General features: G+C 42.6%; 1 protein-coding gene and 1 long non-coding RNA gene across 2 annotated transcripts; one reads left to right on the top strand and one right to left on the bottom strand.

Moving 5' to 3' along the window:
* Positions 1 to 36,786: 36,786 nt before the first annotated feature.
* On the top strand, positions 36,787 to 50,251 carry LOC308475969. Its single transcript, XR_013985594.1, has 3 exons — positions 36,787 to 37,613; positions 37,886 to 38,027; positions 50,175 to 50,251. It is a non-coding gene; the product is annotated as an uncharacterized lncRNA (long non-coding RNA).
* Positions 50,252 to 59,672: 9,421 nt separating this feature from the next.
* Positions 59,673 to 66,444, bottom strand: PCDH20 (protocadherin 20). Its single transcript, XM_081003673.1, has 2 exons — positions 66,258 to 66,444; positions 59,673 to 64,430 (listed from the first exon to the last, which is right to left on the bottom strand). Exons 1-2 carry the CDS (start codon positions 66,417 to 66,419, stop codon positions 61,701 to 61,703), a joined length of 2,892 nt encoding a protein of 963 aa, XP_080859799.1. The 5' UTR covers positions 66,420 to 66,444; the 3' UTR covers positions 59,673 to 61,700.
* Between the last annotated feature and the right edge of the window lie 5,645 nt (positions 66,445 to 72,089).

The following is a 72,089-nucleotide window of genomic DNA, read 5'->3' as shown; positions in this document are numbered from 1 at the left end:
CAAAAATCCTGAGGATCCATGTGGATCCGTGCTTTGTAACCACATTTTTGCACCATTGCGGCCCCACACAACAGTGGGTGCATGCTTTTTTTGGTGCAGGCTGTAGCCATGAACATGCTATGTGATCTGATGGTGAATTTGGGGTGACCCAATGCAAAAATCCTGAGGATCCATGGGCTTTTACCTCCCCCCTCCCACACAGCCTCCTTTATCTCCCTCCCGATGGCTTACCGATCAGCTGTTTCCTTTCAACACTCCCTTCCCTCTTGTTTGCCTTAGTGTCTTTTCCTTAGCTCCTCCTTTTCTTCTAATTTATCTCCTCATTGCTGTAGTCTCCTCTCCTTGCAAGTTCGCTGTCTTTACCTCCCCCCTCCCAAGCAGCCTTCTTTATTGCTCCCTCCCGATCGCTTGCCGATCAGTGGCTTTGTTTCAAAACACACTTCCCTCTTTTCTTTTCTTTTTTTAAAAAAGAATGATCTGCTTTTCGCCCCTGTGCAATTCGGCTCCAGGGACCATGCATTCGCTCCATAAGACGCACAGACATTTCCCCTTACTTTTTAGGAAGAAAAAAGTGCATCTTATGGAGCGAAAAATACGGTATATGTTTTCTTTACACGTGTATATAACCTGAGCCTACAACAGAGGAGCACCCAGCATTAACCATTCCAAACTCACAACAATACTTAGTGGTCTCTAAGAGTTGTATGCTTGCTAGCACCAATGAATGATCAAGTGCAATAGATGTTAAATTCTTAGTAATGAGTTATCTGGACAAAGCAGGACAATAATTCATGTGAATGGGACACATTTTAAAATTTCTTTCCTCTTGGCTAGTTTTTACATTTTGGCTATGGTGAAAAAAATCCTTCTAATTTTAAAAGTAAATATGGATTTTAAAAACATGTATGCAAAAGAAATATGAGTTTATCATAATTAAAATGCTTTTCAAAACAAAAACAGTTTGATGTTGGACTGGATAGAACAAGATGTTTCTTCAGAGCTACTGTTTGCAGCAGCAGCAGCAGCATGTTTGGGGTAGTTTATGAACATTCCACAGAGTTATTTTGTGATTTAGATGAGGTTATAAATAAATGCACGCTGCACTCAAACTCTGTGTACTCCCCCCTCTCCCAACTGAGAGGCTTGTGGCAAAAATAACTTCTGAAATCCCTCTTTCTCATCTGTCTCATGTTAAGTGTCTTCTTACTTTCCACATTAGGAGATTATTTCTCTCTGCATTTATTGATAAGAGCTCATCAATTTTTTTTTTAAAAAAGTTCACATATGGCTGAATGCAGACAAATGGCTACTAACATTTGCATCTCATGCGCTAATAAAGAATACTGAGGGCAGTGGCAAGAGCGGAAGCTATTCAGAATGACAATTTGGCAAGGTTGAGTTTTTGCTTCTTGGTAATTCTCTTCTCAGTTTTGCTTGTTATTTACGTACAATCCTAACCATGGATGCCTCCAGGCTGTCAGTGTTTTGTGGAAGGGAATGAAGCCACAAATCCTAGTGCCAAGAAATACACTGGTGGGGGAGAGGGGAAGACTCTGGGTTTTTTGAGGTTCGGAAAGTGACAGGAGAAATCCATTGGAAAGTGTAGAATGAATGATCTATGGGAGTACTTATAAGTACCCCACAAGCAAATCAGGATGACTGCTCATTGTCATAGAACTGCCTTATAAACAAATCTGAATCGTATAAACAAATCTGGTAACAACCAGACACCACATAAACTTTGTGCAAGTGAATAAGGATTCACACAGAATAAATCCCAGAAGTCCTTTCAAATTCCATGGGGCTTACATTCAAGTAAGTGAGTTAGAACTGCAGTCGTGAAAAAGGGGGAAGATGGGCCTTATTGTTGCAGCTGCTATTATGCTTTCCTAGGCTCTACAAGACCTACTCTAATCTTTAGGAGCCAGGCTGCTGTTTTGCAGCTAGTATGTTCAGATGCCAGGCCTCTGGCATGAGGATGCTTCACAGGCGCTTTATTCTCTTCACCTTCATGGCAGCTTGTCAGAAGAGGGAGCTGCTGATGTATGAGCTTCACTGAGAGGAATTGTAGCTTTCAGCTGAGCTGGATGACACCAGGAGCCAAGACAGCCCCACCTGGTTCTATAAAGCTGCTGATTCCTCAGTCTGAGCAACAGGTTTCTCAGAACAGATGGAGGTCTTGAGCACTCTCTGTCTCTCTTGCCTGTTATCCACCTTGTCTCCATACCAACAGCCTTAACACACCACTAGACTATCCATGCTGCTCCCTCTTTTAGACTGTCACATGAAAAGAAAGCTAGTCTTTGTCATGTAAAAAGTAAACAATATTTGTAAATGATGTGGAGATATATAGAGGCACTGCAGGGTTTTCCTTATTCAGCAAATCCTTATTGATGGAGAATATACTTTTCCAGGATCTAAGTCAGCACTTCAGGAAGTGCAGTCCAATATGTTTTTATCAGTTTGATATACTATACATCCTCAAAGTTTGCCTTGAATCAAAGTGGTGTCATCTTTTTTCCCTGTAAATGGGACACCATTATCTGATAAAATGTTTCTAAGGGTATTGAGGATTTAATCTCTGATAGATCCCCTTTCCAGGGCACACTAAGTAAAGAACCTGGCATATGGTAAATCACATAGATGGATCAGCCTTGTTTATCTGGTTTGTAGTATTTTAATCATGCATTTACTTGCTAGTTATGCAGACAGATTTGTATGCCTGGACATACATTTACGAAAGATGTTTCTGCAACTATTATGGGAAAATCTAGATGAAAATCTTCTTGCTTACTAGCCAGTTAAGCATTTCCTTGGAAATTCAGAAGGCTTGGGGGAATTTCTTGAATGAAACTCCCCTATACCATCACCAAATAGCATTTTAAAAAATCCTGCTGTTCTGCTACAAACGATGTATATCATAGGAGACAAAGCTGGGCAGGAGAAGGGAAGCTTTTATGTGGTCATCAACAGACAAATGAAGCTTAAAAGTGCTTGCTTCAAAGCAAATATTAGTCTATGACTAAACGGCTCAATTAGCACATAATGCTAAGCCAAACCACGGCTTTCTGGAGAGGAGCTTGCAGACACTTTGCTCATTCTCTGGCTAGGCTGCTGCTGTGAGCCAAGCTTGACTAAATAGGACTATGATTATGCTTAAATTTATTTACCTGCACTAAATAAGACACAAGGGTAGGTGTGTCTTGGTATGTTGTTTATCTTCTTTAGGCAAACCAAGAACAATCCTTGACTACAGCTCTTAGTTTGTCTGGAACAAGCCAAACCACAGATCTGCGTTTTGATGACATACTAAGCTAAACCCTGGCTTAGCTGAATGGAGTGCAAAAGCAGAAGGACCAGGAGAAAAACAAGCTCTTCTCTGTGAACTAGAAGTTATTGGGGGGTTACTGGCTTGTTGTTTTTATTTTGATAATATATTTTGTAGCTTTACATTTTGATTTTGTTCTATGAAACGCCCTGAGAACTCCAGGTATAGGGCCGTATATAAATTCAATAAATAATAATAATAGCCACACACTTGTGCCTGAAAGATTTGTTTGTATCCACATGGCTTCTCATTTATAGAAGGAGACTTTCTGGGAATGAAAGGCATTTGATATAGTGGAGACTTCCGTTAATACAGTGGTACCTCATGTTAAGAACTGAATTCATTCTAGAGGTCTGTTCTTAACCTGAAACTGTTCTTAACCTGAAGCACCGCTTTAGCTAATGGGGCCTCCTGCTGCCGCCGCACTGCGGCTGCACGATTTCTGTTCTCATCCTGAAGCAAAGTTCTTAACCTGAGGTACTATTTCTGGGTTAGTGGAGTCTGTAACCTGAAGCGTATGTAACCTGAAGCGTCTGTAACCTGAGGTACCACTGTATAAACATGATGGATGTAAATTTCACTGATTTCCCCCTTTCTCCACACTACTAAGCTCTCTGGAGCAGATTTGAGGGGACACCAGGGAAGGACTCAGGAGCCCTGGATAAAGTTTTGCTGCCTCTGGACCCATCACCAGGTAGCTCTGAAGGGGAAGAAAGGGTGGTGAAAATGGAACTCTGAGAATTAATGTGGATTGGTGGGGGAGGGGCATGAATGGAAATAGTTTCAAATTTGTGATGGCATCATCAGACACGTGACAGGATTTTTGACTTTAGAGAATCTATATTCCCTCTTTACAAAAAAAAGAAGAAGCTTGGTTTGCTGTTTGCTCCAATTTGAAGCCTGCAGGAGTTAGTTCACCCATCACCATTTTTAACTGACGTTGGCCCAAGCTGAAGCTGCTTTGAGGTTTTTGAGTTAACTGGTGAGTTAATGATGTTTTGGATAAATTCCATTTAAAGACCCTTCCCCTCAAAATGAAGATCTATACGCATATTGCATCACAAGGCTTATGATACGATTCATGCCTGCATGAACTCAAACTATAGCAAGCAGTGTGGTGAGGTGGCATGCTCACCAGATCTGTGGTCTGTCATGTCACTGCTGCTTTTTGGGAAAAGACTGAAAAGGCTGGGAGCTTGAGGTAAGCAGCTGGGATGTGACTAACCAGAGATGTGGTGAGCTCCACTGCCCCACCCCAACTTCCTCTACGTGACTGAACGTATGCCTTAAGAACACATCACAACTTGCCTGCAACTCTAGAATGAAGGGGAAAGCATTAGAGCAATGATGGCCAAACTTGGCCCTCCAGCTGTTTTGGGACTACAATTCCCATCATTCCTGACCACTGGTCCTGTTAGCTATGGGATGATGGGAGTTGTAGTCCCAAAACAGCTGGAGGGCCAAGTTTGGCCATCACTGCATTAGAGGATAAGCTGGTCTTTGGGAAAGGTAGTCTAAAAATCTGAAAATCTTCCAAGGTGCCCAGTCTTCTCAAGGGCACTATTTGAAAATTACTCTTTTGTCATATGAAGTGTATACAAATTACTCTTTTGTCATATGAAGGTATACAAATTTAACAAATTAAATAAAAAGTAGAAGAATTAGTGTTCTTACACTGCATTCGTCTGACCCTGAAAAATGTATTGAATTATTCTCTTCCCCCACCTTGGTTCTTCATCAAGTGAAACTCAGTAGCCAAAAATGTTTGACAGTGAGACAGTTAATCAAGTGAAAAAATGAAAATACATAATGCTTTAGCCTTCAAAAATAAGAAAAGAAAAAAGAATGAACATTCAAGGAAAGGTAAACACTGTATTTCACACAGAAGGAGAAAATGAAATGAAAAGTATACTGTAAACATCTAATAAATTTTGCTTTTTGAGTTTTTGCTTTCTCTGAGTCAATAAATAATCTAGGACTAAGATCCAAAGAGCTACTTTGAGTGATCCCTAGTGAGTGATCATATATACCTGGGGGAATCCTGAACTTCTCTGTCATGTTCCTTGTCATGGTATGACAACATTCATAATGTTTTAAACAAATAAATTCCTCAGCTTTCAAAAATAGGACAACCATGCATGACTGGCAGTTCATAGAACTGTAGAGCTGGAAGGGACCCTGAGGACCATCTAGTCCAACCCCCTGAAATTCAGGAATCTCAAGTAAAGCATCCATGACAGAGGGCCATCTAACCTCGGCTTAAAAACCTGTATGAGAGTCCACAACCTCCCAAGGGAGACTGTTCCATCGTTGAACAGCTCTTATGGTCAGAAAGTTCAAGAAATTTAAGTCCAAAATGTGAATCAGCCATGATTTTTATCCTCGTACAGTATGGTAAAGGGAGGGGGTTGTAATGGTAAGGGGGGGGGGGCTTATCCACACTAACCTTTTGCCCTGTTCCTTCCTGCTCTTTCCTCTCCTTAAAACTGAATTGGAGCAGTGCTTGGGTTTTCTGCAGATTGCTCCAATTCAGCTTTCCAGGGGAAAGCTCTGCAACAAAAAGGGGGGGGGCACTTGGACATGGAGCTTTTAAGCATGGACCTTTGTCTGGAAAGAGAGGAGGAAAGGTCAGTGTGAATGCCTGACCAGCTTCCAGGTGGGGATTTTTCCTCTATTGAACTGAATACAGATTGGTAGCGTGTCAGGGACTGGGCAGATGAAGAGCAGGATCCCCCCCCCCCCGAGCCTTCCAGAGGGGAGGAAGAGGGAGAGAGTATGGACCCAGGATAGTGGTGGCTTGAGACAGGACACACTCAATGCCAGATTTACCTATAAGCTGTTATGTACTGAGTTGAATAGGATCCAAAATGCAGCAGTCTGATTGGTCCACAGGAGCCACCCAATCCAGCTCCAGGTGGAAGTGAATCTGCAACCTGATTGGCCAACAGGAGAATCCTGGAATTAGCCAATCACGTGGGACCCACTGTGTAAATAATGTATATAAAGCAGACATTTTGGGGGAACTTCCATTCCTCCTCACCACTATGAGCTGAATAAAGAGCATGAAATCCACTCTCGACTCTGAGTATATTTTATAAGCTAAACAAGCTATAGCTTAGGGCCCCACTCTCTTGGGGCCCCCAAAAAATGTAAAGGAAAAATAATGGATGTACATTTCCAAAATATAAGATAAAAAACAAATAAAGTAAAACTTACATACATCAACAGTGGCAAATGACTTTAGATACCTATTGGGTCCATAAATTACCATATGGCTTATATTCAACACAAGAAACAGGGACAATTTGTTGTTGACATAGGACAGCTGGACATATAAAGGGCCCCATTACCTTCAGTAGCTTAGGGCCCCGTCAAACCTAAATCCAGCCCTGGACACACCCCAGAAAAAGAAAGGAGTTGGGAAATAATGGGTGCTGAAGAACAGGAGCAAGACAGCAGGTGCACCAGCCCTGAACAGAGACAGGAATCAGATAGTTGGGAACAGTTAGGAACAGTGCAGCGGCCAAGTGACACAGTGTCTCTGGAGAGTATGCTAGAGCCCCCTCCTTCCCCGAAAACCAGATGCACCCTTTGTGTCTCAGAGCAGAAAGTCAAACAGAGACAGGGGGATTTCCTTAGCAGTCACCATAAACAGTAGGAGGGGTCTGAGGGCTAGGAAGTACCTGCCAGGGGGTGGAGCGGCAGCGTAGGCTCAAGCGTGAGGGTGTACATTCCATGTCTCCCTGTGTTTCGGTGGATTAAATTAAAAGAACTGAATATGCTCTCTCTGCATCTCTGATTTCACTAGGCAGATAGCTGTTGATGGCAGCTCCTGACACAGACACATTACAGCTTTTTGCTGTAAATTCCCTTCCTGCTACCCTCAATAGTTAAAACTGCCACCATTTGCCTAGAATAGTTATTATTTTCTGGTATCTGTAGGGTTGCCATATTTCAAACAGTTTTTGAGCTTTTTTCGGTTTTGCCCAAACTTCTTGTGCATTTGGGCAAGACCGCTTTTTAAAATGCCATTTTTAAATTGAAAAATGGCAAAAACGGTTGAAATGGGCATCCAGATTTCCCCAGGCATTTTCCCGATTTCTGCCCGGACACTGCTGTCCACCACAGTGTTCTGGATATGTCCGGACATATGGTAACCCTAGATCCGTCCCTATTTTATCCTTTTCCCCCGTAAGTTGCTAGGGCTCTCCAGGTCCTCCCTCCCCGCCAAGTGGAAGTTTTATAAAAGTTAAATCTCTGGGGAACACAATGCACCTTGCATCTAGTGTCCACAAGATTTCCACACTTCTTCAAACGTTGGGATTAAATTTCAGAAGTTTAAACATATCAAATATGCATTCAAACTGTATTGTAATAGAACACGGACATCAAATAAATGTATTGTCATTTAAATCATGTAAGTTGGGAAGATTTTATAAATGTCAGACTAATGCAGAAACAGAACCCATTCAAACAGTCCACTGAAAATAGATAGATTCATCCACTCTACATACAACATCCTATTTTCATATAGATTAATGCTGGAGGATATGTTCACTGAATGTACTTTATAACATAAACTCTTTACTGTGGTAGTACTGTGAACCATCTGCATCTTGGGGGCAGAAAAAGCTACACCATGTCCAACTGTATTGGATAGTTTGACTGACAGAAAGCAATCTGTTTCTGTGAAATCTGTTTGAAATCCTTTATCCTACCTGTTTGTATAAATTATACATTTGAGAAATTTGTGGTAGAATAATTTCCCTTGAGGCAAAGTCTTAATTGTGTGAATGTGGTAGAAATATATTCACCTCCACCCGCACGACCCACTTTCTGTGAATGTGCTGCTTGTCTATAGCTGCAGGCTTCTGGGAATTCACACTAAAAAAAAATCCTGGTACCAGTTCCATTAAGTTTTCTTTTAAACCAAGTTCCTAAGAGTTCACCTGGAAAAATTTGACTCTATGCTTTTCTAAAGTACTTCCCAGTACAGCTAAATTGGACACTGCTGTTTTAAATTAGAATTCTCCCTCTCCCTTATTCTCTTTTAAGTTCTGGTGGTTGAATCCGTAGTCAACGGAATTAACGTTCAGCCAAGCTTAGGAAGTACCTTTGCTGAAGTTTGAAGATGTTCATTTGAGACATTCAGATGTACTGCATTAGAGAATTCCCCCTTGCTTCTAACTCTTCTCTGATGTAGCCACTTTGAAAGTTTGTACCTAGAATAGACAAATGATTTCTGAAAGTGAGGTGGCAGTCAGTAAATGTTAGGCTTGCTATATGTCAGGAAAATTCCTGACATGTCCTGGTTTTTGGGTATAAAAATGGCGTCAGTGGAGAATTTTTTTTGAAAAGCTCAACTTTTCGAAATATGGCAATCCTACTAAATGTAAACTTTCAGCACTTCAGGAAAAAACCAAAACATGCATTGGCTTTGAGCTATGAGCTCTTTTCTGAAATAGACACTCATCAGATGAGATCTACCACACACTTGACCTTCTCTTTATTCTCAGCAACTAATTTTTCCATAAGACCTGGGTCAGCGAGAATCCAGAACAATTACAGTGCAATCCTAGCTATGTCTACTGAGAAATAAGTCCCATGGAGGTAGGTCAATGGAGACTACTCACAAGCAAGTGGGTACAATATAGTAATCTAGCCTTCTAGCACAATCTTAATTATGCCTACTCGGAAGTAAGTCCTACTGAATTCAATGATGTTTACTCCCAAGTAAGTGGGGTTGGATTCCAGCTAGACAGGATGATCCAAACCCTGCCCGGCAGTTGGTTGGCATCTGTCTGTCTTGGGAGACAATGAAGGAGTGCACCTATGGGGGCGAAGTCAAACCGTTGGAGAGTTACAGCATTTGCTGTGGCTGTAGAGGCTGAAATGGGAGCGACATGTTTTGTTGCAGCTGGGGCAGATGAAGCTGTCTGGTTGTGCTGATGCAGGTGTAAGGTAAAGGTAAAGGGACCCCTGACCGTTAGGTCTAGTTGTGGCCGACTCTGGGGTTGCGCCGCTCATCTCGCTTTATTGGCCGAGGGAGCCGGCATACAGCTTCTGGGTCATGTGGCCAGCATGACTAAGCCGCTTCTGGCGAACTAGAGCAGAGCACGGAAATGCCGTTTACCTTCCTGCCGGAGTGGTACCTATTTATCTACTTGCACTCTGATGTGCTTTCAAACTGCTAGGTTGGCAGGAGCAGGGACCGAGCAACGGGAGCTCACCCCGTTGCGGGGATTCGAACCACCGACCTTCTGATTGGCAAGCCCTAGGCTCTGTGGTTTAACCCACAGCGCTACAATGGCATTTGCTTTTGCCTGGTGCAGTAGTTCAGTCTGCTTGTCGAGTGATACTCTGAGCTCCAAGCATCCATTGAAGCAGGCAGACTGTTATGTATTGAAGTTCTCACCCTGGCCACCAGGGGTATTGTGTATATAGTTTTCACTCAGGTCCACGTAAGTTAATTTAGGCAGAAAACCATGGGCTGTTGTTGTTACAATGTTGACAGCAGGCTGCCTATAAAAGCAGGCCGGCTGAGCTGTTTGCTGTTCAGTTCACTTCCAGCTTACCTATAAAGAACTACGTGGAGAAACCTCTGTGTTATCTGCTATGTCCTCCCACTACTTAATACAGACTATGGAGAGTCAGCACTTAATTGACCGGGGGCTGCCCAGCTAAAGGCGGGTGATAGCTGAGCAGGGAAGAGCAATGATCTCTCCCACTGATGAAGGCAACCTGTTGTGCTTCTACCTTGCTCCAATCAGGCTGAGCTTGTAATTCGTAACTGCTGCTTTCTGTGTTGTTTTTGCTGCATTTGCATCACTGAAGTGACCTTGCTGGGATGCAAGCCTGGGAAGTGTGTATGCAGGTCCCGGGTTGCCCAGAATAGACTATCCCCCTCTTGGCCGGGCAGTGACAGAGCATGAAAGAGCAGTAGAGCTACCCCTGTACCTGCAGTCCTATTGCTCAGCCAGGGAAATCATCATAGTAGCTTGGAGCTGGCTCAATAACCGGGCCTAGGCCATGCCTGATGTTCCCCAGTGGCAACAGGTCAGGAAACTTGGTAAATGCACTTAACCAGGTTTAAAGCCCAAAAAGTGCCCTCAGATGCTTTCACGACAACTTTTCAGGAGCTAATTCTAGGTGACAATCGACAACATTAACAAATTTGGTAATATCTGTATATTTAGGAAAGCCATTAGTGCATAGTATTATTATTTTATTATTACTTTAATAATTGTCTTCTTCATAAGTGTCTCAAGGTTATGTGCAATAAAAATGGCAAAAAACAGTTTAAAATTAAAAACACACACCAGCGGATACATTTAAAACTAAACTAAAACAAAGTCCTATTTACACAGCTGTCAACATTTCCCCCTTTTTTTAAGGGAAATTCCCTTATTCTGAATAGGATTCCTCGCAAGAAAAGGGAAAAGTTGACAGCTATGCCTATTTATCCAGTTGGGAAAGCCTGTCCAAACAAAACTATGAACTGGCATCCATTTTCATTAGATGCTTAGGCTGGTCCATGCCTAGATTTCTCTTGATTTCTCTGCACTTCATGAGTGGACCATTTAACTATTGCATACAGCTTGATTTCCGTACATCACAAATGAATCAACCCTTGATAACTGAATCTGTGTGACGGTTTGAGCTCCCGTTGCTCTCTCCCCTAACCCTAACCCTAACCTAGCAGTTCCAAAGCACACCAGTGCAAGTAGCTAAATGGGTACCGCTAGGCTGTGGCAGGAAAGTAAATGGTACTTCTGTGTGTTCTGGCATCTGTCACAGTCTTCCATGCACCAGTAGCTGTTTAGTCCTGTTGGCCACATGACCTGGAAAGCTGTCTGTGGACAAACGCTGGCTCCCTTGGCCTGAAAAGCGAGATGAGCGCCGCACCCCATAGTCACATTTGACTGGACTTAATCGTCCAGGGGTCCCTTGCCTTACACCCATTGAAATCAATGGATCAAAGTGACTTAAATCCATTGGTTTCAGTGAGTTTACTTTGAGTATGAGTTAGGTTATCACCCATTGTTTTTAAGGAGATAATCAAAGTTTTGGCTGTGGTGCCCTCATATTTTAGACATCCCTTGATATTTCATGAGTGAAATGACAAATATATATGCACAATCCAGCCTGTAGTAAAAAATGAAAATTCATATTATCGTCATATTATCTATATTAAGTCATGTGCCTTTGACACACATCTTTCTTCATTTTCTTTATTCAGTGTCAAGGTTGGTATACCCCTCGTTGCCTTTATGTTTGCGATGTACACTTTGCAGGCTTCCCTTTTCAGTTATAAAGTAGGACTGGCAGAGGTGGAGGGGCTGACTGCAATTATACTTTTGGTGGGGAGGAACGTATGTGCATCTATCTCAGTGGGATTTCCCAGAATCAACAGCTCTGTGTATAACATAAAGGAGGGAGGGCAGTAATTCAATATTTCTGAAGCAGAGGATGTAAGCCCACCAGCTTGCCCGTAATTCATGCTATAATTCCATCTCCTTTGCATAATCAGGGAGATGAGCTGCCAGCAAACTGTTCTTGTACAAGGGAACAGCAATATGCTGGAGTTTTCTCTGGAAGCTGGTGTGTTCTGATCAGCAGAGCCATGTGGAATAAGAAATAATATTTTTAAATATCATTTTTTAAAAGTAAAAGGCAGCTGCCAGTTTAGCATTCCTTTGCAAGTCATTAACTACATAGCTTGGGGGAAGGTTCTGGAATCATTTTGGGATGCCATTTTAACAGGCCAAGTGCTTCACAGTCTTAACCTTGCACATGACCTTTCAGCCATCAGTCTTTCTTCATGTAACTCCCAGAAATATATTTCTGGGTTTTTTAAACTGCCATGTAAATGTTATTTATTTGACACATTATTATTATTATTATTATTATTATTATTATTATTGCTATTATTATTACAAAACAGAAGGGGGAAAACTAATTTGGGGATTTTAGGGTGAATGGGATTAGTGAAATCACACAGTAGCAGTGCAGCGGCTGCAGGAGGCCCCATTAGCTAAAATGGTTGTTTCAGGTTAAGAACGGACCTCCGGAATGAATTAAGTACTTAACTCAAGGTACCACTGTACTGCAAAAGTGGCATCCCAACAGAATATTAATGTAGCCCATAGGTCTGTGCTAATGACTCTTTTTATCTCAAGAATGGAGGGGGAAATACTGGAAGTTTCAATAGTGACTTATTTTATTTAACTCCTAATTATTATGGAAACATAATCTGCATTAGTAATCTCATTCTGGTGTGATAATTATGTTAAACATATATGTGAGGGCAGAAAGGGATATGGCAGATTCAGATGCAAATTCTTTTGCGCGTCGAGGTCCCCAAGACGCCCCCCAAAGAAAACCACAATTGACACTTAATTTTTGTTTAAGGTTTTTGGCATAATTTTGGCCACAACTTTATTCAAATTACAGCAATGTGAGTGGTTGCTTAGGCATTGGTAGCACTAACTGACCCCGCCCGGGGACAGCTCTGACCTTCGCACCCCCCGCGAAGTCAGGAAGGGTAAGTCACCTGGGGAGAGAGACGGGACTGGGAACCATGCCTCACCTCTCCCCAGCATGCTCCCAGGGGCTTGCGTGGCCCTAGCCCCTTGCCAGGGGGTTTCGGACAAAAGCATGGGGAGCCCCTGGGTTCCATTAACGGTAAAACCCTTGAAGCAGCAGCAGCAGCAGCAATTTTGGAGGGGCAGGCACAGCCGAATCCATACCCCTCCACCAACCAATTCCAAGACCAATGCCTAACTGCCAACTGAGCACTGAAGCTCACCGCCCAACCACTCACAAATGCAACCCTTCCTTCAATCCCAAAGCAACCACAGCCAACCAGGTGTCGTTCCCCATAGGGGAAAGATGCACCCCATCTGCCCTAAAGAGGGCAGCAGCCTTGAAGGAAATAGCAGGGTGCAATATCACAGAACCACTGTTATTTTATTTTATTTATTTATATATTTTTATTTTTATTTTTTTATTTTTTTTATTTTATTTATTTTATTTTACACCGCCTTATTAACATGCTTTCTGGCCTGCTCAGTGGTAGTTTGTCTAGGCATTGGTTCCGACTATCTGCACCTGACCTCAGCAGGGCAGCACTGACGACTGGGCCCCACCATATCGTCAGTACAAGCAAACATTGTGGGGGAGCAATGAACTAGGATCAGACTCAAGCGCACCCCAAATGCTCCAGGGACTCTTGCGTGGCCCTGCCCCTCGAAAGGGGTCGACAAAAGCACGGCGAATCCTTGGATTCCTTTAAAGGATTACCTTTGCGCATTGGAGGGGACAGGTGCTCCGACCCCCCCTCCAGACCACCTTGAACCAATGCCTTAAATTATTTTGAGTCCAGGGAGAGCTGCCATCAACTCATCCAAGTCCTCCTGCATGCAGGAACGCAAACTTATGTTGTAAGAAGACGGCAAGTCATTCTCGTCCAGCTGCCCCACTAGCACTGCGGGAGGACCTGCACAGGTCACACTCGACCGCACCAAAGGAAGGAATTCCTCCCAAAGCATTCCCCATCTGGACACCCAGTATATGTTCACATGGGCAGGAAGACTGAGATGGCGCCCCAGTCCAGACTCGTCAGCGCGCTTGCCAGCCCAGTGTACAATGCTGTGGCCCAAATGTGCACAGCTGCTCCTATGAAAAAGGAAATAACAGACAAGCATCAGCAGACATCATTGTGACACTTCCTGATATAACCCTTGTCAGCGTCAGACTTCCAATGACCCGTATTCACAATCCTGTCTACTGACAGGCCCCCAGTGTGCAGCCTTTGCAGCAGCCCTATTTGGAAGGAATGCGGCGTGTTCAGTGGTAGGCAAGCCGCAGGCCGTAGTAACTGGTGCACGAGGTAAGCACATTGATGCCTGGCAATGGGAACCCATTTCCATGCACTAGGAGCGGGCCAGCCCCCAGGGGAACGAAAAGCCAAATATTTCTGGTATCCATAACCGGGCAAGGGCCTTCCTCACCTGTGAGGGGAAGCCTGATGGTGGCACTCCTGCCCACTCGGTCTGTTTTAGAGTTCCCCACTCTAATGACCAGCTCCAAAGCAGATAAGGAAAAGTCCTGAAGCAATAAGCCTCCAGACTCTCAGCCCCGTGCTGGCTCCAACACAATTTCCCCAACCCTCAGTGCACCAAAAATGCAATGGAATACTGAAAAGATTCTCACCTTGATCTTTAACCAGCAGACAAGTTATAACTTGTTGCAGATACTGCATAGGTAAAAATTGACCGACTTCCTGCCCACTGTCGTATGTGGTTGGAGCCTATTACAACCTTCCATTTATTTTTATTTTTTTAAAATAATATTTATTAAAGTTTCAAAAGAAGAAAAATCACATTAATTTAAAAAAAAATAACAATAAAAAGGAAAAATACAAAGTAGAAAAAAGAAAAAACAGTTAAAAACAATTCCATCTTTTCATCACTTCTTTTACGTTTACTTGTTTCCCGGACCTCCTCATACCTCCCTCTTTTGTATTCCAATTCAATTTGTTAATCCAACAATTCCTTTCCCTCCTTTTTAATCCTAATCTTTAATCTTGATATATTATAACATTAAATTTTTACATATTAAATACCAATTTTTCCATATTCTTTTGTACCTATACAGCTAGAACCCACTTAACTTCAATCCAACATCATTCTAACATTCATTAATTTTGCAATATTTCTGTAAATAGTCTTTAAATTTCTTCCAATCTTCTTCCACTGACTCTTCTCCCTGGTCACGGATTCTGCCAGTCATTTCCGCCAATTCCATATAGTCCATCAATTTCATCTGCCATTCCTCCAGTGTGGGTAAGTCTTGTGTCTTCCCCTATTACAACCTTCCAAGGCCCTGTGCATGACAGACTTTATACAAGGGTCTCTGCAAATTAAAGCTTTACTATAACAGACATAGCAGCGGACTGAATTCTGATAGTTATAACCGCATGCCCAACCTGCAGCAGGTGGACCAAATACTGCAGGATCTGCTCAGAGGATGGGAGCCAGTTCATCTGAATGGCCGAGGACTGCCAGCTTAAGGCTAAGAAATCCATCCAGGCCTTCTCATAAGAGCTAAAAGCAGAAGGGGAAATGGAAGCTGCTGCTCTCTGTAATTACTAATTGTTGTCAAAGTGCCACAGGTGGTCTGGAAAAGTCTGGCAGTAGCTGAGTCTGTAGCCCAGGATCTGAAGCGCTCCATCTGAAAATGGGATAGAGTGTCAGCGACATCATTAGAGGATCCCATAATCAGGAGAGCAGAAAGCACAATATTAAACCTTAAGCGGCGCAGCTCGAAAGCGTGAGCGGAGGGGCGGAGACTCTGCTGGAGCGTGAGGACTGCTTTGCCAAGACGCTCACCACTGCCTGGTTATCAGACCAAAAGCAGATCCGATGGTCACTGAACTCCTCGGGCCACATGTGAACTGCTACTACAATGGGGAAAACCTCAAGAAGTTAGGTCACATAATTGCTTCACCACACCGGGCTTGAGGCCATGGCTTTGCACACCAGCAGCCCCTGAATGAATGAGTAAATAAATAAATAAATAAATAAAAAACCAAAGGGCAAAGATCCAGCAGCATCTGCCTTCACCTCACTTGGTAAGCGTACACGAAGGTAAGGGGACCTCAGGCTGCAGGCAGCCTGGCCTAGCGGGAATGGAAGGGGCGGGAATGGAAGTGGGGCAACACTCTGCATGCAAGATTAATTAAGTGACCCAGCAAGATCGGATCTGATGACGCATCACTTTCTTCAGAGGAAGTATTCCTTCAAGGCAGACAGCTTTTCCATAGGCAAGTGGTATGTTTTAGCAACGATATCCATCTGGATCCCTAAATAAATGTGATTGGCTTGCCCTGCCAGGCTCAAGGCCGGTGTGCATGATGATGATGAAGGGACCCCGAGCGATGAGACCACCTGGCCAAGAAGCAATGGAAGGGGCAGCCTGGGGCAACCACCCTGCATGCAAAATATAGCTGACCTAGCAAATGAAAGGATCTGACAAGGCAACACTTGCTTCAGAGGAAGTATAACAAGAATAACTTCCTTCAAGGCAAACAGCTTCACCACAGCAAGCAGATGTTTGAGCAACAGTATCAAGCTAACCCGCAAATACATTAAAAGGGGCAGTAGGACCTACTGTCCTCTATGCACTGTCAACAGAACACCCAGCTCCCAGAGGGAACAAAGGGTTCCAGAAAGCCTACGAAAAGGCTGGTGTCACATGAACCAGCCAGTAAAATAATCCAAATAATGTTACCCCCAATTAATGAGTCTTGACTCACACTGTTCAATCCAGAAAGGCGCTAAAGGACTTGAGTGCTGCACAGTCTACTGCGCAACCCATCGGCATCGCCTTATCAATAATAAGGAGCTCTATCCAAATTAAAGCCCAACCACTTAAAATCTCAAGGGTGAACCGGCAGCAGCCTAACAGCTGAATGAATATCGCATATTGCCAACAGGGCACCTCTTCCAATTTGTTGGTAAACTCAACCACCTGATCCAGAGACGCGTATTTCACGAAACAATTCTGGAAGGATAGCGTCATTCACTGAGGTACCTTTGGGCTGCGATAAATGAGGATCAGATGGAATTATATGGGGCTTTCTTAGGGACAATCCCCGATGGGGATAAATGAAGATCAGGAATAGAAGGAGGATCAAAGGGGATCCCACCATACGTCTCAGTGCAAGCTGCTTCCTAATCTTCTTTCAGGCTACCTCAGGTAGCTCTCTAACTGACTTTTGATTTGCTGTATTCCGAGCCAGAGGAATCCTAAACCTTGAGAAAACCCTTGCAATCCCAGCAAGCTGTGGGGATGATGGCAGCCCTGCGTCTAACATTCTAAAATACAGTAAGGCATCAGACATTAAAAGCTTCCCTAAACAAGGCTGCCTTCAAATGTCTTCCAGAAGTTTGGTAGTTGACATCTGGTGGAGGGTGTTTCACAGGATGGGTGCCACCACTGAGAAGGCCCTCTATCTGGCACCCTGCAACTTTGCTTCTCGCAGTGAGGTAACCACCAGAAGGCCCTCGGTGCTGGACCTCAGTGTCCAGGTAGAACGATGGGGGAGCATGCAGCTGTCCCATACAGGGACCAATCCTGCAACCTAGACATTACCAGCACCACGTGCTAACCAGCTGAGCTATCCAGGATGATACTTAAAGACCTGGAACAGCCTCACCCTGACCCCCGTAGAGGTCCAAGGTGACGTATGAATCATCATCAGAGCCCAGGGATGATGCAAGTAGTCTGCATGTCCCCATCCCTGCGAGGAAGTGTAAGCATCATCCCTGCTCCTCTTTGCCCTCCTCCTGGATTGCCGCCTCCGAAGAGCTTCCTTCTGGAATAAGGCACCTGGGGCATCAGCAAGTCATCCTCTGCAGGAGAGGCAAGTTCTGGAGGCATCTGCAAAGGCCCTGTCCTAGTCTGCAAAAAACTAAACAATGTGAGGAACTGGTGAAACCAATGCTTCGTGCACCACATGGGGACACTTTTCAGGCCAGAATCGCTGCCTGAGGCCATCGAATGCTAGGGCAAAGCGAGCAAAGCCTTAGAATCACCTGCTAGGCCAGGCATAAATAATTCCAATGAAATAACAAACTCGAGGCAGCCCACCGCCTGACCAGGTACCCCTGCTTGCCCTTTAGAGGGAAGCACCTCCTCAAGAAACCCAAATTTATTTTCATTTCCTTTCTTTTTTTGGGGGGGGGGAGTGATGAAATCACAAATGGGCCCAACTACCCAGCAACAGAATAGCTGAAAAGGAGCAGTTTGTTTTGTTTTGTTATAACAATGGCTAAGAGGGGGATATGAACCCTGTCTCCCAGGACCCAGTCCTGCACTCTAGCCACTAAGCCACAATTCCTCTCTAACATGGTGGTAGCCACTATCAGGGCAAAACAAACTTGAAGAAAATAAACTTGTTCAGAAACAGCATAGTTAAAGAGCATACACAGAGTGCTCATAGTCATTGGAGGCACAGAGACCCTGGCTCCACTCTGTCTGCCCCAAATATACAAGAGCAACTGAGCCTGCAAGCAAAAGATACATTCTTAGAGAGGGAATGAGTCACATGTCACAGAGACTTCACAATTTCCTGCTAACTGTAGCAGACTTAGGCTTGAATGTAGGCCTCACTGCTTCTGCACTTAGAAATCTTTGACTCATTGCAATATTAAAGGAAGCTCAAAACGATGCTCCTGCCCAAGGCTAGATTAAAATTCGGCCGACAGAGCTGCACACACCCAAAATAAAGCCACCTTTGGGGATACTATAAACAAAAGTGATTCCAGCTAAGCTGGGAACAGCCTGACTAGCCCCACAATTAACAACAGGCAAAATGGGGAAAACCTTTTTGCAAAAGAAAGCCCCTAATGGGGGCTCTCTCCCTATTGGGAAAGGCAAGCCAAGGAGGATGATGCACAGGCAGCGCTCACAGGTGCAGGGAGGATCTTCCCACAGGGCAGGGTAAGGGGTGGGGTGGGAAATCAAAGAGGAAAAGAAAAGGGGTGGAATTAAATTAATTAAGGGACTAGAGAGGATTAAAGAGAAGGGGGAAATAAAGAAACCAGACAATGAGAAGATCACTCCACGGTCCAGGTGCTCCTGGTGATCCGAAGTAAGCAGCGAAAAGAGGAAGTTCCTCGCTGTGAGCATTGTTTTTAACAAATAGGGCTGTCAATCAACAAATCTAGATTTCCCCAGTAACAGCCTGCCCCTGCTTAAAGGATGGCCAAACCATTTGCCTAGTAACAGTGAGGTGTCTTGTCAGCCCCGCCTGTGCTCTCCATGAGGGAGAACACACTTTCTGCATTGCTCTTCCAGATGAGACTCTGTTTTGCTGGACAGCGTAAGCCCTTGTCTTGTCCCATTCAAAGAGAGATTTTCAGCAGCTGTGGTTTTCTGAATTCTTGCATGAAAACTGCACCTGCCCAAACTTTTATGCTTTCACCTTTATATGAAAAGCAGCTGGGGAAGAAAATGTGTGTTTCCTCCCAAGCATATTGCCTTAGCTTCAGAATACACCTATATTAGGAGATCAGATATCATGATCACCTGACACTTTATAAAACGGAAATCCCGGCTCAGGGGTCTATGAAATTAATTACAGAATAAGGGGAAGGAGTAATTAATACTTTTCCCACAGAGCATTTTTGCTATCAAAATCACACACCCCAGGTTGCTTTTGTACTCATATTGTTTGCTTGCATCCTTGTGTGTCTGCATTTCCATTTTCCAGAAGACTGATAACAAAAAAAAGAAGATAATGGACCTCAAGTTTTCCTATATGCTTGAGAGAAGGGACTTCCAGTGTAGCCTTCTTTCTAAGAGGCTATTTTTCTATGTGCAGTGATTTTGTTTCTTCATCCAGGTATTTGATCATTTGAACTGCACCCACCGTCCACAGTGATACAGACCGGGCTCAGTGACATGCCAGTGACAAAAACCCCTCAGTTTGGCTTTATGTGAGGAAGTAAAAGACAAGTGAGCGAACTTTCTCTTCTTGTCTCCATTCTTCTGCATAATAAACAAAATGGTTTGTGTATGTGTGTGCTGCACAATGCCGGATTATTTTTTATAATGATTTAGATATTGAGTATCCACCTGGGGAAGATGCAAACACACTTCCTTTTCACTTTTCTCCAGGTGTACAAGTGGAAAGTAAAAGTCCACTCAGGCTTTCCATTTCCTCCCTTGCCTGGCTTTCAAATGTTCAAAGCCCTGGTTAAAATGGTAGAAGGCAAAGCCCAGTGCTGGATTTGTCTGTGTTCCTGCTCTCCTTTCCTCTTAGACGTGGGGATAGGGGGCTCTTTGGAAGATTCAATAAAGGTAACTGTTTGCTTTTGCTTTGAAGTGAACTCCCCATCTGAATTGCTTACTAGAGAGAAATCCCCACTGAGCAATGTGGCACTCACTGTATTTCAAAATAAACATGCCCTGTAGTGTACAGGCGGAGCTGCTGTTTTCACCCTGCCACCTAATATATGTGATGTAGTAGATTAATTATCAGTCCTTTTAATAGCTGAATCAGGAGGTGATTGCTGACAGCACTGAAGCCACAGCGGGATGACTGAGAAACAACAGGATGACATGCCTGGGGGGAGCCTGGAAGTTTGCAGTGCAAAAAAAAGTTTTTAAAACACCTGAGCTGATCCTCCCTCCTCCACCATCCCAAGGAGGTCTGCGTATGCCCAATGGTCACTGTTCTTGGGTAACAGTTGGGGGGCAGGACAGGACATTGGGAATGGGGAGTGGGGTGCCCTACTTGGAGAAAATGACTGGCTGGAAATCCTTTTATGAGAAAGGGTACGCTAGAACATGTTATTGATCCTACTTGTTTATACCCTGTTTCTGAGCATGGCAGTGCTTTTATGTGGTTAAATACAGAAACAGGGTCAGGAAGCAGATGAAACCTAGCTGAGACATCTGCCTTTGTAACCAACCCACAAACAAACAAATGACCAGGAATTATTAGCCAAGCGTCAATATGTGGAAGGTTAGATTGGGCTTAAGACTTATTGTCCTGAGGCAATAGGTGGGAGCTCTGGGTAGCTTGGAATGCTCTCCTCACCTGATTGTTCTCGGTGTCACACTACGCATTAGAAAAGTGATAGCTTATACTGAGTCCATGTAGCTTCGTATTGTCTACCCTGACTGGCCAAGGCACAGGCATTTCCGGTCTAGCCTAAAGATGCTGAAGATTGAACATGGGACATTCTGCCAGCAAAGTAGATGCTCTCCCAATGAGCTTCAATGTAGGTGTATCAGAGTGAGGATGGTGAAGGAGAGGGAGAAATATCTCCATTATTTCCCACCATGGAGAATATCAAATGCTACCACTTGTGTGGACTAATCTTAAATATCATAGCTCCATTTCTTGCTGTGTGTAATGTTCTTTCTCAAATGTGACTGATTCAGAGGTTATTCAGACAGTGAATATTCTCCAAAAATCATTTCTGTAGACATAAAATATTGTGCTTCATAGCAGAGCAGGCATTTATCAGCTGCTGGGTAGAACTGGATTTTGAATGCTACCGAAGAGCTTGTACTTTTATTGATTACTGTGCTGTAATCAAATAATTTTCTAGTGGCAAATGGCTCCAAAACCCATCCTCTTTGTTTCAGAAAGCAATTATCCATAAAGATGTTCATTGCTTTGTACACTCCTCCAAGAATGCTATTTCTTACATAATAGAATTCTTTTTTTTTCAAAGCAGCTATCTGCAATTTTTTTTAATGGTTTGGGCTTTGTCGGCACATCAGACATATTTTACATGTTGGCCTGTCTGAGATGCAAGAAGCCACCTTAAATCAATACTTCTTTAACGAGAGTTTGAAATTAGAGTTCTTGTCATTGTAGAATAACTGCAGGAGTCTTCTTGACGGTGATTGAATGTGGTCCAAGTGTGCTAATAGCAAAGGGAAAGATACACAAGGGGCATTTTCTCAAAGTATGCCTTTACCTTAATATCAGATAAGGTATTTAGGTACCCATCGGGTGCACATTTGCAGCTGAATAGGCTGTAAGTAGAGCAACTCATGAATGTGTCCCTTTCAGTGGTGCAGTCATTATGTGTATCACTATATATCATGATGCCCATGGCATACCTTCAATATTTTCCAAGGACAGCCCCAGAATTATGAAACCCATCCTGGTTTCTGATTTGATCCTGGAATGTCCCTATTCTCCCTCCCAGCACTGTCAGCACGAAGCTCAGGAAGGAGGAGGAGCCAGCGCTTGTCCTGAGTGACCGCAGTGGCTGCAGTGGCAGCTGTGAGGGAGCATCCTGTTGCCTCTCCATGACCTCTCCATGGTCACTGCTGCCATCCTCCCCCCTTGGGCAGCTCTCAGGGGCTGCTGGAAGAAAGACTGCCACCTCCAAAGCTCAACCTTGCGTGATGAAACAGCCATGAGGTGCAGGCAGAGGGCAGAGCGAAATTGGGAGCAGAGTGGAGGGCAAGGAGTACTGATAGATAGCTGCCCCTTTCTAAAATTTATTTATTGGTGTGTGTTTTCCTTTTTGTAAATCTACCGAAGAATAAAATAATAAAGTAAAATAAAAATATGGATTAAGGAGTTTTCTAAGGATGGTGAAGGGTATGTGTGCTGTGTCCTGGGGAGTGTGTTGAGGAGGGTCAGTTGGGGTGTGTGTTCCTATTTGTATCTGAGGAATGTTGGAGGGTATGCTATGGTTGAGTACAAACAGTGTTTCTTTGACACAGGGAAGAAATGCAGTGCATGGTATTTAGCACACAAGTCAGCTTCCTGACAATCAAAGCTTTTGGTTCCAACCCCCTCAAGTTTCTAGCTCCCATGCAAATGATGTGTTAATCATAATAAAAACAATTGATCATTTTCCACATATGTTCTAAGGTGCTGTACAAAGTATAATGAACAGTTTAAAAACAGTAAAAAAGCACAAAAAATAAAAGTAGATGAACTTTAAAACAACACAAAGTGGACATCCATGGCAGAGACCTATGTACCCCTCTGGAAATGTTTGTCAGAACAGACTTTTTCTGGAAAGTGCTGATGGAACATTCACAACATATTTCAAGAGGAATGGTGTTCCACAGAATAGAGTCATGCACACTGAGAACCCTGCTCTGAATAGATGTGGACGACACCTGCTGGAATCTCAGAAGTCAAAATGGGTGGCTAAATAAAACTTCGTGTTTTAGGCTTGCTACTGTTTGCAGGAAGTAGTTTGTTGAGGCATGACCAACATACCCAGGCCCCAATTGCTTATTTCCTGGTTCAGCAAGCTTTTGGTTTGTAGCATCAGTCAGACAAATAAATTAGGCCATCTGTTAATTGATTATGTCTGGTTCAGTGTCAGGCCACTGGCAGAAGAAACAATTAGCCTCTCCCTTCAGGCCTCTTTTGTTATTAGGTTTTAATTAATCTTTGTTCCTAGAAAATATAATTGTGTAATGAGAGCTTTTATATGGAGAATTCGTTGAATTTGCCTTTCAGATGGTTTCTCTCTTAGTGATTGTGCTTCTAGTTTCTTCAAGGTTTTGTTTAGAGAAGAATCATTCCATTTGAATAATGCCCCCTCCACTGTTTACAAGGCTTGCACTACTTTTAACCACGCAGTATTGCCATGAGATAACAAGGATTTTATCACATAATCTGCATAACTTCACTGCAAAATATTGTTGTCATGGAAATTTCATGGTGAAGAGAATAAAACCTCTGAATTTAAATCTGAGAAAATGGGAATTTGGAATTTGGAGCATAATGTTAAGATGTGTTCAGATTCTAAGGAGAGAATTCACGTGGGCTGCTCTGGGTGCTCTGGGAGTGCATGGGGTACAAAAGGGGAGCAATCCACATTGCGCAAGCAAACGTCCTTGTGCAAGACTTCAGCTGACGGAGCTGTTTAGGGTAATCCTGCCCTAAATGTGGAAGTGTATATTTATTTATTTGCAATGAGATGCAACAGAATTTGTTGCCTGGGTGTCCACCAGATCATAAAGATGCCACTGTCTCCCGAGCCCTTCCTTCTGAGGAAATTGAACCCAGGGTAAGGCCCTGGAACCACTAGAATCTCGCACCGCTCAGAGACTGGGGTGGCATGCAGCAAGCCAAAGCCATCGTCACCTTTTCTTATTTTGCACCAGTGTGTCTTTATTGACTGGGTTTTCAGCTGAATCTAGTCTCCCTCCACACAATTTACTTTACTTATAAGCAGGCCAAAATTCCTTAATGTCTTACATACATTATATCTAATCAGCATATTTTCTGTCTTAGCTTTTGAAAAATTCATACTTTAATTCAAATGCAATATCAGGCTGAGCTGAAAATCATGGTTGGTTATTACTTTCATTGTTCTCTTAGGTAAGCACATGCACTACAGGAAAAAACCCAAATCAGTGAATTAGCCTTGCATTTTGAGGACAACGTGAACTTACTAGGTCAGTGTGGCAGAGCGCCAGTGTCTGTTACAAGCTTATAGTGCTTTAGGTAAGTAGATTTCTTTAATGCAACCAAGCATAATCTTTCTAGCAATTTTATTATCATTATTCTTAAAGCCTTTAAAACTCTAGTGCTGCTAAATTTAACAATGCAGGATTAATAACAAACACACTCAGCAGCTGAGGAAACCATTTTCTCCCCGTGTATGTATTTGAGGACAAAACTATCTCAGTTTGTTATTCCTGTGTTAAATTGAAATATAATAAGACTGCAATTCTCTATCTATGTTGGCATTCTGAGTGTGGAGTTCTGAACATACTCACCTGAAAATAAGCTCAATAGAAGTCAATAGTACTTACTTTTATGTGTGAGAGAGTTTGGCACTCAGAAGTCTGCATTGTATCTTAACGTAGTGCATATTTTAACAGGATTAGAAGTGCTGGCATCTCTTTTAAATGTGTGGAGGTGAATCATGATTATACCTGTTGTTCTGACCTATGAACGACTTAGGTGTATCTTGGCATTCTGTGTATCTTGGCAGGGTTTGGTTTGTGCATGACATTTCCCCCATATACTCATCCATAAATGACTGTAAGCAGGCAAACAGAATGAATATGTGTATATATGTATAACCTTTGAAGAAGTGGACCAGCTCTGGGAAGCTCTGAGAGGTCTCCATGTTAAGCTGTCTACACATTAGCTGCTTAAAACCCAACAAGGTCCTCCCTCCCCCAACTGCTTGCAAATCATATTTGCATGGTGATGAACACAACAGAGAGGTGACATGGATGTCTTCATCTGTGTGCGTGACCTGTTTTGCTTCCCTGCTCTTGCAGCCCCCTCTCTCCAGAACTCCTATTCACAAAACTGTCATCTGAACATGTGGGATGGCTTTCTCAAATGTACACATCGGACTTAAGTACAAAGTACCGTAAATGTGACTTAAGTTTTCTAGCCAGATTGAAGCGGGTTTGAGGAAAAATGCACCAAAGAGCAGTATTTATGAAGAAACCACTGGATTGATATGGATTGCGGTTAATGTTGTATGTATGCAGCTTCCAAAATTAACACTGGTAGAGCACCGGAGTGCAGCTCTACAAAACGAAAATCATCATAGCAGGCAAAGGACTGTTCTGGAACCTTTCTTTCTGATGTGGCAGTTTTCTAAGAGTGAATATTCCAAATTAATAGGCAGCACCTGCTATCTGAAACAGTACATTCCTAGAAGCTGTTCTGTAAAACTGTTCTATTTTACATCAGGCTCACTAAGACAATATATGTGCTTTGAATTGTCTAGAGTGGTATGCAAATGCAAAGTGTTGCTAGGTGTGGTTTTTTTAGTTACAAAGGCATTGGGTGTAGAGTGAGAATTGACCATGTTGGTTAACTCTCTTATAGGAACCTGTTACTGGAGTGGCATTGGAAGGATACACTAGTTAGGCATCCTATTAATCTAGCAGGCAAGAACAGAGGCAGGGCTGATTGTCTGCAAGCTACCACAGTGAATAAGTTTTCATTCTGTAAGTCACCCCATTATATAATATTTTATTCTTCCTCTACAGTGCATTATATATCTTGGACGAAGGCAGTCAGCTCTTGTGAAATCCATTCCATGTCTAGATAACTCATGAGAGCTTGATGAAGGTGATATAGAAGCCTCCAGTTTTGCAGTCTTCCCATATGCGTTGAGCTGGGAAAGGAGAGGATTTTCCCTTAGACAAATATTACAGGGCCTGTTATAAGTATTTTGTGTAATAGATATATCCAACACTAAAGTGATGTTCATTTTAAAAGCATGCACATATTTCATATGGAATTTGGCTGCAGATCATAAACTAGTAAGATTAACACCCACTTTATTACATCAGCAGAATCCCTCTGGTGAATTACAGCCCAGTGTGCACTTGGTGAACACTTGTGCTCCTATATTTCAAGACAATAACTATACCATGTAAATAATGGATTATAATACAGTACATCATCTCAGTTTCAGAGCATACTGTAACTTTGCTAGCAGTCCAGTATGTGCATGGCCCTGTATGACTACTCTAGCAAAAAATGTTACAGATCTGGAGTAACAGTTTGGGGGTGCAGGGGCACCCATAACTGCTAGTGAATGTTAGAAATTAATAAATGGTAGAATTTAGATAATATTTGGAGTATTGAAGGGAAGATGCCATATGTTTGATTTAAACTGCAGGACCTAAGCCAGGAATTCACACTGGGAGAAGGGCCATCAAGGTGTAATTACTGGACAATGGCCAGCCATTATGGGAGACATGATGTCACCCAGGAAATATGGGTGCTTTTGAAATTAAGAGGTTGCAGAAGAAGGGGGAGAGCCCGATGAGCTGCCAGATGAAGGCCAGAACCATCCTGGTGGGCTGGCTGAATGCAGGCTAGGAAAGATGCATGGGGATGCCTGGGAATCCAGTACTAGGCTGCTGTGGAGGACAGGCTCCTCCTGTGGTGGGAATACTGCGAAATCTCTCTCCACTAAAAGCAACTCATTTCCCCCAAAGGAACATAGACCCTGATTGAGTGCCAAGACCCTTGGAATCTCATGCATCATTTGGCAGAGATTGGGATGGCCAGTAATGATATAATTATTGTGAACCATAAATAAGAAGGTTGCGTGAGTCAGATTTTGTCACCTGAAGAAAAGTATGTTGTTCAGTAATGAGTCTGAAAACCTGAGAGACCAGCAAGCAGGCTTCATAGCTGTGTGCATAGCTGTAGCATTGCTTCAATAATGCTCTATCATGAATAATATTGCATGATAATCTGGTGGGTTCTTTATTCCTTTCAAACATAGAGTATCAGGTGGGGCTGTGACAAAAGGTCCCTGATATGTCAGTCCTTAATGTCACCTTCTATTCTGCCTGTTTGCCATATCGAGATTGCCTTTGGCATTTTTGTGTTGTATCCCCAAGCATATAAGAGTAAGGATGTAATGAATTTCCTGTCTTGCTTAAGATAATAATAATAATAGTAAATCTGTTCCATTTCACCCCCTAAGATGTAGGATGAGGCACCAGGTGAGCCATTTGCCAAGTATGTAAAAATTTATTCATAACCCATATAAAATAAAACATATAGTCTTTTCAGTTCTGACAGATGCAACCTTAGGAAGAATGCTGGGCATCACATCTGAGTTTCCTGAATTTTGAATACTAGATTGTCACATTGAATCATTTACTTGTTTCCTTGAAGTGAATAGAGTGTTCAGGACTGTAAATTAATAGGATCTATAGACGAAGATCACAACCAAACTCAATTTCCCCTTCCCCTTCTCTTTCCTCTGCACTCTGACAACAACCGTGGTTTCAGCAATACAGTGGTACCTCAGGTTAAGAACTTAATTCATTCTGGAGGTCCGTTCTCAACCTGAAACTGTTCTTAACCTGAGGTACCACTTTAGCTAATGGGGCCTCCCACTGCTGCCGGAGCACGATTTCTGTTCTCATCCTGAAGCAAAGTTCTTAACCCGAGGTACTATTTCAGGGATAGCAAAGTCTGTAACCTGAAGCATCTGTAACCTGAGGTGCCACTGTATGTTGACTCAAATGCAGGCCTCAAATGCCAGGGCTGCACATAAATGCTCAGATACCTATTTATCTCTCTTGGCAGCGTTCTTTGCAGCTGTCAACTTGCAAATGCTTTCTGGATGTTTCTGTTATTAACTCGGTTGGTCTGTATTTTTTAGCTTGGTGAACTCATTGTCATTGGTTCACATCTTACATTTACTGAAAAATGAAAGGAAGCAATTCAAATGTCAAGGCCAAAATTCAACCCAGAAAAACAGGTAACATAAAAGAAGAAGCAGTGGTCTTTTTTTAAAAAAATGCTCCTCATCCCCAAGTAACTAAACAACTGCATTCACCCAGGTAAAGTTAATTTCATTACCTACTTTATAATAATAAGTATTTATTCTTTATTGTGACCAAATATGGAAAACATGTTTTATTAACCAAGACCCTTTACAGACAGAATATGGAACAGGAAATAATGCAGATGCTCTAAACTAAACTTTGAAAATAAATAAATATTTTTTCCTGAGCTGGAGCTAAGATGACTCCTTTCAAGCAAAGCAAAACACAACCCCTAAGACAATTCTCTTGACAGTGCATGTCAGATACTAGCTTGTAAGCAAATCCTTGTTTGTTTTTTCATATTGTATTTTTCCTGCGTGAAGATATGGCATCTCTTTCTACCCTCAGTTAACACAAAACTGTTTTTGATTTGCAATATACATCGATGTCTGTATCTAATACATTTTACAAGCTGCAGTTAGAGACCTTCATTAAAACTTTAAAACTTTGTGGGGAACAAAACAACGACGCATTTCCCCCATCGCTCTGGCCATAGCAATTACTGTCCTTTTAAAACAGGCTCAGCATCATTAGTGGAGCAGAAGCTGTGAGGCTTTGCCTTGTTTCCTGCAACATTGCTTCCCCTTAGATCACAGCACTCGGATCCACGGCTGTTCTGCGCTGCTTTGGATAGGCAGGTCAGACTGGAGGGGAAAGTACTGTAATCAGAGCACAAAACTCAGGATACCAGAAGGGTTTGTTGATGTCATTCAGCTACAATAGATTATTGATATTTATTTATTTATTCAGCATATAATATTTAATATTAATTTTTTTGCCATCTAGAAAATAGTTTAAGCTGCTGTATTTATACTACAAATCAATGTATGTACATGAAGTATCTGTGTTGCGGAAGTAAAAAAATGGCATGATTTTCAAATCTGGGCAATTTTCCCCAAGCTACAATGATCAAATAATGAATTTGTATGTGTGAAACAGCCGTGTGTGTGTGTGTGTGTGTGTGTGTGTGAGAGAGAGAGAGAGAGAGAGAGAGAGAGAGAGCGAGCATCTTTAATCCCAGACCTGGTCATAATGCTGACATGCATTTTTGATGTGTTTAACTTTTCCCTCTTTTTCTTTTTTAAACCATTCCTTCACACTTAGTCAATGCATATGTGTCCTGTACTTTGTTGTAAAACACGACTGTTTGATGGGTTGTTTCTCAAACCAGCTTCACCCAGATTGGAGTCCTCAAGCCATTCCTAATTCATCCCCAACAAGGTGTGGACAGCTATGCACAGTTTACCTTCCCTGCCCCCTCATTAATGCCCCCTGGGGTGTACACAAACAGAAACAAATCTTACACTAATGAAGCTATTATGAACAGCTGGGGGGGGTTAGAGGGGTGGGGTTGGGGGGAGCAGTGAAATACACTAGGGGGGAACACACCCATAGACAAAAATTTGCAGGAAGCTCTTTGTATTGGTCTTGTCTTCCACAAGACTAGTTCCTTGACCAGAGGCAGCTGTGCTCCTTGCTCAAATCAAAATAAAACTCCTCTTTATAAATTATTATTTTTAAGTTTCTGTTCAGGACATGAGAGCACTATATCTCCCAGCAGTGATAACTGTATCATTACAATCTGTGCATCCAGCAAGTATAGAGCAATAAACAAACAAGGCTGTTTTCAGCTTTAAAAAGAATGCTTTCCCCCAAGGAGACCCTTATTGCTCTTCTTGTAATTAACGATCAGAAACTATTGATATCTAAATTAGCTAGAACACCAAGAACAAAAATAGATTTAAAAAAAAATATTCCCAGAAGATCGAGCTATGGAAAGCTCTGTCTTAATCAATGAGTGTGCATTTGTGATAGCAGAGATGGGCAGGTTTGTGCTATTTAAAAACAAGATGGTGAGAGAGGGAGGGAGGGAGACAGAATTTGTAGCATAACCAGGTCATTGGCCTCATCAGGATTTCAGTCCCATGCAACTTGACCTACTGCTTTATTAGCTCGGTTATTGTTTCTGTTCATGCCAGGGATAGAACAACAAAGTCAATGTAGAAACGTGATCTTCCTAAGAATGATACTAACAACTTGCTGTCCACACAATTAAATAATTCAGTGTAATTTCAGATACTCTAGTTTCCAGAATGCTTTGTCTGAGGTAAACTAATATTAACCCTGGGGTTGGTGGGGCAAAAATCCTCCAGAATTTGTTCTCTAAAAGTGAGATACTTTAATTATGTTGTCCCTGCCAGGGCAGTTTTCTCAAGCATAAACTCTGCAATGGCAAGCAAATTATAACTCTGTATGTGTGTTTTAAAGCAGCAGCCTTAAAAAATCTGCTAGTTTTCCCACTGAAAATATAACACAGTTCATCCACAGCAGGAGCCGTAGCTTGTTAGCTGTAGTGTGGTCTAGGCAGGCAGGATAAGAATGGACTTGGTCAGGGAGAGGAAGCCAAGGAAAGTCACAAGCCTCTTTAGGCTGCCCTAGGGAGGTTTGAGGAATTCGATCTTTGCAAATTACTGATTTCATACTTCTTCAAATGTTGCATTTCTTGCAGATTTAAATACCCGTTTTGAGAGAAAAGACACATTTAAATATGTATTAAAATATATAATTACATATTTTGGAATGAAAAAGCTGAGGACGACATCTACCCTTGCATTTTATTTACAGTGATTTGATCCTTGCAAATTCTCTTAGACGCTGCCTGCCTTAATGCCTGCCTTAATGCCCAGGCCCCTCCTCTACACATTCTTTATATTCTTGTCAGTATCTGCACTTGCTGATATTACCATACTACTTAAATAAGACTGGATAATATACTTATCTGTGTAGTGCTGTTTAATTAATTCTGCCTCCCCGCTCCCCTTGCATTTATTTTCACCTTTTAGCTGTTCAGACATATTCTCCAAAAGCGAGGATGAGTCAGTGCCACTATATCTGAAGCACATGATGATAGGAAAGCGCTCGTGCAGACATATTTTGAGAGGAATGTAAAAATAATGTAGAGGTTATTGGAGAAATGTAATGTAATGGAATTTTGAATTTAAAAGATGTGTGATTGACGTGGGCTGGAAGCAGACATATCCATATTCCATATGGATATTCCATAGGATATTCCATATTCCATAGGGTGCCTCCAGCACAGCTGCCTTTTGGCCAGTCAGTAGAGCATGAGACTCTTAATCTCAGGGGTTGTGGGCTCAAGCCCCACGTTGGGCAAAAAGATTCCTGCACTGCAGGGGGTTGGACTAGATGGCCCTTGTGATCCCTTCCAACTCTTTGATTCTGTCTATTTTACACATTGCATGGAGGGCACTGGATGGGCCCACAGAACTGGCTTTCCTATTGGTTTGCTTTTGCTACTGTAACTCATCCCTCATTCAAAGAATTCTGTAGTCAGTAGTGCCCGGGCGAAAATTGGGAAACTGTCTGGGGAAATGTCGGCAGTGTCAACAACTTTTGTGTCCAGATTTTCACTTTTTGAAATATGGCAACCCTATTGTAATAAGCCAGTACAATTGTGCAAGTCATACATTCATACTGAAGGTGATGTTAAGGAGTTTCTTGAAAGTCATTTTTGGTTTGCATGAAATGCAGAAAACATTCTGGGTTTCTTTCTTTTTTTTAAAGTTCTAAATCATGTTTTAACTTTACAGATGAAAGTCATATGCATTAAAAGTCATATAACCTGGGGTGCTCAATGTCATAAATCAATGCATATTTAATCAAAACGAATTTGCTTTTGTTTTCACGTTGCTGCATTATACTCCATCAATGTAATGAGGTCACTCTTGCACTTAATTAATTGTACATGCTTATGCTCCCCCCGCCCCCCTTTGCCTTCTGGTTATACCCGAGATTTCATATAACATTGATGGATGATCAGTACCTACTTTCCAAATGGGCCAAGCAATAAAGTTCAGTTGTAAATTGATTTTTTAAAGAGCAATTTAATTATTCTAAAATTTCAGATTAGTTGCAAGCTTTCCTCATAAAAGAACATGGATATCCTCAGGGCTAAGACTGTAAAGGTAAAGACTTTCTATGATGTTCAACACGGCCAGGAATGGCCAGTTTAAGAACCACATTATAAGCTTCACAGATCCAACTGCATCCTCCCACTTTAAAGCTCAGACGCTCTAAACATTAACAGAATCTAGAAGATTTGTCAAAACTTTTCTGGAACTTATTGTATGGGATAAGAGCATGTTGAGCTCCACAAGCTGGTCAAATATCAGCTAAGAAATGACTGAGATATAGCAGATTAAAATGCTTGCGTGGGTCTTTGCAACCCCCAACTGCCACTCCACAGCAACTGATATTTGCCCAGGCATATCAGAGTGTCATGAGTTTGGAGTGAGTTGTGGAGTCAAGACCCTTTTTATTCCTGGATCCAGCCTGGATTCGATTGCTGGACTAGACTCGTCTGGCTCAATGATCCATAGGGGAACAAAGGGAGTGGCTCTGTGCCAGAGGGCAAATGGGTGGGCCTCCCTCCCCCAACTGTCTGTTAATTAGAAAGACTAAAGTCCAGAGTTGATGACTTATGTGAATTAGAAGCTGGAGGCAAAAGCTGCAGGTTTGAAAAGCAGAAAGAGACAGCCATGGATGATTTCTGCTGGGATCAAAGGCTGCAGCTATGGGAGAAGCAAGATCCTGCTGGGGTGCTGGTGCTATGAACCTCTCCATTGCAGGCTCAGGATGTATATATGTGTAAATAAACCATTTATCATAAAGACGCCATGTTCTCCGCGGTGCCTCATTCACAAAAGGAAACACGGACCCTGGGTAAGCACCTGGAACCCCTGGGATCTCTCACCGCTCGGCGATTGGGGTGGAGTGCAACAATATATACACGTGTTTTTCGTGCTCATTTTAGCTGTGTTTAAAAATATATTATGTGGTTCTTAAACAGACCAAAAATGACAGAAATTCTTATCCTTCACAGTCTTGACCTTGTACATCTATGATGAAATCTTGCCAAATTGCTAAGTATCTAGTGTGCTAAGTAACTAGTGATAATTTTACCAGTGCAACACAACAAACAAATTATTTAAATCCTAACCCTTTAATTTTCTTTTAAAAATACAAATACGTCATTTGCAGTATGCTATCTTACGATGAACTGTGGCCAGGCATTACTCCTCACTAATGACAGACAAGCTATTAAGCAGAGCTGATGTTTTGTGATTTTAAAAGGGCAGTTTATTCAGTCCTACAGCTTAGTAGGCAAATCTGTCCAAAATATCTAAAGCTACATATCACAAAAACACATAAGATGACATATCAAGGTAACAACAGCAAAATTGTAAATTCAAACTCTGCCTCTATCTGCCCATAAACTCTCCCTCAAAAGTCTTCCTAAATGAAAGTGTTTCAACTTGTTGGCAACAGTAGAAAGATGGAGCCCAATGTACCTCTCAGGAGTCCCCAAGGACAGTGCCATAACTGTATATAAGCAGCAGCAGCAAGCCCAAAACAAAGGTTCTCAGAGTATAGAGAGGTTTGTTTTTCCTTTTTTGAAAAAGGCTAAAACACAAGATAATGAAAGGTCTGCTCATGCATTTAAGCTCTAAAATGAATTTGGGGGCTTTGGAACAACCCTCCATTCTGAGGTGCCATGTGGTGGTCTTGAAGTTCCTTTAGGCAATGCAGCTTTTGCTATTCAGAGCAAGACAAAACACAGCATGTGGTGGACTCTGTGGAGTCTATGTTGAAAGGCAGCTGCAATCTGTTTCCCTGCAAACAGATGATATAGGCTCTGGCACACTATCAGTATAATTCCTGGACTGATAGTTCTCCTTAGCAGGAGACCAACTAGTATATAGCATACTATCTAACCTGAATTGTATTACAGCACCTTCAAATTGGGATGTCTCCATTGGTTAGCTAGTTTTAGTGCACTTTAAAGTTCATAATACTTTGAGATTTACCCATTATGATTTCAGATTTGAAGGTTAGAATTGTACTTATTAGAACCACTTTTCTAGAACTGTCTCCTCTTCCCAAGCCATAGTCTATCCTAGTTAAAGAAACAAAGTTATAAAGCAAGGGTCAGCAAAAAAAAATTAGTCGCTGGCCGGTCCACTGTCCCTCAGACCTTGTGGTGGGCCAGAGAAGCTGCACTGGGGGGGGGGGGGGAGCTGGAATAAGAGGCAAGGGGGGCAAGTAGTCCTCCTCCCCACCCCCCAGCCCCAGCCACTGCACTTACCTTCCCAGGGGCTGCCACCACCGCTGCTGCTGCTTCTCGTGGGTAGGCAGAGCGAGCTCGTCTGCTCTGCTCTCTGGCCCACAGGAGCACCAGGGCGGAGGAGGAGGAGGAGGGAAGATGAGCAGCGCAAAACGGCTGGCTCCAGAGAGGGGCTGCTTAAAATGGTGCTCAGCCAGCTCAGCCCAGCCCCCTTCCTCCTCTAGGCAGGGCAAGGAGAAGCCAGGAGGAGGGAGGGAGGAGGCGCCACCACGGTGTCTGTGAGGGAGGGGGGAAATGGAATGGCACGGGGGGAAAATGGTGCAGCCTGAACGAACAGAATCCCCACGCTGATTCACGGACAGTCCGTGGGCAGGATCCTGAAGGCAATTGGGCCTGATCTGGCCCGCAGACCTTAGTTTGCCGACCCCTGTTATAAAGGATCCTTTCAATCACACCTCTTTTCATCTCATTTATTAGATTTCTTTTTGTTCTCAAACAAAACACGAGGAAGCCAATGGTCATATTTATTTTTAAAAAATCAGAGCCATTTTTAAAAATGTGGAGACAGCGGCCACCAGCAGCGCACAAGATGTGGCGCATGGAGGCAGCCACAGAGGCGGTGCATGGAGGTGGCTGGTGTGGTGGCATGCATGGCAGAGGCTGCAGAGGTGGTGGTGGTCAGCCGCAGCAGGTGGTGTGTGGAGGCAGCTGCGAAGGTGGTATGCAGCTACAACATGCAGCCACAGCGGGGGGGGGGGGGGGGAGGCACTCACAAAAAAAAAAAAAAAAATGGAGCCTGGGCACCCAGGGCACTGGGGAGATGGTGCCTATGGATCTCTTTGTGCTAGCCTTTTATCCAAAGTTCATCACAGTGCAAGAAACGGAACTGTAAGTTTTTCTCATGGTAAGCTACATGCTGCAAGAAGCATACGCCTTGTTACCAACAGTGGAGAACAAGAGATAACTCTGCACAGAGGGTCCTGTTAGGTCCTTATGGCAGGAATAGTGTTTTAAAAGATCAGTATTATTCCCATGGAACTTTAAGCATAGGTTACTTAGCTTGCAATTCTATACCACCTACTTACTTGGGAGTAAGCCTCATTAGTAGAACTTATTTCTATGCAGTTTGCCTCCTTCACTTGGTGGGATACAGCAAAAAACTTTAGCTTGGTACATTTTGATCAGATAAATGCAACACCTAACAATTACTTTACTTTAATGTGTCTTCTGAAGAGCTACTCCTAGCCATTTCATACCATCCTAGCCTGACACCCTTTAATTCTGTTGCATTAGATGTATGGCACTGATGTAGTAAGTGAAGGATGTCATTGTCCTGACAATGGAATAAAATGAGGGATTATTATAGCAGGAAGCATTACAAAGCAAATTCGGTTGTAAATTATTTCTGATTATCTTTATCAAGGTGTACAGCTGACATACTTAAGGAGATATTTCAGTTCTTGTTATCTTATTACTGGTCCTTTGCGAAAATGAATCTAATGTTCATAGAAGATTAAGTTCTAAATGATAGTATTAGAATCCGCTTATCTTATTTTCCTTCAGTCACCTTCAGATCTCCTAAAAGGCAAATGCTGTGTTGCTGCTGGCTTTCAAAGAGTCTTCAGGTGCCATTTTAAGTAGCCATGACATGTAAGCTGGTTTGTAAATTTAAATTATGTCTAATGTAAAAGATAGGAGGAATCTCTTAGAATGGTAGTCAATGACTTCTGCAACACTTAAAGAGAAAGACATTTGTGACATTTGTGGAGTTGCTGTTATTTGGTTAACAATACTAGTCAAGATGCTTAGAATTCATTGTCATAGCTTCATTGCAAATTGGAACATTGAGTGAAGCAGTGAGCTGTTCATGCCCTTTGGAATTAAAAAGCAGAAGCTGCAGAAAGAGCAAGAGAATGCTCAGCTGATTTTTGTGGCTCTATAATGGTGCACTTTTGTAATCTTTTTACTTTTATTTCTATTTTTTATATCACATCTTCATACTTCTCAAAATTTTGTGGGTGAAAATGGGGGGAGAGCATGTTTAATTATAAAATTTACACTCAGGATTTGTTCCCACCAGCACCTTCCCATTGCTGAAAGTTGCTTCTTTTGCTCTCTACATAGCATGCATTTACCTTTCAACAATGTGTCCTGAACAGATTTAAAAGGCCGGAGAGAGTGGCATTCAACCAAGTTCTTCTCGGAGTAGACCCACTGAAATTAATAAGCATGACTCTGGGGGCAATCCTATGGCAAGGTCTGTTGAGATGGGCAACTTAGGATGCAGCAGCTTTCTGGCTTAGTCAGGGTTAAGTCACCAGCCTGGGGTCAGCCAAAGATACTCCCCAGTAATTTACTCACCCCAACTGAAGCTGGCTGAAGGGTTGTTCCAGAGGTGTAATATGGTGGGACGGGGGGGGGGGGACTTAGGCTGGATCATGTGACCTGGTAACCTGACATAATACACAATTTTAAAGGCTTGTTTTCCCTCTGCCAGCTTTAGGCAGCAGTAGCCCCAGAACTGAATGGGGTTTAGATCCGGTTTCAGCTTACATTGCAACAATGCCTGGAGGGCACCAGGTTGGGAAAGGATGACAATAGGCTTTTGCCTACAAGATCGTACTTTGACTTACGTTCAGTTTCTTTTCACCTTTAAGTTTACTTACCCATCAGTTTCCCTCTATCTTGTTCTTGCTAAATTTCACAGCCAACCCCTCCACTTATTTTTGGATTTTTAGCTTAGCCCAAAAACTGGCTACACCATCTGCGACATAGATAAATATGCCACCTGCTCTTTGTTTTTTGTTCAGAGATGTTGGATAGCATTGGACTATGAAATCCTATTTGTTATGGCTCCATTCTGATCTTGGACCATTCAATATCTATCAGCATGGACTTCTTCAACCAACTGGTGTCCACATTATTGTAGGGTTTTTCTTCCCTAGCTTCTTGGTTTTGTGTTTTAAAACTCATTACTCAGAAGTAAGCCCCTGTGGGTTCAGTGGGGTTGGCTTCCTAGCAAGTGAGCCCATGATTACAGCCTAAGTCAAATATGGATTTGTCTCATCTTGAGAACACTGTATGGAATACATATCCTAATGTTATATGGTACTGTTCTGTCTCTATGTGTCCTTACTTCTGTTTCCTTCTAATCAACTATGTAATACTGCCCACTGGGAAATGAGAAACGAGACAAATATCTATCAGTTTCAAGGACAGAACTACGCAGTTCAAGGACTTTCGAAGGGAATGTCTTAGAACCGCAGTGTTGGGCTGAATGGAAGTGACTCTCTTACAACTCACTGAGTAAGTTTTGCTTACTTTAACAATATAGAGGTATCAGCCTGTGACAGGGAGCAAATCAGGGATCAGCCATGACTGGCACTAAAGTTAATTTTAAAATAGACTTAGAAAATTAACTTATTAAATATTAAGGGTCAGTATTATAATGGCTTTAAAAGATCAGGATCTATTTCATGTCAATTCAAAGTGGTGATTTATTTGTGATGGCTGATGAAAGGTTAAAGTCACAGTAGTTTGAAAGATCGTTTCAACCTTTATTTCAATGTTGTCTCCAGGGAGATATAAAAATGTATGTAGGAGGAAGATTGCAGCAGAGCAGTGGAAAAATAGTCTGCCAGGAGGACTGGAGGTTTCAAAGGCTTGCTAGTGAGACAGTTAACCTATCACCCCTGGGTTTTCTGTTCAAAACCCACTCAGGTCAGTAGAAATCAGGCATTATTCTTCAGTTCTTTTCCATCATACCACACTCTCAAGGCAATCTGCCCTCCCATTTAAGTCCATGGGCTGCTTTTGTGTCCTGCTGGGCACCCAGTGCCTCTGGAAAGTTCAAACAGCTACAACTTTTGCCTTTGTTAAAATGACCCATGTGCTCCTGCCATCCATACCTGATAAGAACATATTTTTATACTTGAAAATATATCCATACCCACTGACACCTGAAAGTAACTGTTGTGACTGCTGTATGCATTGACAGTTCCAACTGAGACCCAGGACCACTGACTCAAACTTCACACCAGTCTGTGGACTGGTCCAAATTACCACGGCAAATTATGAACACAAAGCTATTCCTGTAAGTGCTTCCTGTCTAAGAAATGGTAACATGAGAAATAGAAATAGTTTAGGGAAGCTTTTAATGTTTGATGGATTACTGTATTTTAATATTTTGTTGGAAGCCACCCAGAGTGGCTGGGGAAGTCCAGCCAGATGGGTGGGGTATAAATATTATTATTATTATTATTATTATTATTATTATTATTCTAGCATGTTATTGCAAAAAAGTAATTTGTAGGGTATGGAATCACTTAATATTCTGTGTGGATTAATACACAACAAACCCCACTTACCTCATTGTAGTCAATAATAATAATAATTTATTATTAATACCCCACCCATCTTGCTGGGTTTCCCCAGCCACTCTGGGCAGCTTCCAACAAAATATTGACAATACATTAAAACAGCAGTCATTAAAAACTTCCCTAAACAGGGCTGCCTTCAGATGTCTTCTAAAAGTCAGATAGCCTTTTGGTTGTGGCCTGTTTCAGCCACACTTGGGTCTTGTGTTATTCACTGCCTTCCTCCGTGCCTTCATGGGTGGTTTGGACAGTGCAAAAAGCTAACAAACAGGAAAACAGTTTCCTCCCTTGAACTAAGCCTAGTTCAACTTAACTCATTTCCCAGAATCATTATGCTGTATCTATCCCTTTTTTGTTTCATTTTCATTTTACTTTTAATTTGTATACCACCTTTCCATATTACTATGCACAAGGCTGTTTACAAGCTGAAGAAACAATAAACAAAATATACAACAGAGATCACATATGTTATAACAATCTGATCCAATACAAAAAAGTCCTAATAAAAAAATAACTTTAAAATAAACTGATTTCAAATAAAGGTATATTCAACAATCCATTACAGTATAATAGTACACAATAAAATTAAATATTAATAATTAAACAGACAATTAGCAATTACTGTACAATAAATAATTACTAAACTATAATAAATGAAAATATCAGTAAGTCACAATGCATAAAATACCACAATACATGCAAACCCATGAAAAAGGATCAAACTGAGAAACAAAGACACACAACTTATAAATTTATTATTCCCCCCCCCCCCCAAGATATCCCTGAACTCTTCTATCTTTCCAGCTGCTTCTGCTGTTCCTGAAGTCATGATCTGGGAAGTGTTCCTAGCTAGGGCTGCAAGGTGGAGCAAGGCAGGTGGAAAATGCCACGGCCTGATGACCAGCACAAAGTCTCTTTCCCCTCACCCCATTAGTGGCAGCTGCCATTACTCTGAAGAACGAAGTAGGGCAAATTCTTACAGAACACAATGTGTGGTGAACTAGGCAATTGCACTGGCTGCAGTGAGGTCTCACTGTTAAGACACGTATTACTGGAGATGAAAAAGAATGCTTACTAATTGTAGATCATGTTTACATTCAACTATAATATTCCTTCCGAATTAGATTGTTGTTGTTGTTGTTGTTTAGTCGTGTCCAACTCTTCATGACCCCATGGACCAGAGCACGCCAGGCACTTCTGTCTTCCACTGCCTCCCGCAGTTTGGTCAGACTCATGTTTGTAGCTTCAAAGACACTATCCAACCACCTCGTCCTCTGTCGTCCCCTTCTCCTTGTGCCCTCCATCTTTCCCAACATCAGGGAAACATCTCTTCTCAGGAGGTGGCCAAAGTATTGGAGCCTCAGCTTCAGGATCTGTCCTTCCAGCGAGCATTCAGGGCTGATATCTTCTTGCAGTCCATGGGACTCTCAAGAGTCTCCTCCAGCACCATAATTCAAAAGCATCAATTCTTCGGCGATCAGCCTTCTTGATGGTCCAGCTCTCACTTCCATACATCACTACTGGGAAAACCATAGCTTTTACTATACGGACCTTTGTTGGCAAGGTGATGTCTCTACTTTTTAAGATGCTGTCTAGGTTTGTCACTGCTTTCCTCCCAAGAAGCAGGCGTCTCTTAATTTCGTGGCTGCTGTCACCATCTGCAGTGATCATGGAGCCCAAGAAAGTAAAATCTCTCACTGCCTCCATTTCTTCCACTTCTATTTGCCAGGAGGTGATGGGACCAGTGGCCATGATCTTCGTTTTTTTTTGATGTTGAGCTTCAGACCATATTTTGCGCTCTCCTCTTTCACTCTCAATAAAAGGTTCTTTAATTCCTCCTCACTTTCTGCCATCAAGGTTGTGTCATCTGCATATGTGAGGTTGTTGATATTTCTTCCAGCAATCTTAATTCCGGCTTGGGATTCATCCAGCCCAGCCTTTCGCATGATGAATTCTGCATATAAGTTAAATAAACAGGGAGACAAAATACAGCCTTGTCGTACTCCTTTCCCAATTTTGAACCAATCAGTTGTTCCATATCCAGTTCTAACTGTAGCTTCTTGACCCACATAGAGATTTCTCAGGAGACAGATGAGGTGATCAGGCACTCCCATTCCTTTAAGAACTTGCCATAGTTTGCTGTGGTCGACACAGTCAAAGGCTTTTGCATAGTCAATGAAGCAGAACAAACAAACAAAAAACAAACAAACAAACAACAACAACAAAAAGAAGCAGAAGTAGATGTCTTTCTGGAACTCTCTAGCTTTCTCCATAATCCAGCGCATGTTTGCAATTTGGTCTCTGGTTCCTCTGCCTCTTCTAAATCCAGCTTGCACTTCTGGGAGTTCTTGGTCCACATACTGCTTGAGCCTTCCTTGTAGAATTTTAAGCATAACCTTGCTAGCGTGTGAAATGAGTGCAATTGTGCGGTAGTTGGAGCATTCTTTGGCGCTGCCCTTCTTTGGGATTGGGATATAGACTGATCTTCTCCAATCCTCTGGCCACTGCTGAGTTTTCCAAACTTGCTGGCATATTGAGTGTAGCACCTTAACAGCATCATCTTTTAAAATTTTAAATAGTTCAGCTGGAATATCATCACTTCCACTGGCCTTGTTATTTGCAGTGCTTTCTAAGGCCCATTTGACTTCACTCTCCAGGATGTCTGGCTCAAGGTCAGCAACCACACTACCTGGGGTGTACGAGACATCCATATCTTTCTGATATAATTCCTCTGTGTATTCTTGCCACCTCTTCCTGATGTCTTCTGCTTCTGTTAGGTCCTTACCACTTTTGTCCTTTATTATGGTAATCTTTGAACGAAATGTTCCTTTCATATCTCCAATTTTCTTGAACAGATCTCTGGTTCTTCCCATTCTGTTGTTTTCCTCTATTTCTTTGCATTGCTTGTTTAAGAAGGCCTTCTTGTCTCTCCTTGCTATTTTTTGGAAATATGCATTCAATTTCCTGTATCTTTCTCTATCTCCCTCGCATTTTGCTTGCCTTCTCTCCCCTGCTATTTGTAAGGTCTCGTTGGACAGCCACTTTGCTTTCTTGCATTTCCTTTTCATTGGGATGGTTTCCGTTGCTGCCTCCTGTATAATGTTACGAGCCTCCATCCATAGTTCTTCAGGCACTCTGTCCAGCAAATTTAAATCCTTAAACCTGTTCCTCACTTCCACTGTGTATTCATAAGGGATTTGATTTAGATTGTATCTTACCGACCCAGTGGTTTTTCCTACTTTCTTCAGTTTAAGCTTGAATTTTGCTATAAGAAGCTGATGATCTGAGCCACAGTCAGCTCCATGTCTTGTTTTTGCTGACTGTATAGAGCTTCTCCATCTTTGGCTGCAGAGAATATAATCAATCTGATTTCGATGCTGCCCATCTGGTGATGTCCACGTGTAGAGTCGTCTCTTGTGTTGTTGGAAAACGTGTTTGTGATGACCAGCTTGTTCTCTTGACAGAACTCTATTAGCCTTTGCCCTGCTTCATTTTGCTCTCCAAGGCCAAACTTGTCAGTTGTTCCTTTTATCTCTTGATTCCCTACTTTAGCATTCCAATACCCTATAATGAGAAGAACATCCTTCTTTGGTGTCACTTCAATAAGGTGTTGTAAGTCTTCATAGAATTGGTCAATTTCAGTTTCTTCAGCACCAGTAGTTGGTGCATAAACGTGGATTACTGTTATGTTAAAAGGTCTGCCTTGGATTCGTATTGAGATCATTCTATCATTTTTGAGATTGCATCCCAGTACAGCTTTCGCCACTCTTTTGTTGACTATGAGAGCCACTCCATTTCTTTTGCGGGTTTCTTGCCCACAGTAGTAGATATGATGGTCATCCGAACTGAATTTGCCCATTCCCGTCCATTTTAGTTCACTGATGCCCAGGATGTCAATATTTATTCTTGCCATCTCATTTTTGACCACATCCAACTTACCCAGGTTCATGGTTCTTACATTCCAGGTTCCTATGCAATATTTTTCTTTACAGCATTGGACTTTCCTTAGTTGCATTCATCTCATCACACATCCTTAGAGCATAAATTCTGTAAATGCTCATCATCAATTCTGTTTCCTTCTTTTAACACTTGGTGGGTGGTTTGCAGTGTACAAGCTGACAATTAAAGTCAGTTCTATTTCACAATTCACACCCTGTGTCAGTTCACTGCAACTCTCTGTGAATACTTTCGCTCGTGATTAAGTCAAAATGTTGTTGAACTTCCTTTGATCTATCAAGGTTATTTCAGTTCTTGTTTTCAAGTCTACAAATTACTGTTCCAGCCATGAAGATCTTTTAGATTATCAACCCAGATTGTTTAGCCTGACTTGTCATAATGGCTTGCAGGAAAGCCAAATGTTTTACTAACCAAGATATAGAGAATGTGCAGTACTTCTTTGAGAAGGTTGCATTGATTTCAAACTTACAGAAGAGCACAGCGGAAAATACACTATTTTGGATCTGGCTATATTCAGGTTATTAGGAGTTCTGGGTAATAGAGGCACACAGAACTGCCTTCCAAGAATAATCTATCTATCTATCTATCTATCTATCTATCTATCTATCTATCATCTATCTATCTATCTCTATCTATCATCTATCTATCTATCTATCTATCTATCTATCTATCTATCTATCTATATCTATCTATCATCTATCTATCATCTATCTATCTATCTATCTATCTATTATCATCATCTATCTATCTATCATCTATCTATCTATCTATCATCTATCTATCATCTATCTATCTATCTATCATCTATCTATCTATCTATCTATCTATCTATCTATCATCTATCTATCTATCTCTATCTCTGGGACTTCCAAGCACACCTTCCGCTTCTCCTTTGAGATTTATTTCTCACCTCCATTCATGGTGTTGGTATTTAGCCTTGGAGCCCTAAATGACTTTGGCCTAGGGAACACAAAGGGTCACATCTGTCCATATAAGCGCTTAGATCAGGTTCAGGGGTCCTGCTCTGTGTTTACACCTGAGAAGTGACTGTGGCCTGGTTTGTTGGTCATGGGTAAGCTGAACTATGGCTTGCCAGGACCAAGTGCATGTGTAGCTCCTGGAGAGGAGCTTATACCCGCTTTGATCCTCTCCTGTCCTTTTAGCTCAGTGTAGTGCAGCAGCTAAGCCCAAATTTCCTGTTGGCTACAGCTTGTGGTTAAGGAGGAGAGAGTTTAACTATGATTCTTCTTTTGGATGATGTGCTAAGCCAAACCTTGACTTAGCTGCCATGCCACGCTAAGCTACAAGAACCAAAGGAGTTAAACAGAGGAGCAAAACAGCAGCAATCTGCTACTGGGGAGCCAGCACAATAGCACATTCCCCCTGAGCCATGATTTCACTTACGGTTACATGCAGTCCCAACCAAGGTTCTAGAATTCTCCATTCAGGAGGGTTGCCTGCTTCCTCTCCCTTGTGGCCACTAGCAGAACATAAAGACTCTCTCATCTCAGAGATCATTTGCTGCCATGGCAATTCAATTGTCTATTTCCAGCTGCTAATTTTTAGAATAGTATTTTAGGGTCATTATCTTTATGTTATGTTTCTAAACTGTCACTTTAAGATTGTAAAGGTTTTTAAAATTAGTTAATTATTCCATTGGCCACTGTGTTTTATTTAGAAAAATGGAGTGACATTCAATGATAGAGTAGATCCTCTGAAATAAGTATACTTAAGTTCATTAATTTCAGTGGGTCTACTCTGAGTATGACTTAGTTGGATATCACCCATGGAATTAGTATGAATAAATCAAAATCATTTTACATGGAAGTCCTCTGCGTCTTGTCTGAAATAATACAGTCCAGCCAAAGGGTCCCATTGTGAATATTCTGATCATGTGTTCTTCTCTCATTTTTACAAGTTACTGAATTAATCAAATAAAATTATGTAAAAGGGTTTTCAGAAGATTCTATTACTGACAGTTTTTAGGATTACAGTCATACCTCCAGTTGTGAACGTGATCCATGCGGGAGGCACATTCGCAACCCACAGCATTCGTAGCATGAAGCGCTGCGTCTGTGCACATGCGTGATGCAATTCAGTGCTTATGCGCATGCGCATGACATCATTTTGTGCTTCTGCTCATGTGCGAACATCAAAACCTGGAAGTAACCTGTTCCGGTACTTCCAGGTTCGGCGCGGTCCACAACCTGAAAATGTGCAAATTGCAGCGTTCGTAACTCGAGGTATGACTGTAATTTTAATTGATTTTATTTGCTGTATGCTTTTGGTAATTTCTATGTACACTTCTTAGAAACTTGGATGCTTAACCAGCATATAAGCAGCTGAAATAACAAATAACTGCTGATCATTGCAGTTAACATTGGCCAAGAGGTAACAAAAAACTGTAGCCAAAACACCAGATATGGAATCTGCAGACACACCTGCCATACAAATCTTTTCCCTCCATCCATATCGGATTCTAAGTATGGGGGGTGGGGGGATCATGCCAGATTAATATTCCATCACAACTGTGAAGTGACCATTGGCAGGAACAGTTGATCTGCAGGAAACGGTCTCTTGCAATGTGCTTGTGCCATCTGGGAGCTCTTTTGCTCTTGTCCTGAAAGTGAATATTAAAGTGCATGCTGAAGAGTTTGACACAGAACCAGAGAGAAATCGCAAAATTGTGGACTGAGTAGATGCCTCTTGAGTTACAATAATTCTGTGTCCTTTTTGTCTTTCTGTGTATGCACAGATTTATCCATTTCATGCCAAGCAGCATTTGTGGCTTTTGATGAGAATGGCACTTGCAGCTGCCCATCCAGTTGGTAACTTGGTCAACCTGTCTGGAATATATTGGAGCTAGAAGAAACTCCCCCCAAATCTGCAAAATGAAATGTGAAAGCTTTCAATAATGTGGCCAATGACGCATGACTGTGTGAACCAACCATTTGCATGACAGTCATTGAAAAGAAAAAAAATGAATGTAGTATATAGCAGGCATGTCCAACTCCCTGAGATCTACTCCCAGTATAAAAAACTGACAGTGATCTACCCACCCTTACCCCCCATTCCATTTCCTAGCTCCAACATTTGAGTTATCAAAACCAAAAACCAACTTCATCCCTATCATCATTGGGCCTCACTACAAACAAGGGACGCGGGTGGCACTGTGGTCTAAACCACTGAGCCTCTTGGGCTTGCCGATCAGAAGGTTGGCGGTTTGAATCCCTGCAATGGGGTGAGTTCCCGTTGCTCTGTCCCAGCTCCTGCCAACCTAGCAGTTCGAAAGCACACCAAAAAGTGCAAGTAGATAAATACCGTATTTTTCGCTCTATAACACGCACCCGACCATAACACGCACATAGTTTTTAGAGGAGGAAAACAAGAAAAAAATTATTCTAAACAAAACAGTGGATGTATGATTTTTGTGGTTCATGCTGTGGCCACAGACATGTGATCTGACGGTGAGTTTGAGGTAGCCCAATGCAAAAATCCTGAGGAAACATGTGGATCCATGCTTTGTAACCACGTTTTTGCACCACTGCGGCCCCAGGCAACAGTGGGTGCGTGATTTTTTTGGTGCAAGCTGTAGCCATGGACATGCTATGTGATCTGATGGTGAATTTGGGGTGACCCAGTGCAAAAATCCTGAGGATCCATGTGGATCTGTGCTTTGTAACCATGTTTTAAGTGGGGAGGGAATGAAAAGCACTCAAGGGACAAGGAACACGCGTGGGGTGGGTGGAGAAGGATGCTGTTAATAATGCAGAAGAGGGGTATAAGAGGAGAAGCAAGCAGGCTCTGCTTCTCTCCCTCCTCCCCGGCTCGCTGAAAAACTTTGCTGCTATTTAGCCAGCTGAGTGGGGAGGGGAGAGGGACAGAGAGCCTGCTTGCTTTAAAGGAGCCAACCGGACAGGAGCCGCTTACACTCGTGTAAGCGGCTCCTCTCCTCTCCCGCTTTGCTCCTTTAAAGCAAGCAGGCTCTCTGTCCCTCTCTCCTCCCCACTCAGCGGCTCTTCTCCCGCTTTGCTGTTTCAAAGCGAGCCATGGAGGAGGGAAGGAAGGGGACCATGGATCCTCTGCTCACAACTGCAGCAGATCCCCCCGCCACCCGTAGGCATTCGCTCCATAACACGCACAGACATTTCCCCTTACTTTCTAGGAGGAAAAAAGTGAGTGTTATGGTGCAAAAAATACGGTAGGTACTGTTCTGGTGGGAAGGTAAATAGTGTTTCTGTGCGCTGCTCTAGTTCGCCAGAAGTGGCTTAGTCATGCTGGCCACATGACCCAGAAAAACTTTCTGTGGACAAAGGCCGGCTCCCTCAGCCAGTAAAGCGAGATGAGTGCCGCAACCCCAGAGTTGTCTGCGACTGGACTTAACTGTCAGGGGTCCTTTACCTTTACCTTTACAACAAGGGAAGATGGAATGGCGGGGGGGGGGGAGGAGTTCACATGCTATTGAAACAAGTGGGTGATCTGGTGTGAGGTAGCTATCCACCACCTGGCAGGTAAAATTGTGGGTGTCACCCCCAGTGCCGCAAGAACTTGTCAGAGATTGAGACCTCCTACCAAAGTGATTTCCCCCTCCGCAAGAAGTTGTGAGATTTAAAGCCTCTAGTGTTCCTAGACATTTAAAGACTTTCTTCCCAGACAAGATGGCTCTATACAAACCTTTACCCACACAGTTCAAAAACAGGCACTGTTCTCCTTATTTTAACCTTTATTTATAAAATATATTCTTATATGATAATAAAACAGGATAGAGCAAATGTCAATAATCCACGAAAATGTAGCACATTGCCTTCTGTGTTAAATCCCAGTATCTATTTTGAAAGCCAGCAGAACATGGGGTGGGGGAGGGAGATCTTCTCTTTATCCCCCCCCCCACCTTTAAAGTCTTGGTTATTATCACACTTGGAAATCCAAGCATATCAAGGTCAAGCTGAGCTGCTGTTTTTCAAAACAAGCTCTGAGATAACATCCAGATGGAAAAGTGTCTACAAAAAGCATTCCCATAAAATTCACACTCTTCACTTGTTCACAAATTGCCCTCCTTGCATGCATTAGTTCTCTGCTAAGTGGCTAAATACAAGGTGGTCCCTCATGCATCTGGGATCTATTTCGGCTGTTGATATCTCCACCATGATCCTGTAACAGCCAGTCTAGAGGCAGTGCATTGAGTCCCATGGCTCACAGACTGGACAGATCTTTAGGTGAGATGGGGTTGTGCTGCTCTTGTGCTAGCATTCCCAACTGGCATTGCGAGACATTGAAGACAGGTGCACCAGAACACGATAAGTCAGTGTGGACTTAATTAGTGGCTCACATAATTAGTGGCTCATAATTAGTGGCTCACATAAAACTTGAACATAGTGGGATCCAATCATTACTATTTATTTATTTAATTAATTTGTATGCTGCCCTTCATCCATGATCTCTGGACAGTTAGCAGCAGAAAAATACAAGATGAAAACTAACTCTCTCTCTCTCTCTCTCTCTCTCTCTATATATATATATAAATAAAAAATAGTGCCTCTTTCAGTCTGGAATCAATTTCAGAAAATGTCTACAATTCTGGAACTGTTCAAGTATATATGTCCCTTGCCTCGTTTACCAAGGCTGCATACACACCATTTATAGCACATCTGCCTCCACCAAAGAAACTTCAGAACTGTAGTTATCCCTCACAGAACACTCTTAACAAACTACAATTCCCAGAAGTTTTTTTGGGGGGCAGGAAGGGGTGCTTTAAATGAATGGAGCGTGTTGTAGACGTGCTCTCTCTTTCAGCCTAGAATGTGGTTGAGTTGTTGCAGGACTCTAAGTCACTGCATGAAACAGAGGCAACACTTTTAAAAAAAAGAAAACAAAAGAGGGGAAAGAACCAATTATCCACCTTGTATTAAGGTAGGAGACCCTCAGAAAGGCCTGAATCAATCTTTGGGACATGGGTGTAGCCAAGGAGGGGCAGGGGGGCAGCTGCCCCCCAATAAATAAAAATCAATAAAAATCTGAGGTTCTGCTTCCCCCTAACAAAAGCCTGCCCCCCACAAAGTCCTGTCTACGCCCATGCTTTAGGAGGCATTTTAGCCCCACTTCAGCCCAGCTTTCATTCATCAGCCTCTGCTTTAGCCAGCGATCTCCTGAGCTCCCTCTCACTCAGCTTCCTATAACATCTTTGTTCAGCTTTCCTGCTTTTTCTTCCCCTCTTGCCTCTGATCCCCTTGGCTTGCTGCCAGGAGCTGGTGGCATCCACAGCCCTCCATAAATCACAGTTCCCTTCAGTCCTACCACACTGACCTCTCATTTCTGTCACAAAAGTTGCACTGTTAGCTGATTGTCTGACAGACCCTTCTCAATGAACCGCTAAGATGTTTGTGAACACACCATTAGATCCATGGCTGGCCCTGCCCTGAGGCAAAGTGAGGTGCCCACTGCACAAAGCAAATGTTAGGGGTGGCAAATTTTGTCCACAGGCTAAGGCTGAGTGTGAAGATCTCAGAGCAGATGCACTCTTGAGAGGCTTGCAGGCAGCAGAGAGGTGATGAGGTCTCTAACACGACTCACTTGTTTTCCTTTCCTGCTTCATTAGTAGTAAAACTTGGGCAGGACACATCATTAGATTAGATTTACACTGATGATGCAGTTTATTTCATCCCTTTTATAAAAAATAAAATAAAAGAGAAACCAAACACATCAACATCAAGTCATTAATACATAGTTCTCCATTTATAAGCTTTTCAAAAAAAAAAGGAACAGGATAATACTCCCCTGGTATAACAGCACAAGGACACCAGACTGGAAACCATTACATGTTTCTTCTAGTGCCACTGTTAAAGAGCTCCTTTCTTTCTTTGTTAAGCAATTTCTATGACATGCTTGTGCCGTGTCCATCCACTTGCTATTGTGGGTTTACAGGGATTTCTAATAAACTCAAAAGCCCCAACAAAGGAAGAGTGCTTGCTACAGAGGCACATGCTCAAATGCTTATGGCCTCTACTGCATATAATATAATACAATAACTTCATTCAATGCCAAATCCTAGATATCACTGAATTCTCATTTTTATTTCATATATCACCATCTACCTGAACTGCAAAGGCCGCCACCTCAGCATCAGAAATGAGCGACTGTTGCTTGAGCTTTTGTATATGTTTGCTCTAATTCAGAGACAGCTCCCAATAGTACTTAATAGACAATGGTGTGTGTGTGTAAGAGAGATAGAGTAAAACACGGTTCAGAAACTGCAAAGACAAATTTCTAGTGCCTGCATAACTCCATTGAGTTGAGTCTGAATTGTCTCATATTTTGTTCCAAATTTATGTCCAGCTCTGCTATTTTAATGATTCAGTTGTTCTGCCACTATTCAACTTTTCACAACCTTGGAAAATATATTTGTGCCTATTTGTTTATTTTCCCTTCTCTTGCTCTCAGTTATAATTGATTTCACTAACTCTCAGCAACAACATAGTGTTGCCAAATCAGATTGGCTTTATAAAATGATGACTTTGGCACCTCGTTTTCCTATAAGATTCCAGATTGGCTGGGATTATGTAAGCAAATACTCCAGGAGGGTGAAAGAAGCATCAGTCAGGTGTGTGGGCTGCCCCTCAAGAGGAGTCGGCAGCATTTAGCAGGATTTTTTAAAAAGGTAAACATTCACATAAAGTATTTTTCAGAAACATTTCACCATTTTCAACATGCAGATAAAAACTGGGCAATATTCACTGCATTGCTTATTATCTCCTTTCACAAGGGTCTTGCAGTGGAATTCCAAGCAGAAGACTTTTTTTTTTTTTTTTTTGCATTTTACAGAATAGCTAGCATATGTGACAAAGGAAATATAAAAAATAGATTACTTAAATGGTTATGTCAGAATTGAGGAAAAAGCTGTTTTCAACACTGATATTGTACCTGGCTTGCAAGAGATATTTCAGGAGATATAAAAGATTTAAATAATGGATTCTTGGCACATTTAGTTCTAATGTTTCAGTATAAAAAGCCCTTTAAGCTCTCAGCATCAACCAAGGAAGTATTTCCTAATGGGATAAGTTTGTTTCAGCCAATCTCTGTTTCACCATATTGCAAAATATTTTGGTGAACTCTTCTAAACCTTTAAAAATACTCTTCAACTTCTACTAAATACAAAACAGGGAGAGGAATGTGAAACCAAACATTTAGATATTCTACAGTTAGTGTCAGATTGTTCCAAGGAAAAGGCAGGAAATTGACATTTATTAAAATAATTATGAAAAATTATAGGTGACAGCCAGTGTTTCTCGGAGTAGGCCCATTGTCTTGGATATAATCCTACAAGAGGGATATGCTGTGCATTAAGAAAGAAGTATAATTTTCCCTCTCTGTACTAGAAGAACCAAGCCATATTGTATCACTTTATAATAAACTGGAATGGGATGATTATTTTAGGCTTATGGTATTTTGGGAGCTGCTAGACCTTAACCACATATTTAAAATATTGCTGCTTCTGCAGAAACTGTCATAGAATCAGCATTTGACTGAGATTTTATATTTATATATATCTAAAAAGCTTTATATTAGAAAAAGCAAGCAAGGACAACTTGAAGGAGCTATCAGTCATCAAAACATTGCCTCAGTTATAGCATATGAGATCATTAACATCTCAGATTTCCATCTGTTTACAGGCAACCTGTATTCATTGAAACTATAAAGCTTAGTAAAGACTTTGACACCTGTAGGCAATCATCACTTGATAACTGCCTGACTTCTTACCAGACAACTGTAAAAACAACAACACCCATCTTATATATGATTGTGGGTTGGCAAAGGTCTTCTAGATAGCAATGGTTTGGCAAATTTATTCTACTGTGGTTTTGGAGAGGGAGAATGTAAGTAAAGGAGTGCTTGCTGAAGGCTGTATTATGTGGTTTTACCTACTTGCATCTTGGATCCAAAATAGATGGGGAATTAATTGCAGCTGGTGATAGTTAAAGACTCCAATGGAGCCAGGGGGAAAATGCATATAGCTTAAAATATTTTTTTGTAGTTGTCAAAAGTGTTGGCTTGTGTTCTACTGGAGTTTTCTTGATTAATGTATTGCAGCATTTAACAGAGTCCCCCTTTCCCAAGCAGTAGGAAGGTTCATGACAGCTATTTATAGGACGGTTCTCTAGAGAGGAGTAAGTACTGGGTCCTTTTATGCTTCTGTTATATCTATTTACTTTCAAAGATACAAACTGAGCATAGGAGAGCAATCAAACATTAGGAGTAAAAGCATCTTTCAATGCATCAGGATCAGTTCTTCAAAAGTAAAAGACACCCAATCCCCCAAAGCTGGAAATCTTTGAACTGAGCTTCAGAAAGTCACCCTATTTTGTCTAAATTCCAATTGCTCAGTTCTCCTTCATCTCCTACCCAACCAGGGTAGCTTCAGTAAATAGTCACTATCAGCCATCAAGAGCCATCGAAAGCCAGCCAGCCAGCTCCCTCAGCTAGCAAACTATTCAGTGGTCTTGAGTAAATATAATTTTGCATAGCCAAAGGCATGTGTGCACTGCAGGTCCTTCATGTGCAGTGACAGAGGTCCCTTTGCTTCTCTAATGGTGTGGCTGCAATCTTTTGGGGTCTGAGCAAGGAAGCAGCTCATGACAAGATGCTATCCAGAAAGGGATGCAGAATGATGTAACTGAAACATTTGTTGTCTGCCCTATGCAGTGAGTATTTTTTGCCATATTTGAACTACCTTCTTAAACTCTCCCACAAGTTATATTAATCTTATGTATAGTAATGGTTCTGAATTGTCATTAAGCAAGTAAACGGCTCCCAAGGAACGACTTCCCACTCAATTAAGCCAAATACTGTTTTCTTCTTGTAAATGTCTGATGACTGTATGCAGGTCAAACTTTTAGTCCTTACTTGCAGCTGGAGATCATTCAGATTGTTAGGTCAGCCTCTAAGACTATCCCTCTTGCACATGCATTGCTTAAGCACAGCTTAGCCATGTTAGCTAGAAAAAAACTCCATGTTTAAAGTTAGTATACCTCTGAATGTCAGACGCTGGGGACAAACAACAGAAATGGTACCTTCATGCGCAGAGGCATCTGTCGGGCTATTAGGTGAGGGGAATGCTAGAACTGATGGATATTTAGTCTGATCCAATAAGGTTTATATTTTTATCCCAGTTAAATATTCAAAGGGCCATGGACTGGCTCAGCTGTATGCATACCAGATATAAAGACATAATTCTTTATGCCTATGAAAGTCTTGGGCAATGTAGCTTGGACCCAATGGCCAAAACATGGGTAATGGTAGGCTTTGGGCATTCACTACGGAACGCACAAAGGTGCCTCTGGGAATGTGTGGGGCTGGGGGGTGTCATGCATGCACATAGTGCTCCCAAGACAATGTGTGAGCCTGAAGAGGGGCTGGTTCATCATTGGAAAAGGGTTTCAACACAGGGATGGGAACCTAGCAATCAGAGTTCCTACAACCAGATTGGGCAGCCTTCACACAATGAACTGGGTAACTCTTCAGATTGACGCAGAAGTACTGCTGGCACACGTGATCTCAAATGTGGGGCAGCAGCTAGCTCCACATTTCCAGTTGGCACTCTTGCATATTATTTGGTGGGTGCCTGAAGAAAATGTGTGGGAATCCAGGTTTTGAATTATGTTGGTACAGTCATACCTCAGGTTGTGAACGCTGTGGGTTGCGAACGTGCCTCCTGCATGGATCACATTCGCAACCTGAGGTATGACTGTATATAAATGCCAGTGAGTTTTAGAAATTTTGATTCCATGCCCATTACAGGTCAGTTCTGACAACAGCTCAGCTTTGTCAAAGTATCATCACTGAAATAAAACCCGTGTTCTGTCGGGCAGTGGCCAATACCCTTAAAACACACAAGTGTGATTTATGCTCTGCTGTGTCAAAATTGCAGGCTGATTTTGTGATACATACCAGTGACAGCTACAATGAGGATAGATGAGAGCAAAACATATTCCTTTAGAATCACTTTGAATCTTGATTGTTCAGATGAAATGCTAGTTGCAATTTAACCTACCTTTCCATTGGCCTATTTTTCCTTGACAGCTATTTACCCTGATTTTCCCCATTTGATTCTTTCTTTCCCCTTCCTCCCTAATGTGCACTGTCTTTTCTTTAAAATGTATGACTGTGTCATTTCTAACTTTTGTGCCTAAAAATTTTATATGTATTTACTATTATTTGTATGGCTATCATCAGATCTCTCCATTTGAGTGACTACTTCTCAGCAGGTCTACCCAGGGGATTCTCAAAATTATGCCATTGAGTCTTGGTAAGTACAGTAAGGAGAAAAGTTCTGCTTGGGTTTCTGTAAGTACAGTGGTACCTCAGGTTACATACGCTTCAGGTTACATACGCTTCAGGTTACATACGCTTCAGGTTACAGACTCTGCTAATGCAGAAATAGTGCTTCAGGTTAAGAACTTTGTTTCAGGATAAGAACAGAAATTGTGCTCCAGCTGCACGGCGGCAGCAGGAGGCCCCATTAGCTAAAGTGCTGCTTCAGGTTAAGAACGGACCTCCGGAACGAATTAAGTACTTAACCCGAGGTACCACTGTACATATCTTTAGGAAAATTTCTAGCTAGGTTGCATTCTGAAATATAGGTACTTTGCCACTATCATATCTGCTGCAGTAACTGCCAGTCATGAATGCTCAAGGAATTTGGTCTCCTGTGCTTGACCTGTCTGCACTATCAAGCTTGACCTTGATGACACCGAGATCTTCATCATGGGCGTGTGCATGTGCATGTTCAGTTTTATCTGAGCACAGATTCACTATATCTAGGACCTCTTACAGCATATAAACCTCTCTGCACTTGCTTGTATGGACACACATGTGAGTCCATCACAATGATGAATACATTTCAGAATATAACTCTTGTGTAAAGAGTTGGGGGCAGAAAACAACAATCCAGAGGATCTGAACTAAGTTTCTGTTGTCCTCTATTACTTGGTTTACAGCCTACTGCTTGTTGTTTCTCTTATTTAATTAAAGATTCTGGTTCAGATAAATGTTGCATGGGAGTGCTATAGTGTGTTTTGCAGTGCAAAGATTGACTCAATCCCATTTTTTATTAAACCAGACAAAAAAAACATGCTTGGTAGCTCTCAGGTTGCTAACTGGATATTGTGATATTTAATGTATGGTGTGCTTAGTTTTGTGTCAACTCAGCCAACAAGATTGCTTTGGCAGATGCACTTTCACAAGGCATCTATAAAAGCAGGGAATGGGAAGATTTTGAACTTACATTACCATATCTGTGCTCTTTTGACAATAACATTTGGACAATAATTTCTGTCAGGACACCCTGGACTTTATCAAAGTCCAGAGAAATGTGGTTTTTATTATTGCATTTCACAGGCAATTGAGAATGCCGGGGGGGGGGGGAGAGATAATAATTTGAGTTGAGTTTGAGCATCAACCTATTGTGAATTGCATGGCCCCACTTTATAAAGCATCTGAGCATGTATGGAATGCACCTCCCACATTGCTATACTCATCCAGCCTCAGCTGTAAATATTCTGGTGACTACTGTAAAGTGCTGCACAGTATTGGGGTGGCGGGGGGGGTGTCACCCTTGAAGATGGTCCTGAGGCTCCAACTAGAGCAGAATGTGGCTGCCAGCCGAGGCAACCCATGTGACCACATGTCACAGGTCCTGAAAGCCCTGCACTGGCTGCCAGCCAGCTCCTCTGCCATTCATGGTATTAGTACTAGCATAGAAACACCTTAATGACTCAGGAGGACTCAAGCACCTAAAAGAGCACCTTCTCCAGAATAAACCATCTCAGCCCTAAAATCATTCAGAGAGGCACAGTAGCCATTCACCCATCAGACAGTCTTCTCAGCTGCAGTTTCCCCATTTGTGGAATGCCCTCCTCAGTGAGGTGTGTCTGTTTTTCCCATTGTTAAATTTTGAGAGGAAGTTTAAAATATTCTTGTTGACTCAGGCATTTGATAGCTGAAAGTTTCTGTTCCTGGCATGGAAATTGATTGAAATTTTAAGCTGGGAGAGTGCATTATTATTTTACATGTCTTTTAGATGATTTAAATTGTTTTAAAATCATTTTTAGATTATTTAAATTGTTTTGAAACAATTTTTATTGTTTTATCACTGATGCATTTGCTGCCTTGAGCTCCTTTGGGAGGAAGGGCAGCATAGAATTCTAATAAATAAACACTTGTAAGGTGAAGGAGCAAGAATTCAGGATTTGAGGGTAGAGCTGCCAGGCAGTCTGAGCCCCAGGACCTCTCTTTTTCATTAGAAAAAAAGTCAGTTTATTTTTAGTAAGGTCAGAATAATAAATTTCCACATCAAAACAAAACAAAATGTTAAAGTACATTCAACGCAAGAACTATACATGAGTAGGCAGACATAGTCACGATGACCTTCCTCTGTTAAAGATCACCATAACAACATGCTACATTTGATTTAACAACATTAACTTTGATCATTGCTGCAGCTGATGCAAACTGAGTAACTTTTATGGGGTTACAAATTTGCCAATACTGTTTAAAGGAGATTCAGTTTTCTAAAGAAACTAAACATTAGAAACCTGATTCAGCACAGAAGCAACTAGTTCCCCCACAATTTTTGTTTTTATCTGTAAACCACCCTGAGTCCCATCAGGGAAAAAGGTGGAGTATAAATATAGTTGTTATTGTTTTTATTAATAATAATAATAATAAGTCCATTGTTTGCATGACCTGCCAGTGCACTGCTGTAAATGCTTTTCTTAACTCGTATAGATTAACAAAACAAAAAACAAAAACCCAGCCTCACAGCCAAAGCAGTCTGTCTGATCAACTTATACCTTGGCGATAAGTGCAATGTTCACACTACCAACAGATTTGATTGAACATTAGTGTACCCAAGTTTGCTTTTGGACTGGTATTTTACAGAAGAGAACCCCTGCACCTTCAGATATATAATTATTATTGTTGTTGTTGTTTCTATAGAAGAAGCACAATTCTCCATTTTTGCAGATGCAGAGGTCTCACTCCACTAACATCAGAATCAGCCTTTTACTGAGTCAGACCACTGGTCCATCTAATGCAGTGTTGTCTGCATCAGGGACAGTCAACACCATGCTCCCTGGATGTTGTTGAGCTTCATCTCCTTTCCCCTCTGGCCATTGGCTGTGCTGGCTGCAGCTGATGGAAGCCGTAGTCCAGCAATATTTGGAGAACAGCACACTTGCTACCCCTGGTCTCCATCAGCTGCAGTGGCTCTGTGGGATTTCAGGTTGGAGTCTTTCTGAGCCTTAACTGGAGATGCCAGGGATCAAAGCTGGGAGGTTTTGCAAGCATGTTCTCTTGCATTGAGGCACAGCATTTCTGCTATTGCTTTGGCTCAAAAAAGTGCAGGATCCCTTGCTTCTCTCACATGTTTCTGTGCTGTAAGAAATGCCACAGTCCACTAAAAGGAGACGAGCACTTTATGTAAGTGTACCTTTGAAAAACACGGGTAAAATCAGCAAGAACATTTGACAGAAGAGCTGCCTTGCAGGTCTAGTAGTCATGTCCATTTAGCACAACATCATCCCATCAGTACTCATGCCCATTTTTAACCAAACTATTCCCAGAGGAGATAATTTTCACAGCTAGATTCAATGCTTTGCTATCAGCAGTTATGAGATCGATTTACTAGACTGCCGTGGAACTGAGATTTCTTACAAAAGAAGTTCAGTTGAAGAGTTAGACCATGTTCTCCTGAACTGCAATTTTTATAGGGATTTAAGTTTCCCCTTTTTATCTCCCCAGTATTTTCTCTCTACTTGAAGAACTCAGCTGAATTCTGTATCTTAATTTTAATGGCAAACTCCAACCCTGAGATCACAGAAAAATAGGTTACAATTATTAAAGAGATTTCTGAATCAAAATTGTCTGAATATTTATTTCTGATTGTTCACTGGTTCTGTTATACTCTCATTCTAAAGGGAAAAATTTGCCCTCCCTCTCACTAGGGGTGCCTTGATAACTGTGCACTGAATTCGAGGTTTATGGATTGTTGACCAAGTAAACTGAAATAGTCATTGCTTAACAGAACTGATTATGAAATAAAATATCATACAATTGACTCTGAGCTTGCACTGAGCACACTGTCACCATCAGAGGAATGTCTAAACTGTACAACTTAGGGTGGTACTTCCACACCACTACTAAGACATGCATGCTGCATCTCTGTACCTTGTGGCCATATAAACTCATTGTAACCATGGGATTTAGGAGAGGGTAGGGAACACTGGTAAGCAAACACAGTTGACCAGGACTAGTGAACCTCTGGGCTTCCAGATGTTGTTGGACTTCAACTCCCATTAGCTGCAGGCAGCATGGCTGGTGGTGAGAGATGATGGAGTCCAGCTACCACCCGAGTGCCACAGTTCCCCCATAGACCACACAACAGGCTATTTACAAAAGCATGCCAACTTTTAGAGACAGCTTCTATCCACTTTATCTGCACATTTCCTCCATTTTAGCCAATGCATCGTGCCTCCTTTGACACAACTTTGCTATGCCTTGTTCCCTTGGTTTGAAACTTGCATTGTGGATGGCCCCCAGCATTTTAACACTCTCTCCAGCATCTAGCATCCGAGAGTGCAAATGCTGATACCAGGAACAGCTGTATCCCAATGCAGGCTATAGCAGACCCTACCAACATTCTCTTTAGTGTAAGAGCTTGTTGCCCTGGATTGAAAACTAGCTAAAGATCAGTTGATCATCTTGAATAGTACCTACAAAAGGAACAAAGGCAGAGTGAGCCTTATTCCCAAGTAAGGGAATCTAGGATTGCCAAGTTAGAAAAGTTCCCTTTACACATTATATGTGTGAAGAGGGCTCTATGCACTGAAAGAGCCTTGCTGCTCGCTCTGCTCTGTTATTGGGTGTGGTACACTGACCTCAACCCCAAAGTCCACATATCAAGACCTATGAATGTAGAGCTTTGCGTAAGCTGGAACCCTGAACAAGTGGAAAACCAGTTGCGTGGAAGCCTCCCAGCACACAGAGTTATCCCACAGTCAACATATGTGACGTTTATAACCAACTGATGTCATGACCCATGTAGAATAATAGAACTGAAAAGGACCGAGGAGCAATCTATCGAACTTAGGCCCATTGCTCAACATTTCATAACTGCAGTCTAAACCAGTGACTTAGATGTGTGAACTGAACCATCAGAGTCAAAAACTACAGAGATAACTTCTGAATTATCTCACTTCATTTTGCACACAATTCCTTTTCACTGAAATCAATTCATACTTCCAGCTTTGCATTCTCAGGTGATGGGAAATCAAGGGGCATAGCTGAATGTGTGCACTGGCTCTTGGAAACATCCAAACCTTGTGCTGCTCCAGCAGCTGCTATTCCTACTGGTGTTTCAGTGCCACCCTGCACTCATAAGCCCCACAGCTCTAGCATGTAGGATGGTGTAGAGAGATGACTGACAAATCCAGTTTTCTGCATATTTATATTTTCTTTGCTTGATTTGTCCAAGACCATAGTAAATATTCTGACAGTTTATCTAAACCTAGCTCTTTGATTTCACAGACTGATGTATAAGAAAATAATATTTATGGAAAGTTACATTGGATTGCATTCAGTGACATTTCATATACTGCAAAGTACATTGTAAACGTGTGTGTGTGTGTGTGTGTGTGTGTACACATACACACACACAGAGAGAGAGAGAGAGAGAAAACAGGAAACATCTAGGGCTGTAAATACAAAAAAAGGGAGATGTGTATCTCAGAGATGCTGGAAAGGCTGAATGTTCACTATTATGGTAGCCCAACATGTTTCTGCTCAAGAGAACCTATAAAGAAACAGATGAGCCAGCCCCTGAAGCGGCTCCCTTGAACTTAAACATGTTGAGCTAACACAATAACAAACTTTCATCCTTTCGAGCATCTCTGAGATACATATTTCCCCTTTTTAATGTATACATATCCACATACATAGTGTGTAGGTAGGTAGGCATCTAGGTTCCATAAAATAACATAAATATTATGAAAATATAGAGTTTTTATTTGCAGACATATAAACACTTTTGGTACAGTACAGACATATTGTCAGAACTCAAGAAAAGTGTCAGTTCTAAGCAGAGCACTCATTTGCCTTGTTTTACACAGCTAGATTTGATGGAGACATCTGGCATGAAAGTTTTGCAGCTTTTGCAATCATTGTTAAAGGTGTGCATTGCTGATAACCCCTCTGCTGTGTAGCTGCAGAGACAGGCAGGTGTCATTTCTGGGAAGATATGTCACTGGCTTTAGGAAGGAAAGTTATGGGCATGATCGAAAAGACTAAGCTAATGAAAAGGAAGGGAGCCAAGAGTCAGTAATTAGCTGCTGTTCTCTCACACAAAATACCCATTGAGAGAATAGCAAGAGCCCAAATTTAAAAAAACCAAAGGTTCATATGACCAATAATTTTTGTTTCAATATGAGATATCTAATTCAGAAACATTGCTTTTTTAAAAAAGAAAAGAAAAATTATACAACCAAAGTGATGGAATACTACTGATAGATCATTGAAACTACAAAGCATTATTAACAACAACTAGGGATCACTAGATCAACAACAACAACAACAAAATTAGTTGGGGTGGTGGTAGATGGAACTATAATATTCTGAAATGGAGGGATATTGATCGTGGGCCCCAGTCCAGAGATATTTGCAGGCAGTGGGAACTGCACACAAGGATCTCTCCTGAAGGCCTCAATAGATGAGAAGGATTGTAAGCTCTGCCTCTGACACCGTTATTCACCTATTTGGAGCAAGAGGGGGGTCTGGAATCAGCAGTTTAGTAGTGAGTGGATGAGCGGAATGTAGAATTTCTCCCTGTCACATCTTTTTGTATTTAAGGTTCAGGGCCCATAAAGACAATGCATGCATGGAAACCATTTTCCACATGCAGATAGTCTTGATGGAGTCGGCATGGTGGTTATCAGGCTCTCTTACTCTCACGTAATAGAAATTAATCCTTAGAATTAACTGGCATTTCACTGTTCCTGCACTTTGCTGCACTTAGTCTACAGCCTTGTGCACTCTTACTTGAGGAGAAAGCCTTATTTAGCTCAGGTAACTATGCATAGGAACAGGCTGTTGTACTTTAGATTCTAGTGGCAGGTACTCAAACCTCTTGAAGGCTTGGGGAAATCTTGCACAGAGGCATCCCAAAAGTTTCAAGAAGTGTTATGTCAGGGAAATTGGCAACAGAAACCCTTTTCTGCCCTGTGTACACCAGGACTCATTTGCATCCCAGATGGCATATTTCTTTTATTTGTTCCAAGAGATACTGATCAAAATATTGCTGAAGCAATTTATAATGTTTGTTCTCCATATTGAGGTGAAAGTGAACATCTAATTTCTGTCCATAACCTCACAAGGGGATAATGGGTACCCTCAAGAAATTGCACTTCTTGTTAATGCCATTCCTATATAGAGGGAGATTTATATATTTAAACATCTGAGGTAATAAAACATTCTGTTTGATTTACCAGTGCATATTTTCTTGTCAACTTCTTGTATATACAATAGAGCATATAATTATTATACCTCAAACCCATACTTTTATTTTGTTTATTTTTCCCCTTTAGAAAAACAATGTTTTAAAATATACTTTTCATTTTCTTTTAAACAGACTCATTTACAGGAATGGCAGATGTTGCCCTCTTGTGGTAAAAAATGACTTAGGAATGAAAAAGAATTTAACAATGAATTTGTCATTGTCTTACCTTTCACTTTATGAATACTGACTTAATTTATGGGTGGGTCTTGTGATGACCAAGTCTACACAGACAAGTTATGAGCTGTTAGCACTATGGTTTCATAAAAAAGCTGTACAATGAATTTGATTTTCTTTTTCTTTTCACTGAAAAAAAGCTGTAGACAGCTACAGTATTTACAATTATAATAAGTTATAAATCAGTAGTCCTTCATTGTAGCTACTGCTGACAATCCTGTATCTGGGAACTTTATCACTATTCAGAATTATTAGGTTTTGGTTGAGATTATCCATTTGAAGCCATCAGATATTGGAAATTTCCACAGGCCTTTTCTCCAGCATATGAAGATCAATTCTTCCATTTAATGGGATTTGTACTTCCAAAGTTTCGTCTCCTCTGTGGTACTTTCTTCCTCTCCTTAGGCAGATGTAAATACCCATTCCAGTTACCAATGTTATTGAACACAAGCTTATTACTGACAGGACCACTAAGGTAGGCATACAAGATGCTGATTCTACTCTTTTGTGTGTGGGTTCTATAGAGATTTGTGGTTCTTTTTCCTCGACGTTAATATCAGGTTCCTTTCTTAAAAGGCTTTCAATGTAGCTCTCGTTGCTCACAGTGTCATTGACAAAGAGGTTCACCATAACTGTGGAATGCAGAGGTTCTGGGTAACCATGATCACTAACCTTAACAAGAAGCCGATAAAGGCCATAGTCGTTTTGCATTAGTGACTCCTCCAGAGTGATGTTGCCTGTCTTGGGGTCAATCTTAAAGGAGTCTGGACGGGGACCTCTTCTCCCTATGATGCTGTATGCTATGACTGCATTCATGCCGGTATCATTATCTACAGCATAAACTTCTGTGATAGGAGATCCAGGTAGAGTAGAAGGGAGGACTAGGAGGTAAGACATGTTGGACTGCGGAAACAAGACCAAGGGTGGGTTATCATTGATGTCCAGCAAAAGGACAGTTATTTTTGCAGTCGAGGACAAGGCAGGATCACCTCCATCGACTGCTTCAACCCATAAGATGTATGAGCTCTGCTGTTCCCTGTCTAGAGAGACCTTAGCTCTTAGCACTCCTTTGCCGGTGTCTATAACAAAGATGTCACTTCCATTTACAACAGAAAGTGCTACCCAGCCATTTTGCCCTATATCTGCATCCGTGACACTTATAACTCCAATTTCCCCAAAGCCTGGAAAATTCTCTGGCACAAAAAAACTAAAATCCTTGTTGATAAATCTTGGACTGTTGTCATTTTTATCCAGTACAGAGATGGTAACTGTGGCTATTGATTCTCGGGCTGGCACTCCAGAATCTACTGCTTTAACTGTGTAGCGGTATTTTTCTCTCTCTTCTCTGTCCAGCTGGGTGGAAACTGTCAAAACTCCTGTGACTTTATCTAAAGCAAAATATGAAGGGGCTTCAGGCCCTAGGAAATAAGACACTTGCCCTCTTTCTCCACTGTCAGCATCTGTTGCATGTAGCTTGGTCAAAAAAGCATTGGGGACATTATTTTCTTCAATTGATAATTCTATCAGTGTTTGAGAAAAAACAGGTGAATTGTCATTATCATCCAGAACCTGCACTTTCACTATTTTATTGACATGGAATCCTTCAGTATTCCATGCGATCACTGATACTTCATAGAACTGTTGAGCCTCATAATCCAATGGTTTTGTAGTCTCCAGCAAGTACTCATTGTGATATGGTTTGTATGGTGACAACCTGAATGGGCCGTCACCATCCAAATAGCAATCCACTTTGTATTTTTCGTCTGGATCTTTTATGGTAAAAAATGCTATCGGTGTGTTAACAGGCTCTAATTCCCTCAGGTAAACCACCCCTTCTACTTCATTAGCTATAAAACGAGGAATCACTTCAGGAGGTCTCATTGTGACTTTGATGATGGATATTAACACAGTGATCACTGCAGGGATACAACCGGGACCGTTGGCTAATACGCTCAACCGATGGAGACGAGGAGTGTCACCATTAATCCTCTTGGAGAGCTTGATAACACCTGTGCTTTCATCAAGGTAAAACAAAGTGCGGGATGACTGAGAAACCTTCTGGCTGTAGGAATATGTGATCTCTGCATTGATTCCCTGATCCACATCCACAGCATGGACAGAGGCTATGGGCAACCCAATACTAGAATTCCCAAAAACTGTGACATTGATCTGGGTCTCATTGAACTGTGGGCAGTTGTCGTTGATGTCACTGATGCCAATAGTGAGGGTGGCACTGCCCACCAGTGGAGGGACTCCTCCATCCTCTGCAGTTATGAGGGTAATATATTTGTCTCTGGCCTCTCTGTCCAAGGCACCCATGACAATCAGGTAAGGCGTTCTTTCCCCACTTTCATTTTCCTCCACATCCAATGTAAAAACCCCAAAGTCATCTTGTAGGTGGTATGTCTGGACCCCGTTGCTCCCCATGTCTGGGTCAACTGCCGGATGCTCTATAGCTAAACGGGTGTTGACTGGTGAGTTCTCAGGCACAAAGAGGTGGATCTGTGGCATGGGAAAGCACGGGGCATTGTCATTGACATCGTGGATGGCAATCTTCACCTTGACAAGGCGGAAATACTCCTGAGGCAACACCATAACATCCAGCAACAGCAAGCATGACTCAGAAGATGGTACTGGGGAGGAGGAGGAGGAGGAGGCAACCACACTAGAGCCAACATTATCCTCTGTGCATAGCGCCTCCCGGTCAATCTCCTTTGCGGAGGTGCTCAGTTCTCCAGTCTGGTTGTCTAGGTTCACATACTGACCTCCTAATCCCTGGGAGGCAAGGCTGAAGGAGAGAGGGGTTTTCCCCCATTGCTGAGGCTGCTGCTTCCCCTCTACTGTGGCCTCTCCCTCTCCCTCTGATGTTGCCTGGACCTGTAAATCCTGGGCTAGATTCCCGATCAGGAACCCGGAGGGCAGCCCTTCATTGATGCTGTAGAAAAGTTCAGTGGCACGACTATAGCTTGCAAAGCAGTTGAAAGGTCCAAGGAAGAGCAGGAAAATGAATAAGTTCTGAGGAAAGAGATGCACGTGAGGTTAGCGAATGGCATGTCCATCTGAGAGCATCAGTTTAATCACCCCCTCTCCATTTTGTCCCCCAAAAGAGGTCTTTCTGTGCAAGACCTTGCATTGGACCATTATCTTCAGAATTCCTACCGAATTAACAATCCAGCCTACACAAATCCACCATCTGAGTACATCCTCCTGAAAAATTTCCACCTGGCTCATATTTTTGACCTCTACACCCTCCCAATACTTAGTGCCAGTCTTCAGTCTAAATAGATCACCATCTCCTTCTGTTGCACACAACCACCAGCCCTGAAACATGAAGTCCCCAAACTCACCATCAATAAATGAAGAGTTGTCATCCCGTTTACCCTTAACTATTAGTTTCCTCAATAAAACAGTCATAAAGAATTCGTTAAAAAGAAGCAGTATATGTATATGCTCAAAACCACATATGTTTGTGCCTATAAATCCCCATGCTGCAGTCTAGATCACTATACAATGCCATAAAGGGTGGGAGAAACAGAAGCATATTTAAACTTCAACTTCAGTTTCCTCACTATCTCAAATGTATTAGCATTTTTGTCAAGCCATAAACAGATTGTGAGTGAAAACAAAACAGTGGGCAGCCATCTAGGAACAAAAGCATAAACCATCGTTCTCTGCATAAAATGCATCACTTTAATTTTGTATTTTTCACTTCCATATATATATTTATAGAAGTGAAAAATACAATATACTGTATATATATAAAAACATTGCTTTTGATTAATGCAAGACTGCAGGTACCATCCTCTCTTCTTCAGATTAGTAATAGAGTTGGCTCCGTTTGTCCAGCCGATCTAGGAACGGCTGTCCTTTGCCAGATATGGTCATCTAAGATGCCTTTGCCACAAATTAACCCTTTCACCTTCCCTACTGGGAGATGACACAAAACCATACGCAGCCACAGCTCATCGCAGCTTACGGTGCACTGACAGAAATGTTAGCCACTGCTGCGTTGACTTCATGGGTCCTTCCCCTGAAGTTAAACAAACATGTCTTCAACCCAAAGAACAATTTCTTGAGAATAAGATCCACTGAAATAAGCAAGTATGTGTGACTAGGAATGGCCACACATGTGCATCCTCCTCGCTCCCTTTTAAAGCCACAATACTGGAAGAATTTTGTCCCTTTCATTCTCTGTTAGAACTATCACACTTCTTGGAGCTAGCGGACCTTAATTTGAGGACTGGGTGAAGGGGGGGGAATCCTTTTCTGAGTTCCTTTGAGCACACACAGTGGTCCTCCTGGCCTCATCTGCTTTTTCTCACGCACAGCTCTGATTGTATGCCCGCTGACTCTCAAGAAGGGCTCGCTGAGGGTCTTTACCCAGTGCGCACACACTTCTAAGTAAATCAGCATAATAGGATCCTGCTGCATCACCACCTCCCAAATAAATGCACAGGATTGCAGCCTTGAGCTATTGTTATCAATCCTCCTCATCACCATCGTGACTTACTGTGGATAGCTACAGGATCGCGCCGTTAAAAGACAGCTACAGAACTAGCAGCCTTGCCTCCTGAAACTGTTGCTTCTGCCGCCTCTCTTTTTACACCTGCTCCAGCGCCTCCCACCCCGTTTTACCACCATTTCTACACTCCTAAAGCGCTACATTTGTCGTGCCGCTTCCCCACGGGCGAAGTTTCCTTGCTCGCTCCCGCCCAACTTCCTGGTCGAGAAGCTCGAGGCGTCCGATCTTGCGCACCTTTCCTCGAAAACGACCCCACAGAAGTGCAGACAGACGAGAAGGGCAGCCCCGGACCCCCTCCCCTCCCCCCCCGCTCAGCGTACCGGCAGGTTCCTCTGCGTGGCGCTTGTGCTGCTCCCAGGGCTGGATCGCTGCCCCATAGCCAGCGGCCGGTGCCTCTTCGCCGGGAGCCAGCGGGATCCTAGGGCCGGGGGCGAGCTGCGCCGCCTCTCATTCCCTCGGCTGCTCATTCCAAATGCGGGCATGGAGGGTCCCCGCGCGGGGAAGGGCGGGCGGCGCGCCGGGGAGGGGAAGCCGCCAGAAGGGGGAGAGGCGCGGCGAGAGCCCCCCTCCCTCCCGCCCGGCTCTGGCGCGCATGCAAAGACCTCCCGGACTCCAGCCAATCGCCTCGCAGGGCGCTCACTTAACCCCTGGCGGGCGGCGGGCGCTCCGCTTCGCCTGCTGCAGCTCGAGGGACGCCAGCGCCGCTTCTGCCCGCCGCGCCGCGCTCCGCTCCGCAGCCGGGGCGCCCTTCTTTCCGAGGCCGGCTGCACTCGCTCCAGAGCCGCCTCGGGAGTCTCCGGCTGCGGAGCGCGGGGCGGAGGCTTGAGCGGCTTCTCCTCCCTCCGCTTCTTTCTTCGAAGCTTTCCCGGCGGGAACCCAAGACGCGAAGAGAGGAGCGGGAGACGGGGCGATCTGCCGTCCCCCAGAGCCACCCGCTTGCCTTCGCGACTGCGGATGAAAGTAGCGCGCCAGGAGACGAGGTCCACGTGGGGATGCAGTCCTGGTCCAGCGAGAGGAGGCTTCGGGGTCCGGGCATCTGGGGCGGGGCCTCTTAATTCTTGGGGAGCCCTCGAAACGGGGGCGGGGGAGGGAAGAAGAGGAAGAAAGGAGCCCCGTTGCAGCCCAGGCATAGGAGCCAACTCCTAGGAGCCCCCCCCCAATATCGTAAGGGCTTGCCCCCCAAAGTTGATGGGTGTTGCCCTAACCCTAAACCCTAACCCTAACCAAATAGTGTGGGTGTGCTGCTTCTTGCGATCGATTATGTGGGGTGGAGTTTGCCTGGCCACCCCCAGTATTTTATTCAAGTTGGTACGCGTGATCCCCTTCTTCGCTTGCCTTGCTAGCCCTGCTTGGTTGCTTTCCGACTCGTGCGCTCCAACCTGAGCGGGGCAGGGTCGCAGTTCCCTTGTTCAGCCCCGTATCTCAGGCACGGAGCAATTCCGTGGAAGAGTTGTAGGGAAGAAGAAGGGGGTTTGTGCCATGGGCGTAGCCAAGGGGGCTGGGGGGGGCAGTCCCCCCATCAGTACAAATCAATACAAATTCGAGGTTCTACCCCCTCTAACAAAAGCCTGCGCCCCCCATATCATGGTTATGCCCCTGGTCTGTGCCCAAGCTGCCCTCGGAGAATGGGCTCCTCCCCTTTCGTATGCTTCGCACTTGGCCTTGCCGGGGCGTCTGCACGCCTGAGGTTTAGCTGCCCATGAAAAATGCACCTTCCAAGTGCACTGGGACACGTGTTTGTTAAAATTAATTTATTTATCACATTTATTTCCTGCCTTTCCTCCCAAAGGAGCCCAGGGAGGTTGATTATACAGAGCCAAACTTAAATGTCGTCTGTCCCAATCGTATCTGAAGTGGGGTATGAGTCTGACACAGTGCTGGATTTACATATAAGCTAAAAAAAGCTATAGCTTAGGGCCTCTCTCTCTTGGGGCCCCCCAAAAAATTTGAAGGCAAAAAACCCTGGATGCACATTTCCAAAATATGAGATAAAAAACAAATAAAATAAAATCTACCTACAGCAACATTATGTATTAATAATTATTTCACAATTAATATACTTCTTAATTGTATTTCAGTTCAACAATTACTTTTATAAAATACATATTTTGTTATGTGCAAATGGTTTTAGATACCTATTAGATCCATAAATTACCATACAGCATATATTCAACACAAAAAACAGCTACAGTTTGTTGTTGGCAAAGGACAGCTGGACATATAAAGGGCCCCATTACCTTCAGGAGCTTAGGGCCTCATCAAACCTAAATCTGGACCTGGTCAGACATATATTGAATGATCAGACAAGACACATATTGAATGATCAGACAAGACACATATTGAAAGATGCCACCATGTATAGGCCACACATATCAGAAAGCCAGATTGGCTATAGCACTCCGAGTGTATGCCAGGTTTTCTACCATGCACCAGGGGTGCAAGGGGCTTCAGCCCACTAAATATTTTGAAGCATGGGGCTCAGCCCCCCCCCCAATATTGAGGGGGCTGACATCCCCTGCTGCCTCCGGGCACCCCCTGTGCGCCCCAGCCCCCATCCGGAAGCCAGGAGGGGGCTGGGATGAGCAAGGGCAAAGATTGACCTCCGCATGTCATGGGTGGTGGAGCTGGGCTCCGCTCTCTGCCTCCTCCTCCCTGCCTGATGCCACATGCGGAGAAGGAGGCCAAGCATGGAGCAGCTCCGCTCTCCCCATTCCTCAGCATGCAAGCGCCAGCGGTGGGACATGTCACGTGACATCACATGATGTGTCACATGATGCGGCCCCCCCTAATGTGGGGGGGCAAGTAGGCGCCCCTGCTACCATGTAGCCCTAAGTGACCACAACATGTTCACACATATCTGGGATTGAAGGGACAACCTTGAATTTGAGTAGGGGTCTTATAGTACCAACACATTGTAAATTTTGAAGTGAATGGGTCTCATCATGACAGCTTCCAATGTCCTCAAGGAGAGACTCAAAATGTAGGCTGCCATGCTGATGTTCATTCTCTCTCTCTCAAACACATACACACACACACACACACACAAAGAGAGAGATGGCAAAACATAGCATAATATCCAATTTATTAAGATCAGCATGACATGCTTAGTTTCCTGGGAGTAAACTGAATTTAACTCAGTATTGCTTCTGACTGCATAGGTTCAGCTTGTAAAATACACTGAGCTTTAACAAAAGACCTTCAGGCACCTGAAGTATAATCTGTGGCTCTTAATTAGAAATGCAAACCATTTTGCAAAAAAAAAAAAGTGTTATTATTTAAATTGCTAGTATGAGGTGGGAACCGCATCAGAGAAAAGGATATAAGTTTCCTGTTTCTGTTTGCCTGTATTTCTCATTCTTCAACTTCTTTTATGTTAACCAGTAGCAAACGTGACGTGGCATCCTCAGCCCCACCATGTGGTCGTCCCTGGCAGACGACCGCAGTGCCTGGAGACAGACAGTCAGGTCATGTATCTATAGCAGTGACCAGAGGAGGAATGACTGTTGGGAGGAGTGCAGGGAGAAGAAATGCCATGGTACACCTCCATTAAGACAAATGGATGTCTTCATCTGCTCCTGCTGCAACAAAACATGTCTCTCCCATATCAGTCTCTACAGCCACAGCAGGCACTGCAACCTTAACAGTTTGACTTCACCACCAAAGATGTTTGCCTCCCTTGTCTCCTGAGACAGATGGATGCCAACCAATCAGAAAGCAAACAAATTTGGAAGCCTCACTGTCACCTATTTCAAGGAGGGCCCACCAACAAGCAGACACCATAATTACTCCTGCTCAGGGAAAAAGTCCAGAAGCCGTCATTTCCTTCCACTACACCAATGCTTTATCATTTCCCTCTCTCTTATTTTTGAAATGGAACAATTCTCCCACACCAATACATTGGCTAGTGGATTTGTTTCCAGCAACTTCACAGCAACTGCCTGCTCCAATTAATGTTCAAGACTTAATGTAGCAAAAGATTAAAGCAAAATAGTTGTCGCTGTTCAAAACTAATGTACAGCCTGTTCCATAATCCAGTGAAGCTGAAGTGCTTGGCTTAACTTCAGTGATGGGCCTGAACTAGCTTTGGGCCAAGAATTTCACTTTAACCAGGTCAGTGTGGATCAGTTCCACTAAAGTTGGGCAACTGGATTCAGACAGCACTTAAAAGAGAGTTGCTTAATTTAATCTGGCTTGTTTTGTGGGTTGCATACATCTATGTGTGGTGCACTAGCACGTGTTGTTTATAGGCTACAACTACAAAGTGCATTTGTCCAGGCAGAACCTCATATGCCTCTGGTGAGCATAACAATAATCTTTTTGGATCAGACCAAAGCACACACCTAAGTCAGTGCTCTGTTCCCAGCAGCGGCCATTCAGATACCTCTGAGAAACACCAAGCAGGGCACAAAGGCAAAAGCTTTCTCTTGGTGATTATTTCCAGAAGTTGGTGCCCCTAGGTATACCATTCCCTTTAGGTTCCATAGAACTATTATGGCTGTTATCACTGTGGGTAGCTCCATCCTCCGTGAAATATCCACTTAAAGTCATTAAAGTTAGTGGGTGCCACTACATCTTATAGTAGGAAGCCCCATAGATTACAGTGGTACCTTGGGTTACATACACTTCAGGTTACATACGCTTCAGGTTACAGACTCCGCTGACCCAGAAATATTACCTTGGGTTAAGAACTTTGCTTCAGGATGAGAACAGAAATCGTGTTTTGGCGGCGCGGCGGCAGCAGGAGGCCCCATTAGCTAAAGTGGTGCTTCAGGTTAAGAACAGTTTCAGGTTAAGAACGGACCTCCGGAACGAATTAAGTACTTAACCCGAGGTACCACTGTAGCTGTATCTTGCTTGAATTTGTTGGCAATTAGTTTGATTTGGTGACCCTGAGCTGTCCTCTTATGAGAGGGGGCAATTATGCATGGATAAACAAAGCTAAATCTAAATCTGTTTGAGATTCCTACACCAGACCAGCTCAGTTGCTGGTGTGGTCATTCTGCAAATATCCAGAGAAGTGTTTACAGCACACTTTGCCTGCATAGAGCAATAATTTAATGAAACAATAATACTTTGCAGTGCTTTTTGAATGTTCAAGCATTTCTCAGTAATTTCCATCCCAAGAATGAATTCCAAAGCTTTACTGCAGAACATTCTTAAATCTAGGTACAAGAACAAAATACAAAGTAACATATTGTACTAAGGTAGGACACCCTGAAAATCATTGAGCTTTTTTTTAGGAAACCACCACTGAGCTTTTTTTGTTGAGCCAAAAAGACACAATTTTTTAATTGACTTTCCTAAAACATTTCAGAAATTTCCCACAGATGTCATTTCTGCCTTTGATATCCCAGTACTGTCTGGGACATATGACAGCCCTAACTAAGGAGTGTGGTTCAATCCATTGCGCAGTTCAGTAAACTTTATTCTCTCAGGTCTCAGAGAGAGCTCGGTTTCTGGGTGCTAAGTCATCAGGTGGTTTAGTTCACTGAAATGGAAAAACACCAACCTTCCACTTTCATCCCGAGTGGAACCTATTGCTGAAGGGAAATTGCCCTTTACAGCATTCATAATACAAGGCTCTCAAACACAGCCTTTTATGTACATTAAACTTAGAACTTTAACAGCTCTATGTGAAACACAAAGTACCTTCAAACTACTTAGCTTTTTCTTGCTATCTCGAATTAGTGGGAGCAGAAGATGCAAGTGTAGTTTTGTGATTTAATAGTACATGTAGGATAAGTATCCTTGGAAATGGATGGCACCTTTTCCTGCAGGACATTCTGAAGTCCGCTCTGCAGTTTGCACAGTCCTGCACTGATCCCCATGACTGCCTTGTCAGTTATATAGATGAAGGAAGGGGAAGAGAAGACTCAAGTCTCTGGCACACTGAATGCAGATACCAGATGATCAGCATGAGTACATCTGAACAGACTCAGTCCATTTCAAATGAGCTTCACATAAAATGCCTTGCCATTGCCATCGCCGTGGGATGCTGCTTGTACATCTGGTACAGTACTGAATCCAGAGTGGGAAGCTTTCATGTGAACAATCAGAGATTTCTCATTTTGTGTTGACTTTGGTAATGTAAACTGCAAGTTCATCTCAGGGCAAGGAAAAGGGAAGAGACACATCTTGGTGGAGCATTCCTA

The sequence above is a fragment of the Podarcis pityusensis genome (assembly GCF_964106645.2).
Source record: "Podarcis pityusensis genome assembly, chromosome: 4".
Classification (NCBI taxonomy): Eukaryota; Metazoa; Chordata; class Lepidosauria; order Squamata; family Lacertidae; genus Podarcis; species Podarcis pityusensis.
Note: the sequence above shows the minus strand (reverse complement) of the source record. Positions and strands in the feature narration are given on the sequence as shown.

Excerpts from the sequence above, each read along its gene's own strand:
- PCDH20 (XM_081003673.1), bottom strand. The coding sequence starts at position 66,419 with ATGCCCGCATTTGGAATGAGCAGCCGAGGGAATGAGAGGCGGCGCAGC. Across the intron at positions 64,431-66,257 it reads CCACGCAGAGGAACCTGCCG|AACTTATTCATTTTCCTGCT; the intron begins GTACGCTGAGCG and ends CTCTTTCCTCAG.